At 47.2% G+C, this 64,662-nt stretch overlaps 2 protein-coding genes across 3 annotated transcripts in view; both read right to left on the bottom strand.

Annotated features, from left to right (window-relative positions):
- Positions 1-5,249, bottom strand: part of LOC109913252 (1-phosphatidylinositol 4,5-bisphosphate phosphodiesterase beta-2) — a 99,793-nt gene extending 94,544 nt beyond the window's left edge. The window contains exons 1-2 of the mRNA XM_048600482.1: positions 5,138-5,249; positions 486-563 (exon numbers count right to left, since the gene is read on the bottom strand). Of these exons, the coding sequence (XP_048456439.1) occupies positions 486-563; positions 5,138-5,224 (165 nt within the window). The 5' untranslated portion in view covers positions 5,225-5,249. The remainder of the gene's footprint in view (positions 1-485; positions 564-5,137) is intronic.
- A 14,818-nt stretch (positions 5,250-20,067) lies between these two features.
- Positions 20,068-54,764, bottom strand: LOC109913245 (serine/threonine-protein kinase PAK 4-like). 2 transcript variants are annotated; one of them, XM_048600132.1, is made up of 8 exons: positions 54,539-54,764; positions 50,474-51,136; positions 37,501-37,947; positions 36,410-36,543; positions 32,412-32,538; positions 31,224-31,349; positions 29,300-29,434; positions 20,068-22,254 (listed from the first exon to the last, which is right to left on the bottom strand). In XM_048600132.1, the coding sequence occupies exons 1-8, from the start codon at positions 54,743-54,745 to the stop codon at positions 22,099-22,101; spliced, it is 1,995 nt and encodes a 664-aa protein (XP_048456089.1). In that variant the 5' UTR covers positions 54,746-54,764; the 3' UTR covers positions 20,068-22,098. The 2 variants fall into 2 exon arrangements, with proteins under 2 accessions (XP_048456089.1, XP_048456090.1); XM_048600133.1 differs by lacking the exon at positions 54,539-54,764 and adding an exon at positions 51,667-51,752.
- Between the last annotated feature and the right edge of the window lie 9,898 nt (positions 54,765-64,662).

Genomic DNA, 64,662 nt, shown 5'->3' on the forward strand with positions numbered 1-64,662 from the left:
AGAGAGACTCAGGCCCAAAGGGAGAGAGAGAGAGGGAGAGAGAGAGAGAGAAAGAGACCCAGTCCTGGGGAGAAATCCAGGACCAGAGACACCTAGGCCCAGGGAAGATCTGGGCCTAAGATCACAGACCCTAAGAAACCATCGGCCCTCAGACCACAGGCCCAGATAAACCACAGGCTCTGAGAGTCCACAGGCTGTGTGTTGAGTAGATCAGATTGCAGATGCTGACCTGATTGACGTGTTTGTGGTGACAAAACACTTCCGTGACAGGGAAAAATGATTTCTCCTGTCTGGGAGAAACCAGAACTGCGAGGGCCAATCTTGGTCATTTAGGGAATGAAATCAGGGTGCTCCTCTCCACACAAGGAACTCCCTCTCCTTCAAAGCTATTGAAGTGATGGAAGGGGCTGAGTGGCCTTGTCCTGATCCTGAGGAGTGGGCTACCACTTGGAGGGAAATGTGGAGACGCTGAATCCTCTCCTTACCTTGTTCTGGTAGGTCCAGTACAGGAAGTGTCCATGGGAATCGATGCGTAGAACCACTGGTGATCCAACTCCTGTATCCTGAGGGGAGAACATAGTAAAACAACATCAGTGTGAAAACAACTCAGCCCACATTAGACCTCACTGTTAGAGGTGCTGCATCTCCAGGTGGATTGGATACTGGAGGAGGGATTAGGAGCTAAGGAACACATGGATGGGCTCCGTAGGATTGCTGTGCACAATCCACATCTATTGGAAAAGGTGTTCAGGAACACATCAGCAAGAAGGAGGGGCACCCAAGCCACTGATGGAAGTAAGGACAGAAATTGACGAGGCACTAGCTGTGATTTTTCAATCATCCAAGGCTACAGGGGGTCTGGAGATCTGCCAACCTCACGCCATTATTCATAAAATGTGTAAGGATAACCCCAGCAACTTAGGGTTGATGGTGGGGGGGCCTTTCAGAAACGTTTAAGTTCAGACAAAACAGAAATGGATAGTCACTTAGAGAAGTCCAGGTTAATGAAGGGAAGTTGGTGCAGATTAATGAAACCCTGCTCAGCTGACTTGGTTGGAATGAAGTAACGGAGAAGGTGGATAAGGACATTGTGGCTGATGTGGCACACACAGATTTGCACAAAGCTTTAGGTACAATGCAATACACCGGACTTGTGAGCCTAACTAGAGCTCCTGGGTTGAAATAGGCAATAGGAGCATGGACATCAGGTTGTCTGAGGAATCAGAGTGGAGTGAATGGACCCCTTTTGGCCTGGACTGTGGGTTGATTAGGGATCAGTGTCAGGGCCCCCTGCTCCTCCTGATGTACGCTAATGACCTCGATTTAAGTGTACAGGGCCCACAAATTCGACCTTTTGAAGATGGTGTGAAACTTGGAAATATGATGGAACGGGCAGAGGAGTGGAAGATAAAATTTAATGCAGGGAATTGTGAAACAATGCATTATCAAAGAAAGAACAGGGAGAGACCACACAATGATAAAAGGTAAAATGACAGAGGGAGAACAGGAACAGGGAAATTGAGTGTTTGTGCTTATGATTCATTGATAGGGCAAATAAAGAGAATGATTCATAAAATATACAGTACTCTGGGTTTTATTAATCAGGGCATAGACTGGAACCCTGGGTGTAGTCCATCTAATCCAGGTGATTTACCCACCTTCAGACCTTTCAGCTTCCCCAGCACCTTCTCCTCAGTGATGGCCACTACACTCACCTCTGCTCCCTGACTGTCCTGAATTTCTGGTACCCTGCTGGTGTCTTTCACCATGAAAACTGATGCAAAGTATCTATCCAGTTTCTCTGCCATTTCTTTGTTCCCCATAACTACTTCCCCAGCCCAATTTTCTAGCAATCCAATGTCCACTTTTTCTTCCCTCTTAACTTTCATGTTTCTGAAATAAAAGTCTTGCTATCTTCTTTTAGATTACAAGCTAGCTTACTTTCATATTTCATCTTCCCCCCACTTATTGCTTTTTTTCTAAATATCCTCTGCTGATTTTTTTAAAGGCTTTCTAATCCTCTGGCTTTCAGCTGATCTTCATTCACCACATTCTGTGCTTTCTCTTTTGCTTTTATGCTGCTCCTGACTTCCCTCGTCAGTCATGGTTGTCTCAGCCTCCCCTTTAGTACGTTTCTTCTGCCCTTGGGATGAATTTCTGCTGTGCCTCCCAAATTACCCCCCAGAAACTCCTGCTCCACCATCTTCCCTACTCGGCTCCCCTTCCAATCAACTCTGGCCAGCTCCTCCCTCATGTCTTTGTAGTTACCTTTAGTCAATTGTAATACCATTACATCTGATTCCAGCTTCTCCCTTTCAAACTGCAGGGTGAATTCTGTCATATTATGTTCACTGACCCCTAGGGGATTTTCCACCCAAAACTCCCTAATCCAATCTACTTTATTGACATCAACAAATCCAGAATTACCTGCTCCCTAGTGGTCTCTACCTACAAGCTGCTCCAAAAACAAAACATCTCACAGACATTCCATGAATTCCTTTTCTTGGGATTCGTCTGTTTTTCCCAGTCCACCTGCATATTGAAGACCCCCAATGATTATTATAATAGTGCCTTTCTTACATGCCTTTTCTACCTCCTGGTCTTCCCCACATCCTGACTACTGCTAGGAGGCCTGTACACAACTCCCATCAGGGTCCTTTCTGAAGAAGGGTCCAGACCCGAAACGTCAGCTTTCCTGCTCCTCTGATGCTGCTTGGCCTGCTGTGTTCATTCAGCTCTACACCTTGTTATCTCATCAGGGTCTGCTTTTTTTTCCCCTTTGCAGTTCCTCAACTCTAGCCACACAGATTCCACGCCTGCTGACTCTTGCTATCGATTTAGTTTCAATTCTTCCTAACAAGGCAAACCTGACCCCTCTGCTCATTTGCCTGACCTTTCCATGGGATGCATATCCTTGCATACTTAGTTCCCAGGCCTGATCCCCTTGCAGCCACGTCTCTGTGACACCCACAACATTGTAACTGCCAGTTTCAACCTGTGCTGCAAGCTCACTTACCTTGTCTCATGTACTGCGTGCATTTAAGTACAGCACCCTCAGTGCTGAAATGATGGTACCCCCTTCTCATCGCTGTCCCCCTTTCTGCTGTGCCTGAAGTTACGTTCCTGGCCTTTTCCAAACTCTCTGTCCTATTACTTGTCCTGGAAACTTTAATAAGTTTCTTTAATAAGGCTACAGAAGAGAATCACAAGAATGATCTCAGGGTAGAAGAGGTTTTGCTCTACCAGTAGTTTGGAGAAGTTGAGGCTGTTTCCCCTGAGGAAACATTGGTCAAGGTTTATAAATTGATGAGTAGACTGGACAGAGTAGATAGAACAAAGAAGAAAAAAGGATAGAAAAGAGCAGGAACAGGCCCTTCAGCCCATCAAGACTGCACCAACACACACCGCCTTTCTAAACTATAAACCTTGTGTCCGTATCTCTCTATTTCCCTGCCTATTCACATATCTGTCAAGAAGCCTCTTAAACCTGGCTATTGTATCCGCCTCCACCACTTCCTTTGGCAGCACATTCCAGGCACTTACCACCCTCTGCGTAAAAAAAACTGGCCTCTCGCATCTCCTTTAAACTCACCCCCTTTTATCTATGTCCCCTAGTAATTGACATTTCTACCTGGGGAAAAAGACCTCAACTATCCATTCTATCCATTATCCTCACATAATTTTGTAAACTTCTATCAGGTCATCCCTCAACCTTCGACATTCAAGTGAAAACAAATCAAGTTTGTCCAATCTCTCCTCATACCTTCCAAACCAGGGCAACACCTTGGTAAACAGTTTCTGTACCCTCTCCAAAGTCTCCACATCCTTCTGGTAGTGTGGCGACCAGAATTTTACACAATATTGCAAATGTGGCCGAACTGAAGCTCCAAACAGCTGCAACATGACATGCCAATTTTTATACTCTATAACCTGACCGATGAAGGCAAGCGTACCATCTGCTTCCTTAATCATCTTATCCACACGCAATGCAACTTTCAGGGAGCTGTAAGCCTAGATCCCTCTGTATGCTGATGGTGTTAGGGGTCCTGCCAATTACTGTGTATTTCCCTCCTTCATTAGACCTTCCAAAGGAGGAACTTGTCCTATTGGTCAAAAGATTGCAAAGCAACCATCACCAATTTAAGGTGAATGGCAAAAGAAGCAACAGACAAACAGGGCCTAACACTTCAACAGAGATAGTAGGAACTGCAGATGCTGGAGAATCCGAGACAACAAGGTGCAGGGCTGGATGAACACAGCAGGCCAAGCAGCATCATAGGAGCAGAGAGGCTGACGTTTCGGGCCTCGACCCTTCATCAGAAAAGGGGGAGGGGAAGGGGGTTTTGAAATAAATAGGGAGAGAGTGGGAGGCGGATAGAAGAGGGATAGAGGAGAGGATAGGTGGAGAGGAAACAAACAGGTCGAAGAGGCGGGAGAATGGGATAACTATCTGACAAGGATTAAAACATTGCAGGGCTAAAGGGAACCGGGCTACACTGACCACCCCGTTCCTCACTGACCACCCCGTTCCTCACTGACCACACTGTTCCTCACTGACCACCCTGTTCCTCACTGACCACACTGTTCCTCACTGACCACCCCATTCCTCACTGATCACACCGTTCCTCACTGACCACCCCAATCCTCACTGACCACCCCGTTCCTCACTGACCACCCTGTTCCTCACTGACCACCCCAGTCCTCACTGACCACCCCAGTCCTCACTTACCACCCTGTTCCTCACTGACCACCCCATTCCTCACTGACCACCCCGTTCCTCACTGACCACCCTGTTCCTCACTGACCACCCCATTCCTCACTGACCCCAAGCTCCTGACTGACCACTGCTCCTACCTGTTCCTCTCTAACCTTCGGTGTTCTCCACCTTGGCTCTCTTAATAACCAGCTATATTGCCATCACCCTGCCTTTCCCCACCCTGCACCCCGCCCGCGCCCCCCTCCAACCGCCACCGCACAGCTCTCAGTATTTGACCATCCCTTAGCCCAGGTTCCTGAGTGACCTGTCCTTTCACCAACGTTGCTGCTGGCTTCAACAATAACTGCCTGTTCAAAGGTGCGGCAACATCCGGCGAACTTCCCTGGCTCAACCACATCGTCAATTGTAACGCCAACTTACATCGTCCCATTTAATGAACTTCTCCCCCTGAACCAGGGAGGGTTTGACCACAATCTCAGACAAGGATGGAGCTGCCTCTGCTGCCATTCTCGATTAAATTTGCGGACTCCAGTGCGGCTGTTGATCAGGTCTGACTGTACATTACTGGCAAACACACGCACACACACACTTTCACTCACTCGGGGTACAATTCCAGGAAGGAGATTGAAAAAATAGCGACGCTGTTCTTTTATAACTCAGTCCTGAGTCAAATTAAAAACGAGCAGCATGTAAAGTGAAATGCAAATTAGAACTGGTAGTAGACGGATTGAAACAAGCATCCACATGGCTGTGGTTTACTGCAGGCTGATGTCGCCGGTCCCAGGGCGACTGCTCAGTCTCTCAGTCAAACCCACGCTTCACTCTCTCTCTCTTTTTGACATTGCCTGATCTTTTCAATGCCTCTCGAACTTTTCAAAGATAGTTCAGCATCATCACGTGTCTACGTGGCCCTCCGGATCACTGGGAGCGCTGTTAAACTCTGCACTGCGCAGTTGGGCTAAGTCCTTTGGTGTTCATTCCCAAGACTGAGTGTCACTGGCTGGCCCAGCATTTGTTGCCCATTCCCAGTTGCCCTGGAGAAGGCAGTGACACAGGAACAGATGGGTAGGGCAATGTGGAGGCTTAGCGAAGCACAGGGGTCAGAGGGCACATTGTCCAGTTAGAATCCAGGGGTCAGAGGGCACATCGTCCAGTTAGTACCCAGGGGTTAAAGGACATATTGTCCAGTTAATACCCGGGGGGTGGTAGGTCTGGGTGTTAGAGGCACATCATCCGGTCAGTCCTTCCCATGATCTCACTCATCTCGTGCTCTGTTTCAGGAATGTGTATCTGACATCTACTTCTGGGCTAACAGATGTTTCTTTCAATTTATTGTTGGGAAGCCATTTTTTTTTCAGAACGTACTGTAAGCTCAGTTCCCTGGTGCTGGACGTCTTCTCTCTCTTTTATTCATCTCTGTGCACTGTGGGTTCTCAAGTCCAGTTCTCTCTAAGAGTCTAAGAACCTCTCTCTCTTTCTCTCTCTCTCTCTCTGTCTCTCCACTTGCATCCTCAGACTGGTGTCTTCTCTCTGACTGCGTCATGAGATCGATTCTACACTAACGACGATTTGGAGGAATCTGACAATACCACATCTCCCCCTGGGAGTTCTCTCTGCATTCTTGCAGTAGTTTACTGTGATCTCATTGCACAGTTTATACAACCACTAACATCATTCTTACCATTAGCACCAGCTCCAGCTCCTCCATAAAGTCTGAATCTCACAAATGGAGATGATCCAGAATTCTATCCAGACAAAATGTCCTGATCTGATTCCCTGGATTGTGGTGTTATCTTGTTTTTGGAGTTGATGCACCATTCTGTTCCCTACCTGATCAGGTGAGAGACTGGCTCTTCCACATTCTGTGATTATCAGAATCAGTCTCACTCCTCGATCTGTTTGTCTGTCCCTCCTGACTGTCTCTGCGGGCTTTCTGACAATCTCCAGACTGACCTGTGTTTCTGACGATCTTAACTTCCTGTCCCTTTAGCAGCCTTTCTGCTGACTTTAATGTTGTCGTGAGTATTTTTATTTCTCTGTGTCCAAAGCTGCTGCAGCTTCTCTCGAACTTGTTTTACCTTCTTTGAGAGGTTAGCTACGTCTGGAGGCTGTGTTCCAGAAAAGTGGCTCATCTGTTTTTTTAATCTGGTCACCCAGGTGATGCCCACCTCCAAAGTGAGCTTTCCAAAATCCTCGCTCACGAATTGGCCTGAATACAAATCCATCTGGGAATCTCGATTTCGCAAGAAAAGATCCTTTTCGGTGTCAAGTCACGGAGGCCATGGTGGTTGAGTGAAGTACTACCACTTCAGTACCGCCTTCACATTGAGAACAACCTCCATCGTGTTGTGTGGCGCTATCACCGTGATAAATGGGACAGACTTCACACAGATCTAGCAACTTCAAGACTGGGCATCCATGAGGCACTCTGGGCCATCAACAGCAGCAGAATTGTACTCCAGAACAATCTGTAACCTCATGGCCTGGCATATCCCCCACGCAATCATTACCATCAAGCCAGGGGCTCAACCCTGGGTCAGAGCGTAGGAGGGCATGCCAGGAGCAGCACCAGGCATGAAGATGAAGCTTCAACCTGGTGAAGCCACCAAACAGGACTACTTGCACGCCAAACAGCGAAAGCAGCAGGTGATAGACAGAGCTAAGTGATCCCACAACCAACGGATCAGATCTAAGCTCTGCAGTCCTGTCACATCCAGTCGTGAATGGTGGTGGACAATTAAACAACTCACTGGAGGAGGAGGCTCCACAAATATCCCCATCCTCAATGATGGAAGAGCCCAGCACATCAGTCCAAAAGATAAGGCTGAAGCATTCGCAGCAACCTTCAGCCAGAAGTGCCGAGTGGATGATCCATCTCGGCCTCCTCCAGTGGTCCCCAGCATTACAGATACCAGCCTTCAACCAATTCGATTCACTCCATGTGATATCAAGAAACAGTTGAAAGTACTGGATAGTACAAAAGCTACAGGCCCTGACAACATTCCGGCAATAGTACTGAAGACTTGTGCTCCAGAAATTGCCACTCCCTTAGCTAAGTTGTTCCAGTACAGTTACAGCACTGGCATCTACCCAACAATGTGGCAAATTGCCCAAGTATGTCCTGTACACAAAAAGCAGGCCAAATCCAACCTGGCCAATTACCGCCCCATCAGTCTCCTCTCGATCATCAGTAAAGTGATGGAAGGTGTCACCAAGCAGCACCTGCTCAGAAATAACCTGCTCAGTGACGCCCAGTTTGGGTTCGCCAGGGCCACTCAGCTCCTGACCTCATTACAGCCTTGGCTCAAACATGGACAAATGGGCTGAATTCCAGAGGTGAGGTGAGAGTGACAGCCCTTGACATCAAGGCTGCATTCGACCGAGTGTGGCATCAAGGACCCCTAGCAAAACTGGAATCAATGGGCATCAGGGGGCAAACTCTCTGCTGTTTGGAGTCATACCTGACACATAGGAAGATGGTTGTTGGAGATCAGCCATCTCAGCTCCAGGAAAGTTGTATCAGAGATAGTAGGAACTGCAGATGCTGGATGAAGGGTTTGATGAAGGGTCTAGGCCCGAAACGTAAGCCTTCCTGCTCCTATGATGCTGCTTGGCCTGCTGTGTTCATCCAGCTCTACACCTTGTTATCTCAGCTCCAGGAAATCTCTGTAGGAATGTTTTCACTGCCTTCATTCTGAGGAAATAAATCCTCCCTTGTTACCTGACGAACAAATGCTTTCTGCTGAAGAATGGGGTATGCTGATAGCTCAGTTTGACTCATGTTTTACTGACACTTCATCCCCTGTTACTAAGCTTCGTGGTGATTTGACCATGCATCTGATCATCAGTACTTCCTGGGCCTTGGAATTCTACATTTGTTGGTATCGAGTTTAAATTCAGTTTCAAACCTTTGTGCCTTCAGGTTGATGAATCTGCTTTGACCCCATTTGTCCTCCCTGAGGAATGCTTTCTTCATCCTTCGTCCTGTACCTTTAATTTATTGAACTTTTCTCATTGCATGATTTCAATTTCTCTGGCAATGTTCTTTCTGCAGGATTCTTGTCATTGATTTTGAGATGACGGAAGTGTTATTAACTTTCAGTATTTTCTAAGCTGGCCACATCTATGGCGCATAGCTCCCCCTGTTGGACATAGGCTGAGATTGTGATTCCATTTGGAGCCACATCTTGTCCCATCTAATATGGCCGATGACATTGATTCTCACTCCCTTGGTGTTTTGGCGAGGTGTTGGGAGGGAGTGAGACGATACCAGCTTAGGGTCTACCCATGCGACCCAGTGTGAGTAAAATCTCAATGTTTCTTTGCAGTTCTGACTGATCTTGGGCCTTGATTCCTGCCTGTGCAGTAAATTCAGTTAAGAAAGCAAACAATGCCTCTATGTCCTCAGAAGGCTAAGGAAATTCGGCACGGCCGCAATGAGCATTACCAATTTTTATAGATGCACCATAGATAGCATCCTATCCAGCTGGATCACAGCGTGGTATAGCAACTGCTCTTCCCAAGACTGCAATTAATTACAGAGAGTTGTGAACGCGTCCTGTGCATCACACAACTCCCAGCCTTCCCTCCACTGACTCCGTCTACACTTCCCACTGCCTTGGGTAAGCAGCCAACATCATCAAAGACCCCTCCCACCCCAGTTATATTCTCTTCCACCCTTTTCCATTGGGCAGGAGGTACAGAAGTTTGAAAATACGTACCAACAGAGTCAAGAACAGTTTCTCCCCTGCTGTTATCAGACTTATGAATGAATCTCTCATATATTAGAGTTGATCTTTCTCTCTGCACCTTCTCTGTAGCTGTAACACTACATTCTGCATTCTGTTCTATTACCCTGGCATACTGACGTAAAGGTATGACTTGCCTGGATAGCACGCAAAACAAGACATTTCACTGTATCTTGGTACATGTGACAATAACAAATCAAAATTGAACTGCATTACACCCACTGGGGTCAATGCACTGGAAATCAAATGTGGCTATTCACAGAGTCATCCCAAAATTAAGTATTTTTGTACTAAAAAATTGCAAAATTCCCCAATTACTGGACTTCCATACCCAGGTTGACAAAAAGAAAAGACCAGGTTTCTGTATTTAACAAGAATTGTTCTTTTTTACAAAAAATTAGACTGTAGCTACAGATAAACAATTGTTAATAGTATATGTTAAATCTGTAATCTCCTTATAAATTCCCCCTTACAGTCACAGACACTGACAGGAAAAACAGGGGTGTTGTGGGTGGAGGGGACACTGAGAAAGTGGCTGCTTTCTGGGACGACTAGTGCTGATCTGAAAACTACTTCTTGATCTTCCTCCTCCAGATGTTTTCACTGGTTCGCAGGAGGCACAGGGTGACTGGTTCACACTTATAAAGGTCTCCTACTTATCAATTAAAAGTTACAGTTTATGGTAACTGCTGAAGGAAAGAAATAAACAGACTTTCTGCATGTTGATAGTGGGTTTGTGCTGCCAAAAACAAAAAGAGAGAGAAAGGAAACTCTCTGGTGGAGAACCAATAGCCTCTCCCTGTCTTGTTCCCAGCTCCAAACTGTTCAGCTCCCGCAACAACCAATCACATTGTTATTGGCAGGTACGAGGCCTTTCTCGTGGATGTCCCAAGTCCACAGACCAATCAGCAACTTGTTGCCGGGTAAATATTCATCGATACACACACCTAGCTCCAGCTTATCTACACCATCTCCTCCTTCTGCCTGAACCAGCAGCTGTGTAAATACTACTTACAATGAGTGTCAGATTACTTGCTTTAATAAAATCACGCAGTAATCCTCCAACAATCCTTGTCTTTTTTTCTAAAACAGTCTTTTTCCATTTCATTCCAGAATGAAAGCTCCTCCTTGGATTGTCGGAAGCCTGATAGCTTCTCATCCCTCACACTGACTACTTTATAATCTCAAATTAATTCATCCTTCAAAGATCCATGCTTGCAGAATCAGGAGTATATTCACTGGCATTTGGCAGAGTGAGGGGGTCTCTTCGAAACCTAGAAGATTGTAAAAGGACTACACAGGTGGAAGGATGTTCCTAAAACCGGAGAACCTGGGGGTCACAATCTAAGGATACGGGGGTAGGCCATTTAGGACTGAGGTAAGGAGAAATGTCTTCACCCAGAGAGTGGTGAGCCCGAGGAATTCTCTGCCACACAAACCGGTTGAGGCCAAAATATTGAATATTTTGAAGGGGGAGTTAGATCTGGTTCTTAGGACTAAAGAGATCAAAGTGTATGGGGGTGAAAGCAAGAACAAGGTGCTGAGTTGGATGATCACCCATGATCAGATTGAATGGTGGAGAAGTCTTGAAGGGGCCAAATGGCTTACTCCTGATCCTATCTTCTATCCTTCTATCTTGCTAGACTATATAAAGCCATTAAAAAGGTTTTGATTGATTCTCTCAAATGTGGAGCCAGCTAAGAAAATCTCACTTACTCTGTCACTAAATTTCTTTTGGAGCTAAATCAAGTGCTTTAATCAATGCCCCATACTCTGTATTACTTTCTTCCATGTTTTGCCTTACCAGAACACCATCAGCTATTGGGCCTGCAGCATATAGAACATGCTGACTTGATGGTGAGGTTCCTTAAGCCTGAAGCCTATTACCAAAGCTGCTTCTTCCTGAGCTTCCACTCTGACCTTGCTGTGTGACCTCCACAAGATCAGACAGTTGAGGCTATTGGTGAGGTCTCTGGCAGAGCTTCCATCCCTCTGGGCTATCATATCTGACTTCTGATTCTGCAGAATATTATGTCTTTGTAACTTGCCTTTGAGATCTTCCCACCCTTCAGATCCTTCCCACTCTACATCCTTATAATCAGTGTTTCCAAGACCTTGCCCCTGTCTTCAAAGTCTCCTTTTCGAACTTTTGATTCCGAAACTCTGTCATAGAGTCATACAGCATGGAAACAGACCCTTCGGTCAAACTCATCCATGCTGACCAGGTTTCCCAAAATAAACTAGTCCCATTTCCTGCATTTGCCCCATATCCCTCTGAACATTTCCTATTCATTTACCTCCAAATGTCTTTTAAATGTTGTAACTGTACCTGCGATCATCACTTCCATATACACACCACCAGCGAAGAAGTTGCCCCTCAGGTTCCTTTTAAGTCTTTCCACTCTCACCTTAAAACTATGCCCCCAGTTTTGACCTTCCCTCATGATTTTATAAGCATTTATAAGGTCACCCTTCAGCCTCCATCGCTCCAGTGGAAAAAGTCCTAGTCTATCCAACCTCTCCTTATAACCCAAACCCTCCAGTCTTGGTCACATCCTTGTAAGTCTTTTCTGTGCCTCTTCCGGTTTAGTAATACCCTTCCTACAGCAGGGTGACCAGGACTGCATGCAGTACTTCAAATGTCCCGGACAGCTGCAACATGACATCCCAATTTCTATACCCAATGCTTTGGACAATAAAGGCAAATGTATCAAATACCTTCTTCACCCCCCTGTCTACCTGTGAGGCCACTTTGAAGGAACTATTTGGTGCCTTCGTTTTTCTTCGCGTCCCCTGGGCTATGTTTCAGTTTCAGACCCTGACACTTGTTCCCTAGCTGCCACCGTATTGTAGTCAACACTGCTACTTGCTCATTGAGGTCCCAGACTCTGGGTGTTTGTCTAGCTCTGGCTGTCTGTACATACACTATCCCTGAAAATATTTACTCCTTTTTCACTTAGTGACACTCTTCAATTCATTATGTGCTTAAACACTTCTTTATTTACATCTGCAGCTCTCTCAAATCCAGCTCCCTAGTGCAGTGTCTAATACCTCTGCCTTTACAGTCTCGCTCTAGACCAGCGTCTCTCTAGGACTGCTGTCCCAGTCATGTGTCAGTGTAATGATACTACAGCCTTTAAGAGGTGCATTTTGTCCTGTTTTTGTTTGAAGAGAGGTTTTAAGACAGAGGTGAGGAGCTGTCTGTTTAGATATAGTGCGGTAAACTGCTTGTGAGACCTCGGGGTTGTTTTTTAAAGAGTTGGAAACATGGAAGGAGCCTGAATGGATGGTCCCACTGAACCAGGATTCTTAGGTTTTGGTTTTTCAGCAGCAGCTGTTTCTGGGTCTTGAAGCTAGGTTTGGAAGCTGCAGTACATCTCTCCCTGCTACTGTCTCTCTCCCAGTTTGCTCTTTACATTTTTCCTCTGTGACTGGAGATTTGCATGTGAGACAATCTCTTTCACTGAATTTGCCTTTTGCCAAGGGTGTGGTTATGGGATGTTGCTATATTGGAACAGCTGCTGTTTAGTAGTTAAGTAATCTATTACTCTGTTAAGTTTTCCAATAGAGTTAAGCTTTTCCAATTTCTTCTGTTGTATTTTAACTATAGTCAAAACCTAAAGAACTGCGGATGCTGTACATCTGGAACAAAAACAGAATTTGCTGGAAAGGTTGAGCAGGTCTGACAGCATCTGTGAAGAAAAAACCAGAGTTAATGTTTCGGGTCCGGTGACCCTTCATCAGAATTGAACTGTAGCTGGAAAAATGCCGCTTTATATGCAGAAAATAGGGAGGTGGATGGGCTAGGGAGTAAACGACAGGATAGAGCCCGAACAGAGAGAAGAGCAGTTGGACAGACAAAGGAGTTGATAATGATCAGGCTGGGAGGGTGAATAGTTGTTAATGGGGACTGTTAGTGACTAACAACAGGGGGTGTGTAGTGGCAGGCTATGTGGTAACAAGGCCTGGTGTGTGGGGTAGGGGGCTGGGGCACGGGACAGTTTAGGTCTGAAAATTATTGAACTCAATATTGAATCCGGAGGGTTGTAGGGTCCCCAAGCGGAAAATGAGGTGTCGTTCCTCCAGCTTGTATTGGGCTTCACTGGAACACTGCAGCAAGCGAGAGACAGAGATGTTGGCCAGGGAGCAGGGTGGTGTGTTAAAGTGGCGGGCAACAGGTAGTTCAGGGTCTTTTCTGCGAGCAGAACGTAGATATTCTGCGAAGCGGTCGCCAAGTCTACACTCTGTTTCCCCAATGTAGAGGAGACCACATTGTGAGCAGCGAATGCAGTAGACTAGATTCTTGGAAGTGCAGGTGAAGTGTTGCTTCACCTGAAAGGTATGTTTGGGCCCTTGGATACTGGGGAGGGAGGAGATAAATGAGCAGGTGTTGCACCTTCGCCGGTTACAGGGGAAGGTGCCGTAGGACTGTGGGGGTGTTGGGGTGAAGGATGAGTGGACCAGGGTGTCCCAGAGGGAATGGTCCCTGAGGAATGGCAGACAAGGGAGGGGAGGGGAATATGTGTCTGGTGGTGGCATCTCGCTGGAGGTGGCGGAAATGGTGTCTGATGATTTTCTGGATGCGGATGCTGGTGGGATGGTAGGTGAGGATAAGGGGAACCCTCTCGTTGTTGCGGGAGGGAAAAGAAGGGGTGAGGGCGGAAGTGCGGGAGATAGGTCGGACCTAGTTGAGGGCCCTGTCAACAACGGAGTTGGGGAATCCTCAGTTGAGGAAGAAGGTGGACATTTCGGAGGCTCCCCACCCCACTCCCATTGCATCAGCAAAACCTGTCTCAGAAGAGGGTCCACAGGCTGAAAGACAAGCCACATTCTGTATGCTTACACTGTACAGGCAACGTCCTAGTCAATCCAGATACAAGGGAAGGAAGAGGTAATGCAGGAATTGAGTTAATTCAGCCATTAAGTGGATACTATCAAAGAGCAGGCAGTACCTTTGCTGTTTTGTCAATGATTCTGTCCACACACAGACAGAAAGGTGAAGGCTGGTCTCTCTCTCTCTCTCTCTGACTGACAGCTGCATTGCAGATTACGCATCCTTAGATAATGTCACTGCTGTTTGCAATTCACCAGTTTACTTTGACTTGATGGTGTAACAAGGGATGAACGCTCAAGGAGACACGCTTTGGTTCACAACAATTTCAGATGCAAAGCAAGTATTTGGCTTTCTTTGAATTGTAAATGCGTGAAAATTTGCGTGGAGATTGACAGCTCTCGCTGATGCATGAAAGTGGATTATTTATAAATACCAGGAAGAGCGAGGTCCCAATACTGACCTCTGACTGAAACCTTTCTCCAGCCTGAAAAAATATCCACTGGCCATTACTCTCTGTTTCCTATCACTCTGCCAAAGTTGAATCCTTGTTGTTACTGTCCCTCTTATACTATGATCTGTGACTTTGCTACAAGTCTGTTGTGTGGCATTGTGTCATACAGGGGGTGGGAGAGGGGAGAGACTGCAAGGTAACTATCAGCGCTCCTGCAAATTCCACTTTCAGTTCCACCAATTTCATCGGGCATTTATCATTCGGTCCCGGTGTCTTAGCAACTTTAAATAACAACAGTTTAGCAAAAGCTCCTCCTCATCAATTTTAGACTCTTGTTGTGGCTGAGATTCCTCCTCCGTCACTGTGGCCTGGGTTCCATCTCCGCGTATTTATGGAGGGGTGGGGGGGCATGTTGTTCAAAATGTTTAATCATCTCAGTGTCTCCTTCTTCACAGTGACGTACCTATTTTTGTGTTGATTTAACAGTTTGAAGATGTATCTCACTGGCCTGTCTAAACCTAACTTGTCCCCTTGGGGACAGGGCAGCACCTATACCCCAGACTGACAGTATCAATAGTTACCACCATCGGAAGGGCATATCTCAATTCAGGGCATGTGGAGTTAGAAGCTTCCAATCTCTTAAAAAAGTGCTGGCCATCGCCTGAGCACTTTGTCTTGTTGTTTTTCTCTCACACAAGTCCATCAGTGGAGTAGTTACCAAGCTAACATTCAGCACCCACTTATCAAACTCTGCGAAAACATCATCATTGCCCCATTTAGTGCTGATCCAGCAACACCCCTCCCTGACCCTCTGTTTGCCTCTCAGCTTTTGCCACTCATTTTCAGCATGGTTTATTGCTGAACCAGTAGCCTGTAATCTTTCAGGAAGGGCTTCCAGATAGAGTACACAGGAACACTAGCTACTACTTGCTTCATTAGAGTCTGGGAAGTTGTTCGACGATGTCTCAGTCGGCAAAGCATAACGTGGCTTTGGAAAAGGATGCCTGGGGAGACCAAGGCTGATAACTCTTTAACTTGGAGTGTTAAGGGAACCTGTCTGTATCGCTTGAGAAAATCTGTTTTAGTAATAAATGCGGCACTTCCTACCCCTTCAATATACTCTTCCAGATGACGAATTGGGTTGGAGTCTACTCAGGTTATTAATGCGGCCTCTCTGGCAGAAGATGAAGAGCCATCAGCATTATGTCCGAGCACTCTAGAGTGTTTAGACTGCGTTCCATTGTGTTGTTTTCCAGTATGTCTAGGAATATCTGCACTTTTCCCGGAGCTAAATGAGAAGGAGACTGTTTTGTGAGTGGACTGTCCGACATCTGCATAATGTATGACTAAAGTTGTACATCCTGGTCTGTCCTCGCTGATCCCTTTCAATGAAACCCGCAGCTCTGTCGGGTTAGCTCTCTGCTCTGCAGTTCCGACGTTCCTGGATCATGGAGCAGGTCGTTGTGAGCCGTTCCCGGAACACAGCGATGTCATCTAACACAGGAGGATTCTGGCTTCGCTATGGCAACCTTCCCTTAATCAGTTTCAGAGGACAACCCCCACAGAATCTAACTCAAATGGACTGAACTGGGGCACCCTCATTGCGTGATTCCTGGGTGGTAAAGCAGAGAAATACCAGCCCTTTATCCCAGTCACAGGAATACTCAGCATGCCTCATACACCACGAGGACTGGTAGTAACACTTTAAAATCCCTTGTGACTGTGGGTGGTAAAACATCAAAACTGGGAACAGGACCAGACCATTCAGCCCTTCTCTGCCTGCTCTGCCTTTCAATATGGCCATGGCTGTTCCTCCATCTCAACGCCATATTCCTGCTTTCATCCCATGCCCCTTGAAGCCTTTAAAATCTAGAATCGCTATCCATCTCTTTCTTGAATATACTCAGTGACTTGGCCTCCATTATCTTCTGTGGTAGAGAATTCCACAGTTCACTACTCTCTGAGTGAAGGTATTTTTCCTCATCTCAATCCAAAATATTCTACCCCATATCCTGAGACTGTATCCCCTGGTTCTAGACTCCCAAACCAGGGAAAACATCTCCCTGTATCTAGTCTATTCGTCCCTGTTTCTCTATGTTTCAATTAGATCCCTCTCATTCTTCTAAACTCTAGTGAACACAGGCCCAATTGGACCAATCACCCCTCAGAGGATAGTTAGCAGGGAGAGGGCAGCACAGTGGCTCAGTGGTTAGCACTGCTGCCTCACAGGGACCCAGGTTTGATTCCAACCTCGGACAACTGTCTGTATAGAATTTGCACATTCTCCCCGTGTCTGCGTGGGTTTCTTCTCACAGTCCAAAGGTGTGCAGGTTAGGGTGGATTGGCCATGCTAAATTGCCCTGTAGGGTCCAGAGATGTGCAGGTTAGGTGGGTAAGCCATGGGAAATTTAGGGTTACAGGGGTGGGTGTGGGTGGAATGCTCTTCGGATGGTCGGTGTAGACTCAATGGGCTGAATGTCCTGCTTCCACGCTGTAAGGATTCCACAATCCCTGGTATCAGCCAAGTGAACCTCCACACCACTCCTTCTATGGTAAGTATATCTTTCCTTAGTGTATCATGTGCAGCTTTAGTCTCCCTACCTAAGTGCGGTGTTACCAAGGCCCTGTATAACTGCAATAAGTCTTCTTTACTTAGTAACTCAAATCCTCTTACACCTTCCTAATTGCTTGCCAGTAGGATTTGATTGGGTGTTATCCAGATTACACATAACTTTCTGGAAAATAACTATAGACATAAAACAGGCACCGAAATCTGACTGGTTCTCAGCTGGTAGACCACATCAGTGTAGTGCTGGGTTAACTTCACCACTGCCTTGGTAGTAATGATTCCCATCCCAGAAAGTGGCATCTCCATCCAGGGCCGCATGCACTGCCCCAATTCATTACTAAGTGGTTTCTCAAAAGCTGGTATTGGAATCGGAGCTGCAGGTTTTACTGCAGTCCAGGACTTCCCCACAATCTGGCAATGTGCTTATAGAACTACCTATATTCTTGCAGAGACATAGCCCACTCCGCCAGGGGCCATAACAAAGTTTGATTTTAAAATGGTCAGTGATGCCACCAATTGTCAACAGTTTTGTGTCGATACCTATGACTGTGCAAAGCTCAGTGTCAGAATCAAAACAGCCAGATTCCTGAAATAACAAATAATGAATTAGCTTACTAAAGACAAAAAATTTATTCAAACCAAGATACAAAGATCATTACCAAAAAGATTTAAACTGTGCAAATTTCCTTGAACAATAACATTCACACAATTTCCAAACCTGAAGCAAAACTCTACAGAGTGTTGACTTATAAGTACTTTGGACAAGTAACAGTTAAATTTGTGGCGGGGTGGGGGGAAACTACTACATTGTCCAAACACTGGCTTGGAGCCAAAGTCACTTTGCATGCAAGCTGTTGGCAGTGAGGTGTGTTCCTGGATCAGTTACAGCTGGCTGCAAAAGCTTTTCTGGAGACAGTGGTAGTGGATTCTGAATTCTCACTCAGGAACGTTCCATTTTTGGTGATAAGATTTTTCCATTTAGTTTACAACTCATAACATTTGATAAAAGCGATTTCAGCGAAAAGAGATGCAGGGGGAGGGAGAAAAAGACTATTGCTCCAGCTGACTTTACATTCAAATCCAACATCTTTTCCAATAACAAACTGGGTCATGTAATCTTGCCCCAAAAATGATGTCTTCATCCAAGCAGAGATAGTAGGAACTGCAGATGCTGGAGAATCTGAGATAACAAGGTGTAGATCTGGATGAACACAGCAGGCTTAGCAGCATCAGAGGAGCAAGAAGGCTGACATTTCAGGCCTAGACCCTTCTTCAGAAACCGAAACGTCAGCCTTCCTGCTCTTATGATACTGCGAGGCCTGCTGTGTTCATCCAGCTCTACACCTTGTTATCTCTTCATCCAAGCAATTTGTTTCTTGTAAATATCACATGAATCCTGCTGTAGTCAGTGTGTTTTGCTTTGCAAAATTTTCTTTATGGAAGTCTAAAGATATTTATATGTCCAGTCAATTATATTATAAATTAATATTTCACATAACTGCATCTTCAGAACTGAGTTGAAAGTAAAATTAAACAAAGAAAGAACAATTAAATCTCAAACCAAAGCAACATACTGTGGACACTGGAGATCTGAAATAAAAACAGAAAGTGCTGGACAAACTCAGTTAACAGTTTGGGTTGGATATGGCTCTTCTTCCCAACAAATAAATCTTTGTCTTATCTGGGATGAGTATTGGGGGTGGGGAGGGATACAGTGAAATGTTGTGCCTCTTCAATTCTGACATAGAAAGATCTCAGAGGTAGGGGACTGGTATTTGAAGGTGACTGGACGGTGGATCAAGGTGTGCAGAGTCCCTTTGGAATATGGAAAGGGGAGGGAAATGTCTTTGGCAGTACCATCATGTTGGAGGTGACGACAATGGTGGAGGATGATCCGTTGAGTATGAAGGCTGCTGGGTTGGATCAAAGGGGAGCCATTACGATGATTCTGGAAGGAAGGGGAAGGGGTGACAGCAGAGCTGGGTGAAGTAGGACGGGCTCAATCGAGACTCTGTTTACCATTAGTGGGGAGGAAATCCTCGGTTGAGGAAAAAGAAGGGAGATGTACCTGAAGCACTAGTACAGGAAATTACGGAGCTTGAAACTGGGAAATTGGGATTGGCTCCTCACAGGAAATGCAATCAAACCAGAAATGTGGAGTGGATGATCGAACTTGGCTTTGTCCTGGGACCCAGCATCACCTACGCCAGTCTTCTGCCCAATTCACTCCGGGTGATATCGAGTAACTGGCGAGCACGTTGGATCAAGCAAAGGCAATGGACACTTTTCGTTTTCATAGATGTGAGCTCCACTGGTAAATGTTGCCCTTCCCTAATTGCCCTGGACCGGTAACTATTATCGCTATGGGTCAGGAGTGACAATATAAGCCAGACTTGATAAGAACTGCAGTATCCTCCCTCTAGGGCAGTTGTGAGCCAGATAGATTTTTACAGTGATTGGATAGTTTAAAATGATCACTATTAATAAAACTGTGGAATCCCCACAGTGCGGAGGCAGGCCATTTGGCCCATTGAGTCAACACTGGCCCTCCAAAGAGCATCCCACCCAATTCCTGTATTTCCCTTGGCTAACCTACAGATCCCTGGACACTACGGGACAATTTAGCATGGCCAATCCACCTACACTGCACATCTTTGGACTGTGGGAGGAAATCAGAGGAAACCCACACAGACAGGGGGAGAAAGTGCAATCTCCACACAGTCGCCCGAGGGTGGAATCAAACCCGGGTCCCTGGCGCTGTGAGGCACCAGCGCTAACCACTGAGCCACTGTGCTACCTATTATTAAATGATAAAAATATTTTATTCCATGTTTAATTTTACAAATTGCAGTAAAATACCACCCACACCCCTGATATGCCATGGTGGGATTTGAATGCACAATATCCACTCCAGAGCATGAGTCCCAGCCTCTGGATTGTACCCCAGCACAGATACTGCAATGCCATCAATCCTCCTGACAACATTCCAGCAAAAGCACTGAAGGTTTGTGCTCCAGAATTTGCTGCTCCCCTAACCAAAGCTGGTCAAGTATAATTACAACACTGGCATCTACTCGACAACGTGGAAAATTGCCCAAGTATGTCCTGTACACAAAGGAAAAATCCAATGTGGCCAATTACTGACCCATCAGTGTACTTTTGATCACCAGTAAAGTGATGGAAGGTGTTATCAACAGTGCTATCAAATGAGGAGATCTTAGCCCCTTTGCAAAAGGTTCGGTTTTAGAGAAAACATCCCTGGTTTTCACAGTCTGGGTTTTTGGTCAGGGAAAGTCAGATTCATGTGTTATATGGTATTACAGTGTTATGCAGTGTTACAGTGCAATATGGTGTCACAATATTATATGGTGTTACAGAGCTACATGTCACACTGTTACCTGGTTTTGCAGTGTTAACTGGCATACAGTGCTATCCATGTTGCAGTGTTATAGCATTATCTGGTGTTACAGTATAATCTGGTGTTACAGTATTATCCAGTGTTAGTGTGAAATGGTGTTACAGTATTATCTGGCATTGCAGTATTATCTGACGTTACAGTGTTACAGCACTGCTGTGAGTAGAGATGTCACACTTGACCCCACTACTTAACAAGCCGCCAGATTTTCCAAAATCATTCAAAACATTACAGAGCTCTCATTTCAACCTCTTCGTTCTCCAAATCAGGTCCAACAATGAGTTTGTCATTTCGTTTCTATCACATCACGGCCTGTGAAGGTTTCCCGATGCTGTGCAATCTAAACATAGATTTTTTTTAAAAATCCGTCTATGGAATACCGTGCAATGCTGGTGTAAACAACGCAGCTTTACAAAGTCCGCAGTCCAGCCAACCGGAAAATACAAAATAGTCACACAAAATACCCAGAGATCACTTTTCCAGATTGGACGTCATATAATGCTACCAGCTCTTTAAATATTTAAATAAGATGATTCATTTTTGGTGAGAAATGAAATTTGAAGTTAGGTTGGTGAACAGTCTTCTGCGATGACCACTGTGGAAGTTGGGTGTATAAGCCTCTGGGTGAGACTGGGACTGGCGTGGATACTCTGGACAGCAATGTTCTTAAACAGAAACACAATTCCGAGACTGGCTTGTATCAGAAAAGCAGGGGACGTACACATTCAGTATTTGCACCAGTAGCCCCTGAGTGTAGACCCTCCTATTGATTTCGAGACCACATGTCAGAATGAGACTCTGGGAGGCATGTAGAGAATGGGAATAAAGGGTGTCCGTATCACAAAGCAGTTCTTGCAGAAGGCAAGGAGCATGTAACACATGTCACTGCATTATATATGGGACCTTCTCATACAGTCATGTCCCTCATCGGATTACTTAGGAACTTCCAGTATTGAAGGTCCTTGTAACAATTGATTCAGGTCAAGAAGAGGAGATATAAGCTGAGAGGTGGTGTGGGAATCTAGCTATACACTGCCACCTATTGGAAAACTCAATAACACACAGAGGTACCAAAGAGAACAGACATTGACAATGGCAGCACACTGTTTGCAAGCAGGACCCTTGTGACAAAAAGTGTGTATGTGAGCTGTACCACAGTGAGAGTCTCTGTGCGTGTGTGTGCGCGTGTGCCATATCCCAACAAGAGTCAGTGTGTGTGGGGGACTGTACCCCAGTGAGAGTCAGCGTCTGTGTGGATCCAGTCTCCATCTCTTCTTTCGGTACAAACCTTGCGCCCAGAGCACTGACCCTCTTAGGTGGGAGTGAGACGTGTTCCTGTGGAACCGTGAACCCTTCCAGCACCTTCACCGCAGGCTGCAGCCCTGGATCATGGAGATGAGGCAATCCGGAGAGCCAGCCTGGAGCAGAAACGGGTGTTCGAGCAACCCAATGGACGTGGCTCTCTCCGTCACATCGTGGATAAGCATCCGGTCGATGAAGTCCCTGAGAATCGGGGAGACCTGCAGGAGGAGAAACATTACCGCGCACATCAGAGCTGAGGAGATCAGCAGCCCAGTCGGAATTCCCTACTATCCTTACTGACCTCACAGGGACATTGCCCACACAGACAGCTTGTGTTTGAGGAGACGGAAGGAAATTCCCATGGCCAACCTAAGACTCAGGAGGGAATACTGGGTGGCCGGGGTTTTGGTGACTATCACTTGAGGGGTGACCTATGGTCACTGGGAGTAGGGGGTGGACAGGAAGAATGCACAAAGAGCTGGGCAAGGAGAAAAGGAGCAGCAAATGGTCTCTCAGTCTTAGAATAGAGGAGAAGGCCATTCAGCTTGTTGACACCATTCAACAAGATCGAGGATAATCTTCTACACCGTTTCCCTCACTATCCCTAGATTCTTTGATGTTTTTAATATGTTAAAAAGTCTATCAATCTCAGTCTCGAACATATTCATTGACTGAGCTTCCAAGGTCTGTGGTGTGGAGAATCCCAAAGTGTCAGCTCCACTGACTGAAGAAATTCCTCCTTGTCTCTGTCCCAAATGCCCCTTACTCTGATAGCTCCCTGATCCCAGATCCTAGACAGGGGAAACATCCTTCATGGATCAACAAGGATCCCTGTATTTTGTACATTTGAATGACATCCCTTCTGATTCTTCTAAACGCCGGAGAAAGTAGGCCCAGTCTATTTAAGATAACAAGGTGTAGAGCTGGATGAACACAGCAGGGCAGGCAGCATCAGAGGAGCAAGCTCTCCTGCTCCTCTGATGCTGCTTGGCCTGCTGTGTTCATCCAGCTCTACACCTTGTTATCACAGATTCTCCAGCATCGGCAGTTCCTACTATCTCCCAGTCTATTTAACCTTGCTTCACAGGACTATCGCTCCATCCAAGGAATTACTTCAGTGAACCATTGCAGCACTCTTCCCTTTGGTAAGGTGACATGTGAGTAGTATCTCAGTGGTTAGCACTGCTGCCTCACAGCGCCAGGGACCCAGGTTCGATTCTGGCCTTGGGCGACTGTCTGCGTGGAGTTTGCACATTCTCTCTGCGTCTGCGTGGGTTTCCTCCCACAGTCCAAAATGTGCAGTGTAGGCGGATTGGCCATGGGAAATGCAGGGTTACAGGGATGGGGTGGGTCTGAGTAAGATGCTCTTTGGTGGGTTGCTGATGGGCCAAACGGCCTGCTTCCACACTGTGACGTTTCTATCAAAAACTGCACACAATACTCCAAGCGCAGTTTCATCAATACGCTACCTAATTGCAGTAAGATGTCTTTGTTCCCACACTTACATCCTCTAAAATAAAGACCAATATACCATGTCCCATCTTAGTGACAAGGTCCCTGAGCTTTTCCCACTTGTTTGGGGTGGGGGGGATAGAGAGTGGAAGGAGTCAGGGCGGCTTTGGAACGGCATACGGGAAATGTTTTATTGGGACAAAGGCACCAAAGGCGAAGGATGACTGAATAGATTGGCAATCTCACAGCAAATGGAGGTTAGGATGTTGGCTAGGGATATGCAGAGAGAGAGACCACAATGTGATTTGATAGGGACTGGTACATAGCTGTATGCACACGAATGCTGCAGTACATGGCAGGGGTAGTGGGACTCCTTACATTCTATAATGAAGGGAACGTAATGTCCAATCCGAGCTGCAATGTAATGTGTACCCATCACCCAGGCCAGCACACTCTGAGCATCCTGTAAAATACCGTGTATACACAGCCTGGGCACATCAGAACAGCCAGTTAAACCCCAGCAGCAAACTCAGCACTGACCGCCCCAAAACTGTACCTTGTTCCACAGGGAGTGACTCTGTGAGAAGTTCCTCCCGATACCTGAGCTCTATGTTTATGTCAGTGTCTGTGGAACTTGTGTCCCAGAGTCAGTGTGTGTGGCACTGCACAGCACTCAATACAAATGCCCCTGGTCTATCCCAGTCTGGGATAGTGACAGGGGCACCGTCTGGGACAGTGACTGCGGTAGCACAGTGGATCCCAAGCTTCTTTGTTTGAAGCACTGCCCACTGTTTTTCCCTCCAACCCCTACCTATATAATAATACTAACTATTTAAATCTGCTGCTATCAAATTTCAGAATTGTGTGGTAGAAGAAATATTTAAAATCTTATCAATTTTCTACATATTAGGAAACTGGGTCCCTTGTACATGGAGCTGAACATAGCAAGTCAAGAGATGAAAGTAATGATTGAGGCAGACTGAGACACATATTCCCCCGTTGTGTGACCCACAGCTTGGGTATGACAGGAGGGTCTAGTTGTGTAGGGTGAGGCTAAAACACTTCACCCAATAGACGTTTCAAGGGCAGCATTTGGAAACATAGCTGAGATGTTGTGAAGCAGTGGTACATCCTTCCTCATGTAGGAATAGACAGCAACTCTAAGGAGAGTGGGAGGGGGAATTGTTCACGGGTCTGGTTTTTCTTTAGTTATTTTGATGCAAATTAGAGGTGCAGGGACAGTGCCAGAACTTTCCTCCTGATTAGGAACAGGCCCCTCAAGCCTGCCCCACCATTTAAATAAGATAATGGTTCATCTATGGGCCCAGGCCCATTTTTATTTTTACTCAATCCGTGGAATGGCTGTGTCAGCATTTATTTCCCATTCCTAGCTGCCCTTGAGAAGGTGGTGCTAAGCTGCCTTCATGAGCCACTGCGGTCCATGTGCTGTAGTTTGACCACCAATGCCGTTAGAGATGGAAATCCAGGATTTTGACCCAGTGACGCTGAAGGAGCGGCGATATACTTTCAAGTCAGGACAGTGAGTGACTTGGAGGGAAACTTGTAGGCAATGGAGTTCCCACATATCTGCTGCCCTTGTCCTTCTAGATGGAAGTGGTCATGGGTTTGGAAGGTGCTGTCTGAGGAGCTTTGGTGAATTTCTGCAGTGCATCTTGTAGATGGTACACACTGCTGCTACTGATCATCAGTGGTGGAGAGAGTAGATGTTTGTGGATGTAGTGCCAATCAATCAAGCTGTTTTGTCCTGGATGGCGTCAAACTTTTGATACTCCTGACTTGTGCCTTGTAGGTAGTGGATAGGTTTTAGGGAGACGGAGGTGAGTTACTACCACAGTATTCCTAGCCTCTGACCTGCTGTTGTTACCATTGTGTTAATGTGGTGAGTCCAGTTGAGTTTCTGGTCTACGATAACCCCCAGGATGTTGACAGTGGGGGATTCAGTGATGGTAATACTTGAATGTCAAGGGGCAGTGGTTAGATTGTCTCTTATTGGATCATAACCTGGAATTTGTGTGGCATGAATGTTATTGCATTTGGTCCTTAATACTTTTACGGAACAAAAATGCATTTATCTCAGATTCAAAATTGACTAATCCTGTATCCACCGGTGTTTGTGGAAGAGAGACCCACTCCACTAATGCGGGCTCAGTCTACAGTGTGTCGCAGGGTCATCTGAACACATTCTGACCCAGGCACCACTCCCTACTCCAGTTACACATTTCTAACTTGACTGACAAAATCACTTCCAAGATTCTAAAGTTCTGGCTCAAGATCGTGAGAGAGCTCAGCTCGATGGCTGTACCTCCCTGGTGATATATTTACAAGAGTTGACTTGTCTGTTTACCAGGCAGAAGTCCTTCATAGTTCTAACTCTCTCATTGAAACCCATCCCTCTCTGTCTGACTCCCTCCCCCCTCACACTGGGGGCTTCTGCACACTCAGCATTAATTCTCACCCTCCCCAATCTCTCTCTCTGGCTGAACTATATTGACAAAACCCATATCATGACTCTAATTCACAATTCTCATCTCCGCACCACTCAGAGTGTGTTCTCCACCATGCCCCAAATCCCTTGTAGCCTCCTCAAGCCCTGTGAACCCCTTCACCCTCCAACCCTCTCCAGTTCTCTGTATTCCACCGTCCCATTGCCCTATTATTGGGGTGTCCCCCACCCCCACCCACCAAAGTTTTACCACCTAATACTAGCCAGAACAGCTGCCCATCTCATTCTCCCTTTCCCCAGATGTGTGGGTCTCTGTTTTGATTAACTTTGACTCAGAATCAGTCCAGTACAGAACAGTTATAATATCGATAATCAGGTTTGAGAATGCTTGATAAGGACTTTTATAAGCATTCGCATCTATAGTTAAGGAAATCTGGTAATCAGGAAGAGCCAATATGGGTTTTGTCAAAGCTATGTCACTTTTAACCAATCTATGGGAGTTCTTTAAGGAAGTAACATGCTATGGATTAAAGGGAGAAGCTTATAGTATAGTGGCTATACTATACTTGGGTTTTGAGAAGCATTTGCTAAGGTACTAGAGAGGTTATGCTTGATACAAAGATCTGGTGAGGCCATATCTGGAGTACTGTGTAAAGTATTGGTCCTAATATCCTAAGGAAGGATACAAATGCATTTAGATGCAATTCAGAGAAGGTTCACTAGACTAATACCTGGAACTGGCAGATTATCTTAATGAGGGTGCAGCCTGTATCTGCTGGAATCTAGAAGTGTATCAGGCAACTAGATGGAAACATATAAAGTCCTGAGGGATTTTTTTATATTTATTCATGGGATGAGGGCATCACTGACCAGGCAGCATTTATTGCCCATCCCTAATTGTACAGAGGGCAGTTAAGACTCAACCACATTGCTGTGTGTCTGGAGTCACATGTAGGCCAGACCAGGTAAGGAAGGCAGTTTCCTTCCCTAAAGGACATTAGTGAACCAGATGGGTTTTACCGACAACCGACAATGGAGTCATGGTCATCATTGGAAATTCATTCCAGGAATTAGGATTTGTCCCAAATCGAGGGAATTTTGAGTAATTAAAAGCAACGCATCAACTATCTCACCAGCTACTTTAGGATCCTAGGATGAGGTCCATCCAGATCCAGGCATTTGTCAGCCCACTGTCCCAACATTTGCTCAGTACCACTTCTCTGGTGATTGTAATTTTCCTGAGTTCCTCACTCCCTCCCTTCCTTTTTCTGAGCTGTTCCTTGTATCCTCTATGGTGAAGGCAGAAGCAAAATACCTCTTCAATTCATCTGCCATCTCTTCCACTCCTAATTCCACCATCTGCCGCGGTGGGATTTGAACTTGGGTACCAGCTGGGTCACTGGGTCAGCAGTCCAGCAATAATACGACTAGGCCATTACAAGGAAGATGTGGAAGATGTGGAGACGATATTTCTCAGTGGGAGAATCTAGAACTAGGAGGTCACTGTTCCAAAGTAAGAGGTCGCCCTTAAAACAGGGAAGAAGCGAAGTTTTGTTGCACAGGTCAGGAGGTTTTGGAACTCTTGCTGGAAAAAAGCTGGTGGTAGCAGAGCCCTGGGATATTTTTAAGGCAGAGGTAGATAGATTCTTGCTAAGCAAGACGGTGAAAGGTAATCAGGAAGCTGGATTTGGGGTCAGTCCTGATCAGTCCTGATCTTATTGCATAGTGGAACAAGATTAGTCTTACGTCAGTGGTGGGCAAATTATTGCAAAGGGCTCTGAGAGACAGGATTTATGATCATTTGGAAAGGCACAATTTGATTTGTGATAGTCAGCATGGATTTGTGAAGGGTAGATCATGCCTCAGAAACCTTATTGAATTCTTTGAAGAGGTGACCAAACACGTGGATGAAGGTGGAGAAGTGGATGTGGTATACATGGATTTAAGTAAGGCGTTTGGTAAGGTTCCCCATGGTAGGCTCATGCAGAAGGTAAGGAGGCCTGGGATAGGGGGAAATGTGGCAGATTGGATTCAGAATTGGCTGACCCTTAGAAGACGAAGGGTGGTAGTGGACGGAAAATATTCAACATGGTGCTCAGTTACGAGTGGTGTACCACAAGGATCTGTTCTGGGTCCTCTTCTATTTGTGATTTTTGTAAATGATTTGGATGTAGGAGTGGAAGGGTGGATTAGCAAGTTCACGGACAATACGAAGGTGGGTCACGTTGTGGACAGTGCGGAGCTGTTCTAGGTTACAAAGGGACATTGATAGAATGCAGAGCTGGGCTGAGAAGTGGCAGATGGAGTTTAACCCTGAAAAGTGTGAGGTGATTCATTTTGGAAGGACAAACTTGAAAGCAGAATACAGGGTTAACGGAAAGATTCTTGGCAGTGTGGAGGAGCAGAGGGATCTTGGGGTTCATGTTCACAGTTCCCTGAAAGCTGCCACCCAGGTGGATAGAGTTGTTAAGAATGGTGTGTTAGCTTTCATTAATAGAGGGATTGAGTTCAAGAGCCGTGAAGTTATGCTCCAGCTATACAAAAGCCTGGTTCGGCCACATCTGGAGTATTGTGACCAGTTCTGGTCACCTCATTACAGGAAAGATGTGGAAGCGTTGGAAAAGGTGCAGGGGAGATTTACCGGGATATTGCCTGGAATGGAGGGAAGGTCTTACGAGGAAAGGTTGAGAGAGCTAGGGCTTTTCTCTTTAGAACGACGAAGGATGAGAGGTGACTTGATAGAGGTGTACAAAATGATCAGAGGTATAGATCGAGTAGACAGCCAGAGACTTTTTCCTAGGGTGGAGGTAGCTTTTATGAGGGGACATAGTTTTAAAGTGAAAGGAGGTAGATATCGAGGAGACATCAGAGGTAGGTTCTTTACTCAGAGAGTGGTAGGGGCGTGGAATGCATTGCCAGAGAGGGTAGTGGAGTCGGCCTCATTAGGGGCATTTAAGCGGCTATTAGATAGGCATATGGATGATAGTATAAGGTAGCGGTGGAGGTTAGATAGACCTTAGGTTTCAGGTAAAAGTTCGGCACAACATCATGAGCCGAAGGGCCTGTACTGTGCTCTACTGTTCTATGTTCTATGTTCTAAGATCAAGGGGTTGAATGGCCAACTTTTGCTCTTTGCCTGCCTTTGAACTGCCTAGTGAAAAGTTGAGTTAGAAAGTCAGACCTAGGTCTGACCCACGCTTGATGCCTCAAAGGGTAGGAATTTAAGCAAATCTCAAATTACAAACTTTTTCTTTCAGTTTGACGCTATCCGTAAACTTTATAGTTAACTGCAGGCGAGGTCTCCATCCTTCCTGAGATCTAGTGGTCGAGGTATTTAGAGCACTCACCTTGTGTTCCAGCTTCGGCCTGGGGGGCAGGTTGTCCCGCAGCAACTTCATGGCCTCGAAAGGAGAGTCACTGAAGTAGGGGGGCTCTCCATCGATCATCTCCACCACCATGATACCCAGTGACCAGATATCCACCTACAACATGAAGGAGCAAATTACTTCTGTCCCCATTCTCAGGTTCCACCAACAACTGTTGCCATGCTCATCATGTTGGATGGCTCTTTATAGCAATGTACCAGCACCAACACCTCAAATATGGCAGCTCAGGTTCCGGGCACTAGAGCCATGGACACTCTGTGCTAGCCCCACCCTGTACACAAGGCAACACCCTCTCATCAAGTGATAACTTTAGCCTATCTCATTCTTTTTTAAATTCATTCGTAGAATGTGGGCATCACTGGCTGGACCAGCATTTATTGGCTGTCCCTAGTTGCCCCTTGAGAAGGTGGTGGTGAGCTGCCTTCGTGAACCACTGCAGTTCACGTGCTGTGGGTTGACCCACAATGCCTTTAGGGAGGGAATCCCAAGATCCAGTGACATTGAAGGAATGGAGATATATTTCCAAGTCAGGATGGCTTGGAGGGGAGCTTGGAGGTGGTGGTGTTCCCATGTATCTGCTGCCCTTGTCCTTCTAGATGGAAGTGGCCATGGGTTTAAAAGGTGCTAAGGATCTTTGGTTAGTTTCTTTTGGTTAAGTGCACCTTGTAGATCTCTGATCTCAGCATTCTGCTCATGAGCATAACAGGGCTCTAACGTCTGTTCAGCCCAGTGTCACCTGACCTTCCCTCTGCACCCAGTTACATTCACATGGTGACTCCAACACTGAGCCAGAGACTCAGCCCTTTGCCCCCATCCCCTCCCTTGTCTTGCCACTTTTTCAAATCTCATCTTCGGGATCTACTGCTCCCAACCTTTGCCTCACCACCTCGATGTTCCTCTTAATTCTAACTCCACCTACAACATCGGGGCAGCAAGGTGGCTCAGTGGTTAGCACTACTGCCTCACAGCGCCAGACTCAGACTCATACAGCACAGAAAAAGACCCTTCGGTCTAAGTAGACCTACTTGCCTGTGCTTGGCCCTCTACATCCTTCCAAACCTTTCCTATTCATGAACTTATCTAAATGTCTTTTAAACGTTGTAACTGTACCGCATCCACCACTTCCTCTGGCAGTTTATTCCACTCACAAACCGCTCCCTGTGTTAAAAAAAAGTTGCCCCTCATGTCCTTTTTTAAATCTTTCTCCTCTCACCTTAAAAATACACCCCATAGTTTTGAACTTCCCCTACCCTAGGGAAAAGGTCCTTGTCAATCACCTTAACCTTATCCCTTCATGACTTTATAAACCTCAATAAGGTCACCCCTCAGCTTCCAATGCTCCCGGGAAAAAAAGTCCCAGTCTTTCCAATCTAAATAAAACCCTCCATTCCCAGTAACATCCTTGTAAATCTTTTCTGAACCCTCTCCAGTTTAGTATTATCCTTCCGATAACAGGGCAACCAGAACTGCACACAGTACTCCAGATTAGGGCTGCTGGGGGGGTAGGGAGGGCCTCACCTTTCTAACCCCCTTCCAATATCACGTCCCGGCTCTTGCTCCCTGCACTGCCCTCCTCTCCGCTATCCTTAATGAATCAGCCACGGTTACTCCTTCAGAAAGTCCCTTCCTAACCCTAACTCTTGAAATTGAGGCTCATGGTGATTTTATGGCAAACAATTGCATTGACATCTTGGCTTCAGCACATTGTAGCTGGTGACAGTTTTGTCCCTGGTGACAGTTTTGTCCCTTACTGATGCCGATCTCCAGCTGCATCTCCCTCTACGTGACCTACCGCCCCGTGTCCCCTACCCTCAACTTCAGTCATGTACCCTCGCTGACATTGGCTGCCCCCACCCCACCTCCACCCCCACCCAGCCGGATTTACCTCTGGTCCATATGGTAACCGGGCGATCACTTCCGGAGCCATCCAGTAAGGGGTCCCAACCAAAGACCTACGCTTTGGAATCTCCTCATTCACTTGGGCACAAAAGCCGAAGTCTGAGAGCTTAACCTGCAGAGAGACAGAGAGAGAGAGAAAGAGAGAAGCATGAGGAGGGGATGGATTACACACCTGCCCTGTCAGTGGGCTTCCAATGTGGGTAGTGGGCTGTAAAATCCACTGGTGCAGATACCACCCCCTATCTGCACCCAGAGATGGGCAAACCAGACAGTGGGTGTTTGCCAGCCCTTTGTTCTATTGTGCTCCCTAAATGAGGTCCGTAAACCCCTGAAACTAAATGCCCGCCACGTCCCAACAAACAGACAGGATCTCAGACCAGCACGTGGTATTTCCACTCCTGTGGGCTCAGCCGACAATGGTCCCTGCTCCTGGTGGCATTGCAAGGGACCACAGCGCTGCCAGCAACTCAGCTGGAAATGGCAGGTTATCCTGCTATGCCATGGGGAAGTAAGGGAGCAAGCATTCCTGTTCCTCTCGGCCCACAAGCCGTGCTGCAAAGGCACTTTCCTGCTGGCTTTAGCATCCCTTGTCTCCCTCTAGCTGCTGCCTGGGTCAAGGGAAGGCGATGGCCTAGCGATACTATCGCTAGACTGTTAATCCAGATAATGTTCCGGGGGACTTGGGTTCAAATCCTGCCATGGCAGGAATTTGAATTCAGTAAGTATCTGGAATTAAGAATCTAATGATGACCGTAAATCCATTGCTGATTGTCAGGGGGAAAAACCCATCCGGTTCACTAATGTCCTTCAGGGAGAGAAATCTGCCATCCTCACCTGGTCTGGCCTACGTGTGACTCCAGGCCCACAGCAATGTGGTTGGCTCTTAATTGCCCTCTGGGTGATTAGGGATGGGCAATAAATGCTGCCTGGTCAGTGACACCCTCATCCTGCAAATGAATAAGGGGGGAAAAAAAAACGTGGACAATGTCTGTGCTGAAATCCAGCACCCCCCCCCCACATCCTGACTATCATCCTCCAATGGCCCAGATCAGAAGAGGCCCAGTGGAAGCCGTCAGGCCCCATTCCTGTCCTGCCTCCACCGGGTGCTCAAACAACTAACCGCCCCAGTTTTGAAAGGCTGCGATCAATAGCTTCCAGCACAGTTCCCTCTTACCCGTCCGTCCAGTGTCAGCAGAATGGAGTCACTCTTGATGTCTCGATGGATCACACCGTGGGAATGGAGATACGCCAGGGCCTTCAGTATTGACAGGCAAACAGTAGCAATCTGCTCCTCGTCCATCCTGTAGGAGCAATTAATTTAGAATAATTACTAAACACAATTTATCAGCGATCGGAACATATAGAGAGGGGGCCGGGGTCAGGGAGTGATTGGGGTCAGACTGACTTCTACTAGGGTCAGAGAGTTATTTGGATCAGAGTGACACCTGTTGGGGTCAGGGAGTGACACCTGTTGGGGCCAGAATGGAGTCACTCTTGATGTCTCAATGGATCACACCTGTTGGGGTCAGAGTGTGACTGGGGTTAGAGTGGCACCTGTTGGGGTCAGAGAGTGACACCTATGGCCAGACAGCAAATGGGATGGAGATTTATTTGGGTCAAACGCTGTTGAAATTTGATCCAACCCGACAGTTTGATGCTCACTGTCCACATCAGCAATATTTCTAATCCTATGCGCTTTAGGCGTAGAGACTAAAATAAGTCTGTTTCTATCCAATTAGACTCAATTCTTGATCTTTTAAAACATCTTTACAAAACCATCCTGCAGACTCCACTGTGTGAACAGCTGGTCCTAGTTGATCCAGTTTTACTTTGTAATTGTGCAGACTATTAGCAGGCTGGAATCTAATTACAAGGAGCACATCAAGCATGCTGGAGTAAATGATAGGGTTTGTGTTCAGCTCTTGGAATATAATGCTGATGGGGAAAAGCTAGGTGCCAATACGTCTGTGCAGGTGGAAATAATGCAGAGACAAGCATGATGATTGTGTGTGAGAATTGTCTGAGAGGATGACGAAGTCCTCACAACATGACCAGCCCTGATAGCTGAAGCTTGCAAAACGTCAACACTAAACAGCTCAAACTGGAATGCCCAAATCTGAGCTAGGGAACTCTCCCTGTGACTGCAGATGTCCTGACACAGTAACTTTCTACAACCTTCCATGTTTAACGAGGCATGAGGAAATCAGAGAGTCTCTCAATTATCTCATGTGTACAAATCCCTAGTGAGCTCACTGCAGGGAAGAAATGAGTGATCCAGAATACTTGGTTAATGTCTGGGGGACATGGGTTCAAATCCCAGCATGTGAAATGTGGTTTTTGTTCTAAGAAAAACTAATCTAATAGCAACCACTGTCCATTGTTTGCAAAATTAAAATTTTGTTCACTAATGACCTTGAGGGAAGGAAATCTGCCATTCTGCCCTGCTCTGGCCAACATGTGACTCCAGGCCCACAGTCATGTGGTTGATTTTTACCTGCCCTGTTGGAGACTACTATTAAAGATGTCACAACAGAGAATTTGGTTAAGTTCAAGGTCATCAGGCAGAGCCAAACGGTTTTGTCAAAGGAAAATCATGTTTAACTAAATTCATTGGATTTCTTTGAGGAGGTAATTTGTGCTGTAGATAAAGGGGAACCAGTGGATATACTGTACTTAGATTTCCAGAAGCATCTGATAAGGTGGCACATCAAAGATTTATTGTGGAAAATAACATTTTGAGGGTAATATATTGGTGTTGATAGAAGATTGGCTATTAACAGGAAGTGCAGAATAGGATCAAATGGGTCTTCTTCAGGTTGTCACAAATGGTGTGCCACCAGGTTCAGTTCTGGGGCCTCAGCTCTTTAAAATTTATATAAGTGATTCAGATAAAGATATAGGAGCTAAACTTACTGATGACACAAAGGTAGATGGAAATTGATTTGTGAAGAGGACACAGGAACCTACAAAGAGTAGGTTGTGAGGGGTAAAAATCTGGCAAATGGAGTATAATGTGGAAAAGTGTAAAACTGTTCATTTTAGCAGAAAGAATTTTAAAAAGGAAGCATGTTATCTAAAAGGTGAGAGGTTGCAGAGCTCTAAAATGCAGAGGGATCTGGGTGTCCTACTACATGCTTCACAGAAGGTTAGTATACAGGTTCAACATATAATCAGGAAGAATCATAGAATATTATATTTTATTATGAGGGGAGCTGAATTTTAGGGCAGGGGGGTTATGGTTCAGTTATACAGGGCTTTGGTGAGACTGCATCCCTGGAATACTGTGTACAGTACTGGTCACCGTACTTGCGTAAGGATGTTTATGTGTTGGAAGCAGTTCAGAGAAGATTTAGTGGATTCAGAGTCAGAGAGTCATAGAGATGTACAGCGTGGAAACATCCTTCTTCAGTCCAACTCTTCCATGCCAACCAGATATCCTAAATTCATCTAGTCCTATTTGCCAGCAATTGGCCCATATTCCGCTAAACCCTCCCTATTTATATACCCATCCAAATGCCTTTTAAATGTTCTAATTGTACCAGCCTCCACCACTTCCTCTGGCAGCTCATTCCATACACGCACCAGCCCTCTGCATGAAAACGTTGCCCCTTCGGTCCCTTCTAAACCTTTCCCTTCTCACCTTAAACCTATGTCCTCTAGTTTTGGACTCTCCTACCCTGGGAAAGAAACCTTGACTATTTGCCCTAACCATGCCACTCATGATTTTATAAACGTCTATAAGGTCACCCCTCAGCCTCTGATGCTCCAGGGAAAATAGCCCCAGCTTATTCAGCCTCTCCCTGTAGCTCAAACCCTCCAATCCCGGCAACATCCTTATAATATTTTCTGAACCCTTTCAAGTTTCACAACATCCTTCCTATAGCAGGGAGAGCAGAACTGAAAGCAGTATTCCAAAAGTGGCCTAACCAATGTCCTGTAGAGCACAACACGACCTTTCAACTCCTATACTCGATGCACTGACCAATAAAGGCAGACATACCAAACACCTTCTTCACTATCCTGTCTACCTGTGACTCCACTTTCAAGGAACTATAAACCTTCACTCCAAGGACTCTTTGTTCAGCAACACTCCCCATTAAGTGTTTAAGTCCTGCCCTGATTTGCCTTTCCAAAACGCAGCACCTCACATTGATCTAAATTAAACTCCATCTGTCACTCCCCGGCCCATTGACCCATCTGAGGTAACCTTCTTCACTGTCCACTACACCTCCAATTTTGGTGTCATCTGCAAACTTACTAACCATACCTCCTCTGTTCACACCCAAATCATTGATGTAAATGAGAAAAATATCTGGAATGAGCAGATTGCATTGTGAGGAAAGGCTGGCGGGCTGGATCTGTGTCCTCAGGAGTTTGGAAGAAGTCTGAAGTGACTGAATTGAAACATAGAAGATCCTGAGGGGACTTGACCAGGTGGATGTGGAAAGGATGTTTCCTCTTGTGGGAGAATCTAGAAATAGGGGTCAGTGTCTAAAATAAGGTGTCATCCACTTAAAACGGGAATGAGGAAACATTTTTCTCTCAGAGGGTCCAGAGTCTTTGGAATTCCATTCCTCAAAAGACCATGGATACAGAACCTTTAAATATTTTGAAAGCAGAGGTAGGTCAATTCTTGATGACCAAAGGGATGCATGATTATCCAGGGATACGCAAGAACATAGAGTTGAGACTAAAATCAGATCGGACATGATCTTATTGAATGGGTGAACAGATTCGAAGGGCGGAGTGGCCTACACTTTTTCCTTCATATGTCCTAAAACAGCACAGCAAGCTGCACAGCTCAAGGGTAATGAGGGCTCAGGAACAAATGCCAATCTTGACAGTGATGCTCACATCCCAGAGGAGAGTTAACTAAAAGATGAGTCTGGCTTATGCTTATTTACATTCAATTAATAAATAAAGGTTAGTCAGTCATCAGACAATGCTTCATCTGGTGGGAATGAGCTAGTATAGAAATGGAGGATTAGGGATTTAACCTACCACTAGTGAACCTGTGCTGCATCATCACCTTATGTCAATGGTCATCCAACTAACAACATGATCAATATTAGATTCCGACAGGGCTCACAGTAAAAGGTCAAAGAAGTTCACCGTGCAGCCTGGAGTTGTCAGGACAGTGTTCCTGGGTGGGAGAGGCTTCTGTAAGCATACCTGGTGTGCGAGATGATATCGGTGAGTGCTCCTCCCTGCAGCAGCTCCATAACCACCCACAATTCATCCCCAACAAGATGGCTGCTGTACATCTCCACCACATTCTCATGGTGATAGTCTCTCATGATCACAACCTGAATAGCAAATCAAAAAGAGATCGCTCTGATTGGGAGCTGACTCGGTGGTTCACTAAATGCATTAACACCCCACCTCGCAACCATCATAGAACCTCTAACTGATTCCTCCCTCTCTCCCTGCCCCTGACCACGGGTCCCCTCCCTCTCCGTGCACCTGACCCTCGGCCCCCTCCCTCTCCCTGCCCCTGACCCTAGGCCACCTCCCTGTCCGTACCCCTGATCCTAGGCCCCCTCTCTCTCCACACCCCTGACCCTAGGCCCCCCTCTCTCTCTGTACCCCTAAGCCTGATCCCCGCCCCCTCTCTCCATGCCCCTGACCCTAGGCCCCCCCCCTCTCTCTCTCACTCCATACCCCTGACCCTAGGCCCCCTCTCTCTCCGTACCCCTGATCCTAGGCCCCCTTTCTCTTCACACCCCTGATCCTGGAAACCCTCCCTCTCCATACCCCTGACCCTAGACCCCTCCCTGTAAGTACTCCTGACCCTAGACCCCTCCCTGTAAGTACCCCTGACCCTAGACACCTCCCTGTCTGTAGCCCTGACCCTAGACCCTAGACCCCCTTCTTCTCCATACCCCTGATCCTGGAACACCCTCCCTCTCCGTACCCCTGACCCTAGACCCCTCCCTGTCCGTACCCCTGACCCCAGAACCCCCTCCCTCTCCATACCCCTGACCCTGGAACACCCTCCTTCTCCATACCCTTGACCCCAGGCCCCCTCTCTCTCGTACGCCTGACCCTAGGCCCTCCCTCTCTGTGCCCCTGACCCTGGAACACTCTCTCTCCATGCCCCTGACCCTAGGCCCCCCTCTCTCTCCCTACCCCTGATCTTGGGCCCGCTCTCTCCTCGTACCCCTGACCATAGGTCCCCTCCCTCTCGTACCCCTGACCCATCGATGGTCCTCAGTCCATTCCTGGGATGACCATGCTGAGTGCCTGTGACTTTTGGCCCTTACCTCATTGAACAGCAGCTCCCTGCGCTGCTGTGTCCTCAGGTCCATCCTCTTCACTGCCACCGTGCGGCCTGTGAGTTTCTCTCTGGCCACGCATACAATGCCGGTGGAGCCCTCCCCAATTTGACCGAGTGTCTCCAGTTGCTTCCTGGGGTCAGCTTGGTTGACCACCATCGCCATGGCGCTCCTGAATTGCTCGTGTGTAACTCTTTGGCCTTCCCCGGGAGATTGGGTTTCACGCTGAGCTATGCCCGGGCAGCTGTTCCTGTGGGAGCCAGGCTCTCTTGGACTGGGCAGCGACCGGGCCACGTTCCCTCTCGGAGGCTCAGGGACGGACCTTGGCGCAGGGTCGGCTTCAGCCTGCTTCTGCTCTACGCTCCTCGTCGCACTCCGCCCCGACCTCGGAGCGCCGTTGGGAATTAGCCCACCGTTCCGCTCAATCTGGTCTACCTTTGGAAAGGATTCAGACACGGGTTTCAGCCAAACTCCTCCGCCGCGAGATAAAGACTCATCGGGCGACGCTGTTTCACCCCAAACCCAGTCCAACCTACGTTCCTACTGGTGCCCACCATCACCCACTGCAGCAGAGTGCCACTCTACTGCCAAGGATCAGCCAATATATCGGATCCATTCATAGACTGGGTCAATGATTATGCACCAGCACATTTGATCGATTAGAGCAATTAATCTGTCAGCACACTGGATCTGCTAGTCCACTGGCTCTACCAACCTTCCCTATCTAATCCGGTAGAAGATCCAACATAAAGATGGACCAAGTGTGTTGCGAGTACAGCGTATTAGTGGAACAAGCGCACTGGATCAACACTTGGTCCATCATTATACTGGTTCTTCCAGGGCACCAGACAGGGGAGGTTGGTTAGCTTGGTTGGCTGGATGGCTGGTTTGTGGTGCAGACTGGCAACAGCAGTGTGCGTGCAATTCCTGCACTGGCTGAGGTTACTGCGAAGGTCCCTCTTTTTCAACCTCTTCCCCCTCATCCGAGGCACGGTAGCCCTCAGGTTAAACCACCACCCATCGTCTCTCTCTCTCTCTCTCTGTCTCTCTAATGAGACTGCAGCCCTATGATCTGGTCAGACCACGGTGACTTTACATAGAGCATTGGATCCGCTGGTATCAGATTTGCCAGTGTACTAGATCTGTAGGTGTGCTGCACCTGCTGGTACACTGGATCTGTTAGAATGAAGAATTCAATCAGGTACAGGATCTACTAGTATACTGGATGGGTTAGGACAATGAATCCAGTAGTGTGCTTAGAGTCACAGATGCGCAGCACAGAAACAGACCCTTCGGTCCACATCATCCATGCCAGATATCCTAAATTAATCCAGTCCCATTTGCCAGCATTTGGCCCATATCCCTCTAAACCCTTCCTATTCATATTCGCATCCAGATGCCTCTTAAATGTTGTAATAGTACCAGGCTCCACCACTTCCTCTGGCAGCTCATTCCATACACGTACCACCCTCTGTGAAAAAGTTGCCCCTTCGGTTCCTTTTAAATCTTTCCCCTCTCACCTTTAAACCTACGCCCTCTAGTTTTGGATTCCCCTACCCAGCAGAAAAGACCTTGACTATTCATCCCATCCATGCTCCAGCTTATACAGCCTCTCCATTTTGGTCAAACCTTCCAACCGCGGCAACATACTTGTAAATCTTTTCTGAACTGTTTCAAGTTTCGCAACATCTTTCCTATAGCAGGGAGACCAGAATTGCACGCAGTATTCCAAAAGTGGCCTAGCTAATGCCCTGCACAGGCACAACACAACCTCCTAACTCCTATACTCAAAGTACTGACCACTAAAGGCAAGCTTCACTATACTGTCTACCTGCAACTCCACCTTCAAGGAACTATGAACCTGCACTCCAAAGTCTCTTTGTTTGGCAACACTCCCCAGGACCTTATCATTTAGTGTATATGTCCTGCCCTGATTTACCTTAGCAAAATATGGCACCTCACATTTATCTAGATTAAACTCCATTGCCACTCTTTGGCCTATTGACCCATCTGATCAAGGTCCCATTGTTCCTCGTTCACTGTTCAATTTTACTCAGCTTGAACATTAATCCATTACTGCAATGGCTCCACTCATTTACTGGAAACTATTATACTGATTACGCCTATACATTGATTGGATCTCCAACTTTACTGGCACCACTTGTATATTAGAACCATAGTGCGTTGTCTCCAGGACAGTGAATTCACGAACATAGAGTCATACTGCACAGAAACAGGCCCTTCAGTCTAACCAGTCCATGTCAACCATAATCCCAAACTAAACTGGTCCCACTATCCTGCACTTGGCCCATATCCCTCCATACATTTCTTATTAATGTTCTTATCCAAATGTCTTTTTAACGTTGTACCCACATCAGTCACTTCCTCCGCACACAAACCATTCACTTTGTAAAATATTGCCCCTCATGTGTTTTGTAAATCTTTCTCTTCTCACCTTAAAAATACACTCCCTAGTCATGAACTTCCCCACCCCAGGGAAAAGACACCTGCCATTCACCTTATCTATAGCCCTCATGATTTATAAACCTCTATAAAGTCACCCCTCAACCTCTTATGCTCCAGTGTAAAAAGTCCCAGCCTATCCACCCTTTCCTTATAACTCAAACCCTCCATTCCCAGCAACATCCTGGTAAATTTCTTCTGAGCCCTCTCCAGTTTAATAATATCCTTCCTATTGCAGGGAGAGCAGAACTACACACAGTATTCCAGAAGAGGCCTCACCAACATTGTGTACAACCTCAACGTGACATCCCAACTCTAGCTCACAATATGCTGGATTCACTAGTGTACTAATACATTGGATCCATTTACACACATGAACGTATGTGTGAAATAGGAGCAGAAATAGGCCATTCATCCCTTCAAACCTGTTCTGCCATTTAAAACAGCCATGGCTGATTTGATTGCATTTTGAATTCCACCTTCCCATCCGTCCCGATAACCTCTGATTCCATTGCCTAAAAAGAATACATCCACCTCCACCTGAAAAATAATCAGTGATCCACCCTCTAACAGCTCCTGAAGGAGAGAGATGTGAAGTTCAAACAACCCTTGAAGAAAAAAATGTTCTCATCTCTGTCCTAAAAGGTAACCAATAATGTTAAAACAGCACTCTCTAGTTCAGTACTCACCTATAAGGGGTAACACCCTTTCCACATATACACTGCATCTGTCAATTTACCACTAGTGCGTGGATCTACCAGAATGCTGTATTTTTTTAGAGATCATTATTATACTGGATCTGCTAATATACTGGGATCTGTTAGCTCACTGGATCCACTACCACTATACGTATGTTGGTATACTGGGTCCACTCATTCACTGCCTCCACTAAGGTAAGTGTTGTAGTAATGTGACTGGACAAGTATTCCAGAACCTAATCCAGGTTAATGCTCTGGGGACACGTGTTCGAATCCCACGGCAGATGGTGTAATTTGAATTTAAAAATCTGAAATTTAAAAAAATTAGTCTAAATGTTGTCCAAGTAACTGTTGTTCTTTAATGTCCTTTAGAGAACGAAAATTGTCATCCTTACCCAGTCTGGCCCACATGTGACTCCAGACCTACAGCAATGTGGCTGACTCTTAGCTGCCCTCTGAAGTGGCCCAATGAGCTACTCAGTTCAAGGGCAATTAGGGATGGGCAAGGAATGCAAGATGAGTCGGGTGACGGTTACATCTCGTGAAAGAAGATTAAAAGGAACTTTCCTTGTATTCATTCCCTGTCACATCTTTTTTCCCAGTCCCCTCCTGATCTCACTTCCCACTGTGTCCAACCCCAGGGTAAAGCCTTCTTCAAGCCACCTACAATACCACAAATAAAGATCCAGCTCTCTAGCCCTTGGTTCTCTATTCACACAACAATATTTGAAATCGTTGACCACAGTTGTTCTCTCACCTTTGAGGATCTTGTCCTGAGTAAAACAATCTGGCTGCCCAGTCACTAGGCCTGAGAGACCACCCACCCCATCCTCACTCCCAGGTCCAATCAATATAGTTGTGAAATATAATGGTGCGAAAAGGCTTTCGCTATTCATCTTCAGTTCTGATTGGATAAGCACCGACACAGCCTGATGTCCTTTGCCAAAACTGCTCACTATTCCTGAACTAATGGATCCCAGTGTATCAGCAGATCCGGTATAATAATACACTCATTGTCCCAGAAATTACAGCATTCTGGTGGATAATCCTGAAATGCGAAGGTTCAATGCTCTGCCATTAATTATCCCCTCCGCTCCCCCCACCCCGCCCCCCCAGCCAACTCTGCCCTACTCCCTCCACCTCCCTATTCTCACCTCCAACAATAAGTGTGACTGGTTCATTGACTCATTACTAAGGTTAACCCCGTCATTGAGCTGCCTTAGTCACATTCCCCACCAACCCGCTGCCCACCCACCTCCTCCCCCCAACTTCTTCTCAAACTCTGAAACTGACATCTTCTTCCAGTTCCTTTCTCAGGTCTATTTCAAGCTCACTTTGTCCGTGAAAAGCAACACCCACTATACTCCTGACCACCTACTTTGCCCTCCTATGTTAGCTGTTATAGTAAAGGATTCTCTTTCTCTCCCCAGGGGTGGTTTCCCCTCCCATTCAAAAATGGGAACACCAACTCCAGAAAATAATCAAAAAGATAGTGCTGTCTCGAAATAAATAGATACTACAGGACCAGAAACTGAACTGGACTTGCCATGTAAACACAATAGCTACCAGAGGAGGTCAGAGGTTAGGAATACTGCAGCGAGTAACTCACCTCCTGACTCCCAAAGCCTGTCCATCATCTACGAGGCACAAGTCAGGAGTGTGATGGAATACTCCCCACTTGCCTGGATGAGTGCAGCCCCAACAACACTCAAGAAGCTTGACACCATCCAGGACTAAGCAGCCTGCACCACATCCACAAGCATCCACTCCCTCCACCACCGACGCTCAGTAGCAGCAGCGTGTACCATCTACAAGATGCACTGCAGAAATTCACCAAAGATCCTCATACAGTACCTTCCAAACCCACAACCACTTCCATCTAGAAGGACAAGGGCAGCAGATACATGGGAACACCACCCCCCGCAAGTTCCCCTCCAAGCCACACCATCCTGACTTGGAAATTTATCACTACTCCTTCAGAGTTGTTGGGTCAAAACCCTGGAATTCCCTCCCTGAGGGCATTGTGGGTCTACCTACAGCCCATGGACTGCAGCAGTTCAAGAAGGCAGCTCACCACCACCTTCTTAACGGCAATTAAGGACAGGCAATAAATGCTGACCCAGCCAGAGACACCCATTTTCTGTACGCAAGTGAAAAAGTAAACAGTAGAGACTCAGTTCTGAGTGTGTAAACCAATCCTGAACAAGACGCCTTTGACCTCTCTGCTCTTGCAAACTATCGTCCCATCTCCAACCGCCCTTTCCTCTCCAAAATCCTTGAAGTGCTGTCAACCCAGATCTGTGCCTATTTTCCCTGGGCTCCATCCTTTACCCCTCTCTGATCTGATTTCTACTCCTGCTCCAGTGCTGAAACAGCTCTAAACAAGGTGTCACGGTGAAAGGGCGTGAAGAGAAATCATAAAGAAGACTGGGTTCTTTTCTAAACGGTACTGAAACTCTGTTTCTTTGAAAAACAGACCACCTCACTTGATTCTCAAAATGGCTGAGGCTGATCCCCCATGATTGTATTTCTAGATCCCTTGCTGATACAGAGGGCTTGAAGACGGTGGGTGGGTGTGGGATGGAGGGGTGGTTTGCCTGCCCTCTGCCAAATCTGGGCAAAGGAATGCCTCAAAAGCTCATTATGATAAAGTGGGCACTAATGCTTTTAATTACCGCTTCGCCATGCAGTGGAAGTTCTGATAGGGGAAGGTAAACAACCATCCAGTTAGCCCACTGAGTTGGGACATCGAACAGAGAGACTTGTACATAGTTCTTTGAAAGTTGCAACACAGCTGGAGAGGGTAGTTAGGAAGCCATTTAGCACGCTTGCCTTCATTGCTCAGACCATAAGAGTTGGGACATCATATTGAGGTTGTGCAGGACATCAGTGAGGCCATTTTTGGAGTGCCATGTACAGTTCTGGTCACCCTGCTACAGGAAGGATATTATTAACCTGGAGAGGGTTCAGAAGAGATTGGAGGGCTAAGGAGAGGTTGGGTAGGCTGGGACCTTCTCATTGGAGCGTAGGAGGTTGAGGGGTGACCTTATAGATGTTTATAAAATCACAAGGAGCATAGCTGAGGTGAACAGCTAAGGTCTTTTCCCTAGGCTGGGGGAGGACTAAAGTAGAGGACATATCTTTTAACAAAAACAGAAATTGCTGGAAGAGCTGAGCAAGTCTGGCAGCATCTGTGAAGAGAAATCAGAGTTAATGTTTTAATCAGAGTTAACCGTGGTTCTGGGGAAGGGTCACCAGACCCGAAACATTAACTCTGATTTTCTCTTCACAGAGGCTGCCAGACCTGCTGAGCTTTTCCAGCAACTTCCGTTTTTGTTTCTGATTTACAGCATCTGAAGTCCTTTCGGATGAATTTTTAAGGTGAGAGAAGAAAGATTTTAAAGGGTCCAGCGGGGCAACTTTTTCACATGTTCGTATGTGAAATTAACGGCCAGGGGAAGTGGTGAATGCAGGTACAGTTACAACATTTAAAAAGACATTTGGATAGGTACATGACTAGGAAAGGTTTACAGGGACATGGGCTAGTTGAACCAAAGGGTCTATTTCCGCGCCACATGACACCATGAAACACCTTATCACGTGACTGAAATCAGAACCGGTTGAATTACTTAAGTCTAAAAATTCTGGAAGTTTCTAACTGTTTGATCTCTAGGGGGACAGACTGAGATGGCAGCGTGCCTCAGGCCCTCCATCTCTGTCACCAAATTGCTGGCTCACAGGAAGCCTGCGGCCTGCCAGAAGGAAAATGAGACGGCCCAGCTCGCTGAAGCAATTATTTACTGGACACAAACCTCTGAAAGTTGGAAATTACATATAAACTGATTTTAATCTCGCTGGATTTACCTGTCAGTTATAACCTCTCTTTTCTCTTGTTCTGTCTTCCTTAATGCCCAGCGCACTTGTGTGTTTGGATTGAGTAGCAAAAGCCATTCCGCTGGGTTTTCACTGTTTTGTTAACAAACCCCATCTTTGATTTAATCTTAAAAAAGTTTTTTTTTGCCGAGGACTTATTTCCAAAATTGAAACCTGAAAGTCCGGGTTTGGGGAACACCCGCTTTGGCCTACCTCGGGAAGGGGCAGGGATGAACAAGAGAAATAAATAAATCAAACTATCTCGGGCTTAAAAAGGGAAAAAGCATCCCTAATTTAAACCCACCCCACTCCCGCTTTGCCTGTCTGTGACGAAACTCAAATCCTCAGTTCCTGTTCACCAGGATTGCTCCTCATCCTGCTCTCTGTGTCCCCCAGTCTTCGATAGCTGATCGCACTACCCTCCTCGTGTGCCTCTTCGCTGTTGTCCATTTGGGTTGACCTCTCACTGAGGGCTAGCATCGTCTGCAGATTTGAAACGAGGCTCCCTAACAATACTGACAGCGACCAGAACTAACTCGCCACCATCTCTCTTGACCGCCTCTCGTTTGTTGCACTGCTCATCAAACATCTCGTTGCGGGTGAGCAGAAATCGCCTTCAATTGAAAAAAAATTTTGAAGCCAACGTGTTGGGTCCCTGCCACAAACTCTGACACCCCACCCCTCCCTTCCCTTCACTGCCACGACCGGCTCCACATCCCTGACTGGCCATTGCCTCAGACTGAACCTAATGTTTCATAGCCTAGCTGTCCTATTTCACCCTCATTACTAAAGAGACTACCAATTCCCATATCTCGGTAACGCTGCCTGACTAACCCTGCATTAGCCTATCTACTGCTGAAACCTTCACCCTTGTTCTTGTGACATCTTCATTTGTCTATTCAAATGCTCTCCTGGGCAGCTCGCCCATTTTTCGCAACTTCTTTTAAAACCTGAAGTCATCCAGAATGCTCCTGCCCGCCCATTAACTAGCACCAAAAAGTTCCACTAACTCACACCATCACTGATCCATACCGGTCCTGCCTTCGTTTTAGAAATTGCCCATCCTCATATCCAAATCGTTCCAAGGCCTTTAAGCCTTCCCCATCTCCGTGACACCCTCCAGACCAAGAATGCCACTGGACTGGTATTCCTGAGGCCCAGGCTAAGGGACGCAGGTTCAAACCCCACCTCAGTAGCTGGTGGAAAATTAAATTCAATTAATAAACCATGAAAACAAGTCACACCAATGGCTATCACCATGGTTATTCATTATTATATTTTAGGGAAAAGAAATCTGACATCCTTCTGTCATAACAAGAAGTTTTGAGAGACAGTGCCTTTTTTCAATGATATTCATATCCTGCATTTCTCCAGTTCTGACCTCTTACACATCCCTCACTCCCTTCAGCTCATCACAGGGTGTACAATAACACAGTGCTTATGTGCTGGAGTAGTAAATCCACAGGCCTGGACTAGTGATCTGGTGACAACCCTACTATTGAGGAAACTGGTCTTGTGTAAGTCTGGCCTATAGCCCACCGGTCCTGGTCAACTCCAGTCCCACAGACCCTTAACTAACCTCTGAAACAGCCAAGCAAGAACGCTCTCTTTCTCTTCATTATTTCCTGGGATAGGGGGCAAGGATAGAATTTGTTGTCCATCCCTAATTGCCCTTGTACTGAGCTGCCCTCTGAAATGACCCAGCCACTAAGAGTCAAGCAAATTTCTGTGGGTCTGGAGTCACATGTACGCCAAATGAGATAGAGCCATACAGCATGGAAACAGACCCTTCAGTCCAACCAGTCCATGCCGACCACAATCCCAAATTAAACTAGTCCTACCTGCCTGCGCTTGGCCCATATTCCTCCAAACATTTCTCATTCATGTACTTATCTATATGCCTTTTAAGCATTGTAATTGTACCCTCATGCACCCCTTCCTCTGGAAGTTCATTCCACACATGAACCACTCTCTGTGTAAAAAAAAGTTGCCCCTCATGTCATTTTTAAATCCTTCTCCTCTCACCTTAAAAATATGCCCCCCCCAAGTCTTGAAATCTCCCACCCTAGGGAAATGACACCTGCCATTCGCCTTATCTATACCCCTCATGATTTTACAAACCTTCCACTACGAGGTCACCTCTCAACCTCCTACGCTCCAGTGAAAACAGTCTCAGCCTATCCAGCCTCTCCCTATAACTCAAACCCAGATTTCCTTCCTGAAAGGGTATCAGCGGATATGTTGGAGTCAACCTCGCACAGCTTTGGAACAGCTGGGACTTAACACTGTGTCTCTTGGCTCAGAGGCAGGGACACTACCACAGCGGCCCTCCTAAAGGACATTATTGAACAGCAATCGATGATTGTTGCCATAATAACCGTGACTGAGGTGTGAGTGGGAAGCTCCACATTAGAATTGATTGAATGCAAATTCCACCGGTTGCCATGGTGAGATCTGACACCAAATAACCAAAGCAATGGCCCAGAGCTCTGACCTTACCTGCCTCTCCATCATCTCCCTGGGTCGGAACCAGCAATAAATGCTTCCTTTCCTACATCCCACGAATGAGTGAAGAAATAGACATTTGCAGCTGTGCCTTCAAGCTGCTTAGCCCCAAGCCATGGAATTACCAACTTAATTAAACTTCTGTCGCTCCAGCTCTCTCTCCTCATCAAGTCACTCCTTAAAACATACCTCTTTGGCCAAGCTTTCAGTCACCTGATATCTTTGGAGTTGTTGACAATTATACCCTCCCACATAGCTGAGAAGAGCCTTGCGACAGCTTCTGATGCTAAATGTTTTATTTAAATGTGTGTTCATCTCTTCGTTAACCACATACTTGGCAAGCAGCACTACTTACTGTGGGGACATGTCTCGTCTGTACCCTAATCAGCCTCTCTTTGAATATTTCCAACAAATGCATCTCATTTGATAATTATTCATTCCAATCTATCTGGGAAATATTTTCTGGGCGTTGGTCGTAGCGTCCCATCCTCTGAAAGAGGAAGACAGGGTTTAAGTCCCACCTACTCCAGAGATGCGTCTGAATAGGCCAATGGAAAAAGGGAAAAAAAATTACAAAGAATGCTGGAAATCAGAAACAAAAATCAGAAATTGCTGGAAGAACTCAGCAGGTCTGGCAGCATCTGAGGAGAGAAAGCAGAGGTTAACGTTTTGGAAAGGTTCACCGGACCTGAAACGGTAACTCGGCTTTCTCTCCACAGATGCTCCAAGACTTAATTTTTAAAAAAATCTATTTTCTGGTACACTGTCTCCTCGATGCACCCTATTTGTCCCATTCTATGTATCACACCTACAACTGGCCTCTTTCATTCTCAAAATCGAATCATTCTCTGCATTAAAATGGATCTATTAGGGACAGCCCATCCCTCAAGAAGCTCAACACCATCCAGGTCAAAACAGCTCACTAGATTGCCTCCACATGCACAAACATCCACTCCTCCCACCACTGACACTCAATAGTGGCAGTATGCACTATCTATAAGACACACTGCAGAAATTCACCAAAGATCCTCAGAACTCATGACCACTTCCATCTTGAAGGACAAGGGCAGCAGATACATGAGAACACCATCTCCTGCAATTTCCCCTCTAAGCCACTCACCATCCTGACTTGAATACATCGCCGCCCCTTCAGTGTCGCTGGGTCAAAATCCTGGAATTGTGGGTCAAACTACAGCACATGGACTGCAGCGGTTCAAGAAGGCAGCTCACCACCACCTTCTCAAGGGGCAACTAGGAATGGGCAATAAATGCCCATGATTGAATCATAAGCACTTCTTTCTGTAGAGTTCTGTACATCTTGCCACAGTATTGTTAACAAAGCTCAGTATCTTTATTTCAATGTATATAAACATATTTGATTTATTAGTACTTATCAGTGTTGCCCATGTTCCAAGGTCAAATTGACTTCCCAATCCAGGTAGTTCCATGAAGGTGATGTCAACGCCCCCTCTATACTGACCTTCCTTACACAGTCTATTTGTTTGACTGTACTATATCTTTAGACTTGGTTGTGGAGTCACTTTATCTCTAAAGGGATAAATAGTGGGTTGTCCACCTAGCAGCTCTCAGATTTCAGTTTTCAGGTAACACTGTCGGGGGTGTGGCATCAATTGTTTACAACTAAATTTGTTTGCTCAGAGCACAGGACTACAGTCACATGTGTGTTCTTTAGCAACAGCATTAGTAAATGAGCTGAGGTTTTGCACAGATTGTAGAGGTCAAAGATTGGTTACAGCACAGAACGCTAATCAGCCTATTATGTCTACATCAGCGCTCTACATGAACCCCTTCCCTAAGTGCCACTCCCCCTGCCAATCCCCTGTAGCCCTGCATACTTTTCCTCTTTAGATAGTGATCCAATTCTCTTTCGAAAGCTGCAATGGAACCTGCCTCCCCCATACTCTAAGGCAGCACATTCCAGAACCTAACCTTGCTGCATGAAGATATTTTTATTTTGCTCCTGTCACCACTGCCTCTTCTGCCAATCGCCACAAACCAGCGTCGTCTGCTTTTCGATCTCTCCACTTGCGGAAGTGTTTTCTCCCTATCCCCACTGTACAAGCCTCCACGCGATTCCGGAAACCTTTATCAAATCTCCTCTTCGGCCACTCTTCCCCAAGGAAAACAGCCTCAACCTCCTGCTGCTTTTATTGACGTATACACATATACCGCACACCCCCTCCCCAGTTCACTCAGCCGTCGCGCCCTCTTTAGGAATGTAACCTTTATTCTGCATTTTTTTCCTCTTCATTCCACCAAACTCTATCATTACACATTTCTCTAACCTTAGATTCCACCGGTCACTTTTCTGCCCTGTTCCACCAGGGGGTGAAAGGCCGCGCGACCCCTTCCTCACACTCGCGGCGCTTCCGAAAGTCAATTAGCCACAAATTTTGAAACTGTGCCACGTCCAACAAATCCCTAAATATTTCCGGATGAACGGGCTTCATCAGAAGCCGCTGGGGGGCACGTCACTGTCAATCTTCCTCCAGCTGGAAGAAGTGTACACCAAGTTGCACTCCGTTCCATCCCCTAACCAATCTCATATCATCGTTGTTGCTCACCCATTTATTCCATTGTTGATATAGCACTAGCCAGAGAACAGCTGGACTACTGTGAACAGTTCTGGGCCCCTTGTCTAAGGAAAGGTCTATTGCCACTGGGCGCAGTCCAGAGTAGGTTCACTCAGCTGATCCCAGGTATGGAGGGACAATCTTATGAGGAGAGGGAGAGTAGGCTGGGCCTGTACTCACTGGAGTTAAGCTAAATGAGAGGTGACCTTAATGAAACATACAAGATTCTTAGGAGTCTTGAACAGGGGAGATGTGGAAAGCTTAATTCCTCTTGTGGGAAGAGTCTAGGACCAGAGGGCATTGTCTCAAAATAAGGGGAGGTCCCACATTTAAGACGAGATAAGGAGGAATTTCTACCCTGAGGGTAGTGAATCTGTGGAATTCCTTACCGCAGAGGGCTGTCGGGGCTGGGCAGTTAAATACATTCAAGGCTGAGAGAGACAGATTTTTGATCAGTGAGGGTGGGAAAAGGTCAGGAAAGTAGAGTTGGGGATTATCGGAGCAGGCATGATTGCATTAAATGGCAAAGTGGACTCGATGGGCTGAGTGGCCTACGTCTGATGCTCTTGGGGATTTTTTTATTTTTCAAATCTTCTCACGCCAAACAAACAGATATACCAGAATTGTTAGGTCCAGCACGATTCGAACTCCTGAGCTCTTAAAGCACTAACCCACCCCAGTCTCCTCTCACCCCTACGAATACTGTAACAAAAGCAGTTTCAGAGCAAGCCAACGTAAAATGAACTTCTGTCAACGCATTGGTCTGTGGGTAAGACAGACGCGCAGAAGTTTATAACCTTAGCCGCCCAGCAGCTCCGAGTTGCTCACCTGAGTTTGTTTGGCCGTGGTGACTCTTGCCGACGTGTCTGGCGAGGCCCCCGTGGACAGATGGTTGTTGAGTGGGTGACCCGTGGTGCCTAGCTTTAGCAAGGTGCCCGTGCCGTGTCTCCTCGTGCCCTTTGGGCTGGACTGACCGAAGAAGCAAGAGATGGGCCTCCAGCCCAGACTGTTCCTCCTGCCCGGTCTCGGCCTCCTGTCCGGGTGAGACTGAGCGGTCTCTGCGGGGATTCCGTTAGAGGGGAGACCAGCGTCCTGCGCTCGTGGGGGGACGAAACGATGCATGGAATGCGCCCTCTGCCGCTCGTACTCCAAAGAGGGGACGGAGAGATTCTGGGTCGGCTTATTCGCATCCAGTCGGCTGCATGAAGCCCTCGTCGCGGAGCTCCCGCTCTCACCCCCTCGGCCTTTCCCGTGGTGACCACGGGAGAAGATCCTGCTCCAGCGGCGCGTGGAGCTGGGGCCGGGCGGCTTCTGAGGCATCTCCTGGGCGCTGTCTTCCTCGATCCTCCTGAGCGGGCAGGGCGTCCCCCGAGGGCAGCAGGCTGCGCTTCTCCGTAGAGAGTTGGACCTGGAGACGGAGACTTTCTGCAGGTCGGCCAGCAGTTCTGTGATGTGCCCGTTGACTGGCGACTTGCTCCCGCGGACAATGGGCTGTGTAACAAGAGACAAAAGGGGGCGGGGGGGGTTCGATTACAGAAGGAAACACAGGCATCAGTCGAAGTCAAAACCCAGCGAATGGTTTGCACTAGCATATCCCATCCACAGCTCCACAAGCGTATTAAATTCAATATTAAAAAAGCTGCTATTGCCAGGCTCTAAAGTCATCGGAATACTGGAGACCCCAAGATAACGGGGCTCCGTAATGTTTGGTACGTGATGCATTCCCATGCGAAAAGCTGCCTCTGGTTCTCTTTACCTTTGCCAGAGGTCAGACACCCGCATGGTGATCCATACGACTTTCTGACTGACAGGGGAACTCCCACAGGGCTATGGCGTGGACACTCTCACCCTGTAGCATAACCCCACACAGTGTCCGATCAGAACAGTGAGCTCCTCACCCTTTCCACTATTCTAGAAGGAATCAGCAACACGCCGAGGATACGACTGGACCAGTCCAAAGCAAAAAGGACGTACGGCAGTACACAGACCGCAGTACTAGTCCCGGTTCCTCAAACACTCACCCATCCTGATACACCAGGCTTGTCGTCAGTTGTCGACCCAACGTGCATGGATCTGGTTTTAATCATTTACTTCAGCAATGATTCCGAAGCAGAACCATCCTCCTGGACTTGGTGGGGGGGGGGGTGAAAATGCAGTGATGCTAGAGCCTGTGATCCATGCTTACTCCCATCAACCAGGCCCACACTGAGCGATGAGGTGTCAGAGTCCCTGCCGCCTCCAACCCTTGCATAATCCTCCTACCACAGGCATGAAGCATGAGCAAAGCAACCTGAGTCACTGCAGAGTCCTCACAAAATCAGAGGATATATTTTACATTAAAAGTTTCGAGGATGCATGTCTTTCCTGTTAACAAGCTGCACGTCCTAGCAATGTGGGGGGTGGAGGGGGGGGGTTGTCTAGGTGGGATTCTCTTTGGAGGGTCAGTGTGGACTCGATGGGCTGAATGGCATGCAGGGAATTCTATGATTCCTCCACATCTGGAGTCAAAAATAAGGGAAAAGCTTCCCGATAGAGGAAGAATCTCATCAGCCCTTTCAGAATTAATTGACCAACACAAACATGCACAGTCACGTACAAAGACTCAAGCAGCTAGTCACACTCGCACGCATTTACTTATGTACTTGCACACTCACAGGCACAGACGCATGCACAGACACAGACCCCCTGCACATTGACTGTGCAGCCTGACACTGACTGACACTCAACGCAGATGCACTTGGACTCATGTTCCCCAAGGTTCCTACACACACACACTCAGGCATTACCATCACTGAATCCCCCACTATCAACATCCTGGGGGTTATTATTGACCAGAAACACAACTGGGATCACCTCATAAACAAAGTGGCTACAACAGCAGGTCAGAAGCTGGGAATACTGCGGCGAGGAACTCATCTCCCGACTCCTTAAAGCCTGTCAGGCACAAGTCAGGAGTGTGATCGAATACTCCCCACTTGCCTGGATGGGTGCAGCCCCAACAACACTCAAGAAGCTCGACACCATCCAGGACAAAGCAGCCCACTTGATTGAGACTACATCCACAAGCATTCACTCCCTCCACCACCGATGCTCAGTACTATCTACAAGATGCACTGCAGAAATTCACCAAAGATCCTCAGACAGCACCTTCCAAACCCACAGCCACTTCCATCAAGAAGGACAAGGGCAGCAGAAACATGGGAACACCACCCCCCTGCAAGTTCCTCCCCAAGCCACTCCCCTTTGCTAGGTCAAAATCTTGGAATTCACTCCCTAAGGGCGTTGTGGGTCAACCAACAGCACATAGACTGCTGCAGTTCAAGAAGGCAGCTCACCACCACCTTCTCAAGGGCAACTAGAGTCAGGCAATAAATGCTGGGCCCAGCCAGCGATGTCCACATCCCACGAATGAATAAAACAGACCTTTCGCACTCATGCACTCGCACATATCTACAGTCTTAGCTCACACTGTCACACACTAATACTCACACACACTGACCTAAGTATAATCATTCCCTCATGCTCACTCAATCATACAGGTGCACATAGACCCTGTGTTCACACATTGCTAAGTTCACTTGGGGCAGCCTTTCTGTTTCATAAGACAATTTTCCATGGGACAGCAACCTCATACAATCCAGACCTGCCTTTTTTTTTAAAACAAAGGACAGAAGCTCCTCATTTCTGAGGGATGATTTTGCTCATGTCTCCCTCAGAACTTCCATTCTGACAGTTCCTTCATAGCATCACCAATCTGATGTACGTGACTGAGCTAGTGCAGATAAAAGTGCCTCAGCAAAATGTGTATGCTGATGGACTTAGCATGCTCCGGGAGCTCAGGATTGATTATCTTATTCTGCCAAAAGATTATGAAGATACGTCTGAGATAGCGAACGTGGAAAGTTATTCAGACTTTGCTCTTTCCTGGCCTATGCTCTCCGGGTCTCACCCTTAGTCACAGATACACAGACACAGGCACAGACACACAAACTGAGACATACTTGCACTGACACTCACACTTTGCATACTCAAATTCACACTAACACACACACTCACTGACACACACACACATTGATATATACTTACACAAATACATATTCACACTGACACACACACGCATTGATATATACTTACACAAATACATATTCACACTGACACACACACGCATTGATAATGACACTCACACACTGACAGTAACACAGAGTGACACTCACAATAACACACACTCACAATGGTACTTACATTGACATACACACACTCACTGACACACACTCATTGATGCACACTCAAACTGATATGGGGATGCTCACTCATACACACTCACGCTGATGCACAGTCACAGACACGTACTCATACTAACACACTCACACTCATACTGACAGACATTGACGGATACACACTGACACTTACTCTGAAACTCTCTATCAATGGGAATTATAACAGTTTGGGGTTGTAAAGAAATGTGATTTTAGTGTATTGTTATAGCTTACAAAGAGTTAACTCACTGAGTTATAACACTTACAGGGAGATGCATTTGACCTTCCCACGGCAGTTAAACAGTAAGACGACTGCCTGGAGGGTAACAACAGACAGACTCACTTCCACAACCTACCCTTTAATTCTTCACCCCTTAATTCTTCCTCCTCAATGTCCATGTCCCTCATTCTCACAGCCACTCCCCTCAGCCTCTGTGCCCATCACCCATCACCTTCCTTATGCCTCACCCTCCGTGTCCCTCACCCTCATGTTCCCCCCTCACCCTCAGTTTCCCTCCCCTCAGAGACCCTCACACAGACCCCCACCCTCTGTGTCCCTCACTCTCTGCGTCCCTCACCCTCACTTCCCCCCCTCACCCTCAGTGCCCCCCACACTCTCCGTGCAAGCCCGCCTTACCTTCAGCGGAGTGAGCTCCACAGGGGTGACCCTGGATGGATCCACCAGAGGCCTCGGTCGCTTCGGGGTTTCCGCCAGCAGCCCCTGCCATTGCTGGGGCAGGCCAACAAACCTCTGGCCGTGGGGGTCGAAGGAGGTGTGCAGCCTGTGCTCAAAGTTCCGAGGAGCTGAAATCTCCAGGCGGTGGGACCTCCTCTTCTTCCACATGATCCGCCCAGGAGGAGGAAGAGACCCTGCAATGAGGAGAGGCTGAGATTGGCGGCTGACATTGGGATGGAGGAGGAGAAGCTGAGGATTTGCCAGCAATATTCCCAGGAGGTGGCGTTTCTGCACCTTCCCACCTTCGAAAGCAGCCAATTGCACGCTAAGGTGCGTGGTCTCACACACACACACACACACACACACACACACTCTCAGACACAGACACACTCTCAGACACAGACACACTCTCAGACACAGACACACACACACATATACGGCTGGTTTTTGCTTTAAAAGATGGGCAAACACATCCTCAGTGTCAGTCGGTCACCTGGCATTGAGCTGAACCCAGGTGCGACTTGAGCTGCTCGCAATGACAGCGAGAGGGGCTCCAATCCAAAAGTCAGTTCACTGCCGCCTCTCCAAAGACGTAAACCAGTTTCCTTCGCAGGAAAAGTACACCTCATTACACAAAGTTTGCAAAAAGTACGTCAACTGTTCAAATCTGCCCGCACATAAAATGTAGTGTCTCTATCAATGCATTGTGTGGCACCCTGAGGGACTCGCTCACCTTATAATTTACAGGTTACACCTACATTCCGTGACAAACTCCCTCCTGTTTGTGCAGCCTGAAGACTTTTATGTGGGTTAAAGCAACTTATGTACAAATAGAGCAGGCCCTAAGGGCAGGCCTGGCACTTTCTCCAGTGAGTCTTTGCAACCAAAGCTTTAGAACATCCCTGGCCACGGACGCCTCGGGGTCAGACTGTGCCAGTCTGGGATGCTCAGTTAGTCCCAGTGAGAAACAAACAGGTTTTGGGCTCCGCTGAGGAGCTGACAGTCCTCCGACACCAGCTTGATGTCTATCTCAGTGTTGCCCTGGCCCCTGGGTAAGAGGCTGCATCTTGACGCTGAACCGTCTCTCACCAGACTTGCTCTTGAAGACACATTCCAGGAGGAGGTGGCTCACCATCTTACCCACCTCGAGGGGCAACAGGCGGAGGGGGCGAGACTCCAGGTACGTGGGAAGAATCTGAAGGGAAGGACCCTTTCTCATCTAGAACATAGAACATAGAACAGTACAGCACAGTACAGGTCCTTCGGCCATGATGTTGTGCCGAACTTTTACCCTAATCCTAAGGTCTATATAACCTCCACCCCTACCTTATACTATCATCCGTATACCTATCTAATAGCCGCATAAATGCCCCTAATGAGGCCGACTCCACTACCCTCTCCGGCAATGCATTCCACGCCCCGACCACTCTCTGAGTAAAGAACCTACCTCTGACGTCTCCCCTATATCTACCTCCACTCACTTTAAAACTATGTCCCCTCGTAATAGCTACCTCCACCCTAGGAAAAATCTCTGACCATGGGGCATTCTGCCAAGTAACAAAACAAAGAACTGCGGACGCTGAAGATCTGAAACGCAGAAAGTGCTGGAGAGAGCACAGACAGAGAGAGAGAAAAACAGAGAGCTAACGTGTTGGAGTCCAGTGACCAGTCCAGTCTTGAAGAAGGGTCAAAACATTAACCCTCTCTCTCCTCAGATGCAGCCAGACCTGGTGAGTTTCTCCAGCACAACTTTGTTTTTGCATGATTCTGCCCGAGAGCCTGTTCAGGGGGGAGCCATCCGACAGAATCCACCATCTCCTGTGCCCCACGGGGATGGTGTATCTTGGTCACTGCCTGATGAACTAATGGTCAAAGGATTTCTTTAATTTTTACAAACCTATTCAGAAGAGACAGATGGTAGCGCCCGTTGTGGCCGAAATGAAGTTTTCCACAATAACCTGCCCTGACTATTCTTCACAACACTTGGTCAAGTAGAGGCTCAGTGTGTGCTGACATTCAGTGTAGGTAGGCAGTGTATCCATGAATTCCTTGATGCCTAAATACCAAAGGTAACCTACACCAGTAGATACAATTCTCCCTCGTTTACCCAGAGAGGTGTACATGGTCCAACTTTCGATCTGATAGATAAAGCAGATGACCACCTTGGCACAAGGCAACTATGGACTATGGGGGGGCCACATAGTGCAGGAACAGGGGGAAGAGCCTTGTACCTACTTTTTGAGTCCAACGTTGGCAAATTGAACCTGCCTACTTTTAGGGCACTCCCCGGCGCCATCTGAACCACGTCCCCAGCACCACCCGGTAATCTGACCCAACGGTTGAGAAAGGAGAGATCCGTCAGCCCCATCCCCAGAGAATGTGACCCAGCTCTGTCAGGGATTGCTGTGACCCGGAACAGTCACCCCTCTGATGCCTGACCCCTTCCTGAGGGTCTCGCCTAAAGGTTCAATACCGCACGGGCACAGGAAACCCATCGACATCCCACAGCTACCTCGACTACACCTTCTCTCACCCACCCTCCTGCAAAAACGTTACCCCATACTCCCAATTCCTCCGCCTCCGCTGCATCTGCTCCCAGGAGGCGTTCCACTCCAGGACATCCCAGATATCCTCCTACTTCAGGGATCGTATTTCGCCCCCCCCACCCTCTCTGTAATTAAGGATGCCCTCAACCGCATCTCTTCCATTTCTCACACTTCTGCCCTCAAACTCCCTCCCCGCAACGGCAATAAGGATAGAGTCCCCTTGATCCACCAACCTCTGAATCCAACCCATCATCCTCCGACATTTCCTCCACCTACAACCAGACCCCCACCATCAAAAAGATACTTTCCTCCCCAGCCCTGTCCGCTTTCCCCAGGAACCGTTCAGTCTGCGACTCCCTCATCAGCTCCACATTCCCCACCAACCCCTCCCCCCACACCCAGTACCTTTCCCTGCAACCACAAGAGGTGCAACACCCTCCTTTACACCTCCCCTCTCACCTCCATCCAAGGCCCCAAACAATCCTTCCAGATCCGGCAGAGATTCAATTGCACCTTATCCAACCTGATCTATTGTATCTGTTGCTACCGACGTGGTATCCTCTATTTCAGGGAAACCGGACGCAGACCGGTTCACGGAGCATCTGCGCGCAACAACCAACCCGACCTTCCGATTGCCATCCATTTTAATTATCCCTTCCCCTCCCCTGACAACATGTCCACCCTTGGCCTCCTCCACTATCAGAGTGAGGCCAAACGTAAACTGGAGGAACAACATCTGATATTTCGCCTCGGGAGTTTACAGCCCAACGGCCTTAACAATGACTTCAAAATCCCTGCCCTTCCAGCCTTATCACCTGTCTAGCCCAACCCCTCCTGACCTGACCTAACCTGTCCATCCACTCACCGATCCGCTCCATCCTTCCCACAGACCAATCACAATAACCCCCAATCTGCATCCACCCATCTCCATCTCTCCTACCCTTATTTCTGGACTCCCCTTCCCCCTACCCAGTCCTGACAGAGGGTTTTGGCCCACAGTGTTGACTTAGCTGCTCCTCGGATGCTATCTGCCTGGCTGAGAGCTTCCCATTCCCCGCACGTCGCGGCAGTCAGATCCAACTGTGCGATTCCCCATCCCCAAGCTCCATCTTGGTCAGCACATTCTACATGTGCCTCATCCCCTGCTCCAGTTATCCTCTGCCGCTTTTTTGCTGGTTTTCCAGTCTGGGCCTCAGAATCCTAGACAGGGACAGGCCTCTGACCCTCCATGGGCAGCTGTCACCTTTTGTGATCTGCGTGTATCCATGTGCTGGAATGGAGAGGGTTATCATAGAATCCCTACAGTGTGGAAGTAGGCCATTCAGCCCATTGAGTTCACGATGACTTTCTGAACAGCATCCTACTGAGACCTGCCACGCCATGCACCCCCCCAACCCTATCCCTGCATTTCCTATGGCTAACACACCTAGCCTGCATATCTCTGCATACTATAGGCCAATTTAGCATGGCCAACCCACCCAACCTGCACATCTTTGGACTGTGGGAGGGAACCGGAGCACCCGGAGAAAACCCACGCAGACACAGGGAGAACATGCAAACTCCACACAGATAGTCGCCCAAGGGTGGAATCGAACCCGGGTCCCTGGCGCTATGAGCCACCATGCCACCCTTGGTTGGAGGAGGGTCTGACCAAAAACCTCCAGTACATTGGTATTAATATATTCCAAGTCACTTGGTGAAATAGAAAGCAAGCCACATATTTAGCTTTCATTACGACAAGAGTTTATTGACTTGCTGAGTATTATCCCTCTCATCTTAGCACCAGTGCCACAGCTCATTGGAGCCTCAAACTGTCTTATCCAGACAGTTGTTTTAGGGGCCCTGTAGTGGAACAGTGGTAGTGTCCACTGGGCCGGGAGTCTGGGTTCAAGTCCCATCTGCTCCAGAGGTGTGTAATCAACGTTGAGTTCTCTAATTTCAAAACAACCTTCTCACTCATCCCCCAGCTCCCCTTCCAGCCCAACCTCCTCCCTTCCACACCACCTTCTAACTCTCCCTTCCAGCCACCAATCAGATTCATCCCTCCCATCGACCAACCAGGTCGTACCTACTACTGGTGTCCACCTATCACTAACATTCCAAGACAGTCCCAAACTCCAGCTCCCTTTGTACGAAGGTGCGTTTTCTAAATTCCACTCCTGAAAGGTCTGTCTCTAATTTTTAGACCATGATCCCTAGTCCTGGACTCTACAACCAGCGAAAACTGTTTCTCTACACCTACCATATATCTGCTCCCCCTTCATTGGATTCTGGAAGAATGAGAGGAGATCTCTTCTCAAAATATACAAAATGTCTTAGGGGACATGACAGGATAGATGTGGAAAGGTTATTTCTCCTTGCAGGAGAGTCTAGGATCAGAGGGCATAAATCTCAGAATGTGGGAGGCCCATTTAGAACACAGATGAGGAGAAGTACCTTCTCTCAGAAGGTAGCAATTATGTGGAATTCTTTACTGCAGAGGGCTGTCGAGGCTGAGATAGATTTTTGGATAGTATGGGACAATGCAGGAAAGTGGAGTTGAGGACTATCAGATGAGGCATGATCTCATTGAATGGCAGAGCAGACTCAATAGGCTACTATTGCTTCCAAGTCTTTTGGTCTCGTGTTCTTATGTTAACCTTCCTTCTAAATTTGAGGGAACCTAGTTTATGAATCAGTCTTTGGAACTCAACCTTTGGTGCCCGGGTATCGTTTGGGTAAGTCTCCATGGTTGATCTGTCATAAGTTCAGTACTCACAGCTGTTCACAATGAGTCCAGGTGTGGTTAAACCAGGGCTTGATATAGCTTTTAGCATCCTACATTGTTCAGTAGCTGCTCATGACATAAATATTTATTATTGCTAGTTCCATCCTGCCAAGTAGACACCCCATTGTCTGACTCTGTTTGCTGGCACTTAGCTGATTTCCTAATCTGGTCAAATATTTGCCCTCAATAACATAAGCTTCTACCTTTTGGTCCCTTGTGAGGAAATTTAGTGAATACCCTCTGGGGGTCCTTATAAATGCCACCCATGGACATTTCCCTGGTTACTATTTCAGGACATTCATTCAGCTTCATTAGACCTGCTTACAATTCCAATGTCTCCCAATATCTTTTACAACGAATGAATGGCAATGCTCAAAAGGTGAAACCGCGGCATTCAATTTCTTTCTTGTGAACCTCTGACCTTTCTTCGGCTCTCTTCTGTTTTGTTTCCAAGAAGGTTATTTATCTTTGATTCCTGAAGGCTCCTGGCCACACAGTGCCACCCACAGGCTTCAGAACCAGCTTTTAGCATCCCCTGCACTCATTGAATAAATACTCCTTTGCTAAGGTCTTATTGTTTTGTCAGTGGGTGCGCTGGAGTAGATTAGTATCAGCAAACATCTTCCTTGACATTGGTTACAAGTGACTCATCGATAACAGTCACAGCTCTGTGGAAAGCCAAGAATTAGCTAACTCACTTCCTGTTGGCACACACACCAGCCCGTGTACACCTCAACATAAAACTCAGCGTGTTTCATACCGGCCGTGATACTGCACAGGCAAGCTGGACATTGTTGAGGGAGTAGGGATGGCACACCCTCCATGGATATGCTTGTGAAAGACTCTCTACAGGCAGTATACAGATCAGGGCCACATAGGCTAGGATGTGGATGTTATTGGTGCATTCTATGTCCTGAAGTGGCACTCTCTTCTACAGACACTTCCTCCTATCCTGTCTGTTGTCATCAGTCATTGTCCTGATTTACACTGTGACCAACCCCCCAGCCCTACAGCTGACGCCTGTCTCACACTGTGGCCCTCAGTCCGACCCCTGACCCCGTCTCGCACTGTGACCCTCAATCCGACCCCTGACCCTGTCTCGCACTGGCTGAGGGTCATTTTCTTTAAAGTCCAAACCTCAGGACTGGGTCAGTGCTGGATTTTAGATCTCGCTGTGGTTGCAATTCTGATTGTCTTCTGGTTCCCAGATTATTGAAAATAGTCTCACTTTCGTCTCGCAAAGATGAGAGTTCTAATTCTAACACCGCCATGTGGCTAGGGAGAAGGTTGGTACCTTGTGACACACTAATCTAACTGTCCAGTGGAGCCACAAACACTCACCCTCCCAACAACTAGTTGCTGTTTAATTATTGCTAGCTCTTTCCAGACAGTACAACAAAAATAAGAGCCACTTTGCAATTCAGGTCTGAAATGCTGATGACTTTACCTCATCTTCAGGTGCTACTTGATCACTCATAATGCCTGTGTTTGCTGCAGGTTCTAGTTGCTAATTTTACTATAACATTTCTTCAGTAGGACGACTGCAATCTCTCCCGCCAAAGTTCCAGGTTAAGCAGCTTTTCACCATTTCCCTCACACTTCAACAGCGGTGTGGAGTTAAAAATTAACCATGTACATTTTCAAGATTTTTTCCTTACATTTTTCACAGATGTTCAAAAGGTCATGGGCACAGCACCTGATGCAGATGGGAATTAAAAATGTGGTCCCAGAAGTCATCTAATGAAACAGTGAGATAGGAAATGCCTCAGATTAACAGCTCCCAGAGGAGATTGGCCGGTCAGTTCACAATTGGAATTTTTTCATGCTTATTTTTCTCCCAAAGAGCCCAAACAATATGGTGCATGACAGGAGGGTCCCTTTTCATGGGGAATAAACCTATCAACTTTTTTTTTAAATGGCAATATTAGAGATGAAAGGATCTCTCTCATTACCTAGTAATTGAATTAGTTCCATTAGTAAGTACAGAGACCATGATGTCTAATTACCATCAGGCCAGACCAGTGAGGCCACTGTTAGAATATTGTTTACAATTCTGGCTGTCCTTCCAATAGGAAGGATGTTGTTAAACTTGACAGGATGCAGAAAAGATTAACAAGGATGTTGCCGGGACTAGGAGGGTTTGAGCTTTAGGGAGAGGCTGAATAGGCTGGGGCTTTTTCCTCTGGTGGGCCAGAGGCTGAGGGGTGACCTATAGCGGTTTATAAAATCATGAGGGGCATGGATAGGGTGAATAGTCAAGGTCTTCTTCCTAGGGTGGAAGAGTCCAAAACTAGAGGGCATAGGTTTAAGGTGGGAGGGTAAAGATTTAAAAAGGACCTAAGGGGTAACTTTTTCACGCAGAGGGTAGTGCATGCATGGAACGAGCTGCCAGAGGAAGTGGTGGAGGCTGGTACAATTACATTTAAAAGGCATTTGGATTGGGTACATAACTAGGAAGGGTTTAGAGGGATATGGGCCAACTGCTGGCAAATGGGATTAGATCAGGTTTACGCCGCAGATGAGTTAGCCAAAGGGTCATTCCTGTATGACTGTGACTCCACGATGCCATATAAGCATTCTGCTGAGTGGCTGCAAACTAAGCCTGGGATGGCTAGCACAACATACAGTTTATCCTGCACCGATTAGAAGCAGTCTGTGTGCAAAAACAGGAGAGGTTTGCTCAGAACACAGCAGCTGCTGGAACTGTCTAAGGAAAGTAAAGGGGGAAGGATGTAAATGGAGAAACGGGTCAGACAGAGAGACAGAGAGAGAGAGAGAGAGAGAGAGAGGGGTCTTCCAGGTTGTGGTGTTGTTGTGTGTGGCACTAGAGTACTCTGTCCGATAGGTTAAGATTCAGAGGAGGAAGGCACACCTTCCAAAGTGCATGGTCAGAGATGTCAATTCCCAGAGCCTGGACCTGAGTTAAGTCCAATGACCTCACCAGGTCAGTCAATGTCACCTTTGCACAATATCCACTACTCACTGCACTCTCAACTACTCACAATGCTCAATGCCCCAGGCCCACAATACTCTACATCAGCAAGTGACAGCCTAGTGCTATTACTGCTGGACTGCTAATCTACACACCCAGGGATCTGGGTTCAAAGCCCACCAGGGCAGATGGTGGAATTTGAATTCAATTTTTTTTTAAAAATCTGAAGTTAAGGGTCCAATGATGACCATGAAAAGATTGTCACACAAACTGATTAAATGTCTTCACAAGTGTCCAAACATTAACTCTGATTTTTTTTCTTCACAGGTGCTGGCAGACCTGCTGAGCTTTTCCAGCAACTTCTGTTCATGCTCCTGATTTACAGCATCCACAGTTCTTTCGGTTTTTATTTTGGTTAAATGTCCTCACCTGGTCTGGCTTACATGTGACTCCAGACCCACAGCAATGTGGTTGACTCTTAACTACCCTCTGGGCAATTAGGGATGGGCAGTAAATGCCCTCATCCGGTGAATGAATCACAAAAAAATTTGAGTTGTTCCACCTCATCCTCATTGCCTTACCAGTGCTGCCAGGCTCACACCCCCAGCTCAAGACTTCCACCAACGGCCAGCTATTCAGCAACACCCAAACGCATTGCAAGGGCTCACTACACGATTCTCCTTTCTCACTTGCAGGTGAAGTTCACACTTGGCGCTAAGCGAGCCACAGAGAGAGAGTGAGAGACAGTGGTGAACAGCCCTGATGAAGGGTTTTGGCCCAAAACGTTGACTTTCAGTGCTCCTGCGACGCTGTCTGACCCTGCTGTGCTTTCCCAGCTTCACATCTCCGGCTTCCAGCATCTGCAGGCCTTACTGTCTCCAATAGGCACACCTTCATCTCCCGAGCTGCTGGGAGAACATGGTGCTGCAAACTACCAGAACCATCTTCTTCATTCCCACTGCAATTTCACCCCACTCGGTCGCGTCACCACAGGCCCGGTCCTTTCCACACTCCCCACCACACCGCACGACAGCAGCTCCTCCCAGTGCAGTTCCCTGCCCCAACTCCTTCCTTCGTCTCAACCCTCCCTTTCTTCGTTCTTGTATTCAGATGCCCAAGGCCTTGCTTGGGACTAGCCAACGGTGCCTCAACACTGAGGGTGCCGGACGCAGAAAACCCTGCCATCCGTTCAGACAGCCACGGTTACCAGCTCAGAGGATGGCACTACCCACACTCCACAGGGTGCAAGACAAGGCTGGGAGTCACTGCGTGTAAATCCAGGAGAGGGCGGCTGGTGTGGCGGGTCTTTGGGGAACGGTGACAGGTGAGATCTAATGTCATTGGGGCAGAATCCTGGATTCCCTCCCAGAGGGCATTGTGGGTCTACCTACAGTGCACGGGCCGCAGCAGGTTCAAGAGGGCAGCTCACCCTGCCACCTTCTCAAGGGGCAACTAGGGACAGGCAATGAACACTGGGCCCAGCCCACGTCCCAAAGTTGCTGCACCTTTTCGTTTTCTTCGCTTCCACAAGGAGGATTCAGTGAGCGACCACAACAGTGGGAGGGAGAGGTGGGAAATAGTGGTGGGGGTAGGGATTAAAGAGAATCCTGGTGTTGGGTGGTCCGTCCACAGTGAGGAGGCCTTGGACGCCTGGTGCGTCATGGTAGAGGGTACAGCTGACCTCTGAGTTTGGACAGACGCTCTAACCAGCACTGAAACTCCTCCCTCAAAGCCAATGCCAACAGGGCAGTCTGTGTGGTTTGACAATGCCAATGGTTTGCTCACTGATGCTCGTCGTGCACTGGGCCATGCACACAAAGTGGCTGGTGGAGCCAGGAAT

The sequence above is a fragment of the Rhincodon typus genome, chromosome 8 (genome assembly GCF_021869965.1).
Source record: "Rhincodon typus isolate 14 chromosome 8, sRhiTyp1.1, whole genome shotgun sequence".
Classification (NCBI taxonomy): Eukaryota; Metazoa; Chordata; class Chondrichthyes; order Orectolobiformes; family Rhincodontidae; genus Rhincodon; species Rhincodon typus.

Bases quoted from the DNA above. Each gene is read 5' to 3' on its own strand.
- LOC109913245 (XM_048600132.1), bottom strand. From the start codon at position 54,745: ATGTGGAAGAAGAGGAGGTCCCACCGCCTGGAGATTTCAGCTCCTCGG. The intron at 37,948-50,473 runs GTGAGCAACTCG...TCCTTTCCAAAG, and splicing joins CCACGGCCAAACAAACTCAG to GTAGACCAGATTGAGCGGAA. The intron at 22,255-29,299 runs GTGAGTGCTCTA...CTCCTCCTGCAG, and splicing joins GGCCGAAGCTGGAACACAAG to GTCTCCCCGATTCTCAGGGA.